We start from the raw sequence: 60,948 nt of genomic DNA, 5'->3' as shown, positions 1-60,948 counted from the left end.
ACGGGCAATTTAGCATGGCCAATTCACCTGACCCGCACATCTTTGCAACTGTGGGAGGAAACCGGAGCACCCGGAGGAAACCCACGCAGACACGGGGAGAATGTGCAAACTCCACACTGTCAGTCGCCTGAGTCGGGAATTGAACCCGGGTCTCTGGCGCTGTGAGGCAGCAGTGCTAACCACTGTGCCACCGTGCCGCCCACTAAGTAGTAGAGGCATAAAGGAATGTGAGGGTACAGGTCCACAAATCATCAGTCTTTTGATAGTAAGCAATATGTCTACTGGTTAAAAAAAATTTTTGTCAAAGTCTTTTTTTTTCTCTTTTTTTTCCCACCTCTACCTCCTGTGTATTTTTTTTCTTTTTATCCCCACACTACCACCTAAGTGCAGTAGTGCTTATTTTTTCCCCAGCACCCATGGTGTGTGTGTGCAGGTGTGAGACACAGTGAAAGACACAAAGTGCACCAATCTTTATTCAAATTCCACCACCAGAAAGATAGGAAAACACCCGGGTGGCCAGTGACAAACACTGCCCTTCACATCAAAGGGCAGTGCTGTGTGATCAAAACAGTGAAGGGGAGGGTAGGCACTAAATCAAAATAGAGTTGGAGGGAGAAATGATGCACTCCACTCCCTGCGGCGCCCACCTCTCCCTGAACAACCCAAGGGTGTTGGTCGACACCGCGTGCTCCTTCTCCAAGGACACCCGGGCCCTAACGTAACCGCGGAAGAGGGGAAGGCAGTCGTCAAAGCCTTTCATTTTTTATCACTGCTGTTTATTTATTTTTTTTCCTTTTTTTTTAAAAAATTAACCCCCACACTACCACCTAAGTGCGGTAGTGCTTATGTTTTCCCCAGCACCCATGGTGTGTGTGTATACGTGTGAAACACAGTGCAAGACACAAAGTGCTCAAATTTTTTATTCAATTTCCACCACCAGGAAGATAGGAAAACACCCGGGTGGCCAGTGACAAACACTGCCCTTCACATCAAAGGGCAGTGCTGTGTGATCAAAACAGTGAAGGGGAAGGTAGGGACTAAATCAAAATAGAGTTGACGGAGAAATAATGCATTCCACTCCCTGCGGCGCCCACCTCTCCCTGAACAACTCCAGGGTGTTGGTCGACACCGCGTGCTCCTTCTCCAAGGACACCCGGGCTCTAACATAACCGCGGAACAGGGGAAGGCAGTCGTCAAAGCCTTTCATTTTTTTTTTTTCTTTTCTTTTTTCTTTTGACACAAAGTGCACAAATCTTTATTCAAATTCCACCACCAGGAAGATAGGAAAACACCCGAGTGTCCAGTGACAAACACTGCCCTTCAAAAGGGCAGTGCTGTGTGATCAAAACAGTGAAGGGGAGGGTAGGCACTAAATCAAAATAGAGTTGGAGGGAGAAATGATGCACTCCACTCCCTGCGGCACCCACCTCTCCCAGAACAACTCCAGGGTGTTGGTGGACACCGCGTGCTCCTTCTCCAAGGACACCCGGGCTCTAACGTAACCACGGAGTCAAAGCCTTTCATATTTTTTTTTTATTAAACAAATTACAAAACAGTTTACAAAAAACATTGACAGCTGTACACAAAAGACAGCAGTTTTACAAGGGAGAGGAGCAGCAAAGCTAGGCCCCGAACCCTACCGTTCAACCATTTTACAGGGAGAGGAGGACAAACCTCAAATCCCAGTTCCACATATGACAAGACAGTGACAATGACATTTGTACATTAGACAATACCGTTACATGCAAAAGTGCAGACAATACAGACCCAGCAAGCCCCCGCCCCTCCCACCTTCCGACCACTCTAAGGCAGCCCGCCCCTACCCACCTTCCGGTTCTCGGTCCACCCCATGCCCCTTCCAGTTCTCGGTCCGCCCTGACACACCTTTCGACCAACTCTAGGACAGCCCGCCCCGGTACCCGCCCAGGGTGACAGCAGTCAGGACGGCCTACCCACCTTCCGGCTTCACTAACCACCCTCAGCACCTTTCGTCAAAGCCTTTCATCATGGATGGCAGGTAGATTGATTGGTAGAAGCACATCCATTGAGAGTGCACTAATTAAGGGTGATTGTCTGTTAATTGCCAGGCTTGGTTTAAACTTTTAAACAAGCAGGTTGACTTTTGATTGCCCTGAGAAAGGAAACAGAGAATACTGGTCACTTACTTTGTTGACTTGAAACAGGCACCGTGTGCATGTTCTTTCCACCTGCTAAGTCCGGGGTCTGTGTATTAATATATGCAGCTTCCAGTACAAGGTGTTCCACACTGTCAACCAGTTCTTTGCATACTCGGAATTGTTCAGCATATGTTGTGTAATTATATAATCACATCTAAGCGTTGGACACTGTTGCACTTGGAAATCTCACACCTAGTATCCACATTTAGTGATTTGAATTGTATTAAGAAAATATTCATGCAATTGCTTAATTCCAATGTAGATTGGAGAGCATTTAGCCCACACTGTACCAGAGATCAAGTAAATAATAACAAAAGTCTGTATCTCATGCACTCTTTTATTCTAATCACAGATAGTCCAGTAACAGTGTTCAAATGTTGACTCAATCAGCCATGTGGTCAAATTTCTCTATGTTCTCACCCTTCTTTCCCTCTGTAAACACTTCACTCCAAGACATCTGTGCCCTAATTCTGTTCCTTGTTCTGTTCTCTTGCTGATTTTAATAATTTTTCCATAACTCTTCACTCATCTTTCTATCTGGAAAAAAACCCATCAATGAAGTCTTTTGTTGCCTGTCCTGATATCTCCTGTGGATCAGCATTGACACTGTTCCTGTGAAACACAGAGGGATGTTTCCTATATTGAAAGTGCTACATAGATGATGCAGGCTGTTGTTTCTGTTGAAAATGGTGTACCTTGGTCAGCATCACAAATTCACAGCTGATTTGGAGTCAGATATTACACGGCATTACCTGGTTTTACAACTGACAGTTTGTATGATATGATCTATATCAAATTATAAGAGGAGTGGCAATGGCGTTTAATCTAGATAAATGTGAGGTGCTGCATTTTGGAAAGGCAAATCAGGCCTTACATATTTAATGGTAAGGTCATAGTGAGCGTTACTGAACTAAGAGACCTTGGAGTGCAGGTTCATAGCTCCTTGAAAGTGGAATTGCAGGTAGATAGGTAGGAAAGTTGAAATGCAGGTAGTGAAGAAGGCATTTGGTATGCTTTCCTTTATTGGACAATGCACTGAGGATAGGAGTTAGGAGGTCATGTTGTGGCTGTACAGGATATTGGTTAAGTCACTTATGGAATACTGCATGCAGTTCTGGTCTCCCTGCTATAGAAAGGATGTTGTGAAACTTGAAAGGGTTCAGAAAAGATTTACAAGGATGTTGCTTAGGTTGGAGGATTTGAGCTATAGGGAGAGGCTGAATAGGCTGGGGCTACTTTCCCTGGAGTGTTGGAGGCTAAGCCTTATATAGGTTTATAAAATTATGAGGGGCATGGATAGGGTAAATATACAAGGTGTTTTCTCCAGGGTAGCAGAGGCCAAAACTAGAGGCCAAAGGTTTAAGATGAGAAGGAAAAAATTTGAAAGTGACCTAAGGGGCTTTCACACGGAAGGTTGTGCGTGTATGGAATGAGCTGCCAAAGGAAGTGGTGGAGGCTAGTACAATTACAACATTGAAAAGGCATCTGGATGGGTATATGAATATGAAGCGTTTAGAGGGATATGGGCCAAATGCTGGCAAATGGGACTAGATTTATTTAGGATATCTGCTTGGCATGAATGAGTTGGATCGAATGGTCTGTTTCCATGCTGTGCATCTCTATGACTCTAACCAGGATTTGATAGTTTCCATATGCTCACTATCTAAACCTCTGAGATTAAGAAAGAGGTTTTGAAGTTCCTTGTTTTAGAAACTGTTACTGGATTAAAGTAATGACTTCCACCAGGTCAACCCCACAATGATCTGGTTCAATTCTTTCAAAAACCTAGCTACCTGCTGAGGAATTTCCAAAACTGCTGACTGGACAGACTGATTGCCCAATATCCTGCTGTCAACCAGCTTCTCAAACAGGCATCTGGAATTTTAAAATCCTTCTCAATAAATTTGAAAGCACATTTCTCTGGCTTGGCTGCAATAACTGAGATTTGCATAGACTGCAATGACAGAAATCAACTTTAGTTATTGCAATTTATCTGTATGATTTTATCTCTTGGTGGAACTTGCTCCCTCTAAACCAAAGGAATACGGCCTGCTCACAGCAGGATCACAATGACTGTTCTCTGTCACTTAAATGTTTCAGATTGGATTAGGATTTTGGTTGATCTCCAGAGTCCAGAGCTTTGTTAGAATGGTCCCCCTCAGGTTCCTCACAGTTGATTCCATTTGTGGTAATTTCCAGTGAACCATCGAAAACCACACGTTGAACCTTCTCACCCTTTGCAGCCAATATTTCTTCGATATTCCTGATGACACCAATGAAAAGAATATTTTAAGTTAAGAAAACACTATAAACATTTTTAAAATAATTAGATCCACAAACAAAGCCCAAGAGCAAGTGTCTCCTTTAGGTGAAGTGGGGTGAAACAGTGTGGATTTATTGGGACAAGACATGTAGGCAGACTTCAGAATCTGTTTTAAAGTGATATATTCTGTGTTTGCCTAAATTTAGTACTTTTTATCATGTACATCATTAGCCAGGCAGAGTTGTTTGGTGAAGTCAGGAAGTTTCTCTGGGGTTCAGACTAGAGGAGCTGGGAGACAAGACTGACGCTGTGCAGTGCCGTCCCTGGCAGGTGGGTGAAAACACAGCGTGACATGTTTACACACAAGTTTTATATAATGAACAGTTGGTATGACTCTGGCTATTGTAGTGACTGCTGAGACCATTCTGTTTAGGCATGGTGGTTCATGCACGCACCGAGCAATTGCTGATGCTCATTCCAAAGTGCTCAGGGTGAAAAATTGCCAATATTAAGTTACACATAATAGACGAAGCATAATGATATAAAATGGCGGCTTCTGCTCAGTGAGTCAGCTGATGTCATCACTCGTGCACGGTATCGATCAGTGAGGTTATAATAAATGCGGAGCTGGGAATTTATTCTGGAAATAGTTGACAGGAGGTCTTGGTTGTCACTAATCAGAAGGCCATATGGACCTTTGTATCTATGTCAGCACTTTGAAAGAATATCCAAAAACATCCCACTCCCTCCAAACAGCATCTGCCAGAGCCCTGCTCAGTATTCCTCCCCATCTCCTTTTGAAAGTTCCTGTTGTATCAGCTTCTACTGTCCTCTCAGGTATCATATTCCAGGTCACAATTCACTGTATGCAAAAAGTTCTCATCTCCTTCTGGTACTTTTGCAAATGATCAGAAAACATGTCCTCTAGTTACCACTGCATTTACCAGAAGGACACAGGTTAGCACAATTGCAGATGTAAATTTTTGTTCCTTGGGATATCATACTGAGAGTCACCCCAACCTTGGCAGTGGTACATGTTCCCTGTCATCAGCTTCTCGTAGGAGAACGTGAGGACTGAAGATGCTGGAGATCAGAGTCAAGATTAGAGTGGTGCTGGAAAAGCACAGCAGGTCAGGCAGCATTCGAGGACCAGGAGAATCGACATTTCGGGCATCAGCCCTGCATCAGGAATGAGGCTGGTGGGCCGGGAGACTGAGAGATAAATGGGAGGGGGCTGGGGTTGGGGGTGGGAGAGGGTAGCTGAGAAAGCGCTAGGTAGATGATGGTGAGGGAAAAGGTGATAGGTCAGAGAGGGGTGGAGCAGGTAGATGGGAACATTGAAAGACAAGTCAGGAGGGTGGTGCTGAGTTGGGACTTGTGACTGGGATTATGTGGGGGACGGGGAAACGAGGAAACTGTTTAAATCCACATTAATCCCGTGTGGTTGCAGGGTCCCAAGGTGGAAGATGAGGCCTTCTTCCTCCAGGCATCGGGTAGTAGGGGTTTGGGAATGGAGGAGGCCCAGGACCTACATGTTCTTGACAGAGTGGAGGGGATGTTAAAGTGTTCAGCCATGGAGTAGTGGGATTGGTTGATGCGGATGCCCCAGAGATGTTTTCTGAAATGATACACAAGTAGGCGTCCTGTCTCCCCGATGTAAAGGAGACCACATCGGGTGCAACAGAAACAGTAACTGACATTGGTGGAGGTACAGGCAAATTTCTGTCAGATGTGGAAGGATCCTTTGGGGCCTTAGACAGAAGTGAGGGAAGTGGTGTGGGCGCAGGTTTTGCACTTCCTACGGTGGCGGGGAAGGTGCCAGGAGTGGGGGTTGGGCTGGTGGGGGGCATGGAGCTGACAAAGGAGTCACGGAGGGAATGGTCTCTTCGGAATGCTGATAGGAGTGGGGATGGAAATATGTCTCTGGTAGTGGGGTCTGTTTGTAGGTGGCAGAAGTGGCGGAGGATGATGCGATGTATATGGAGGTTGGTGGGGTGAAAGGTGAGGACCGAGGGTTTCTGTCCTTGTTGCATTGGGAGGGGTGGGGTTTAAGGGCAGTGATGCGGGAAATGGAGGAGATGAGCTGGACGGCATTGTCGACCACATGGGAGGGAAAATTGCGATCTTGGAAGAAGGATGCCATCTGGGATTTTCTAAGGTGGAACTGGTCATCTTGAGAACAGATCCAGCGGAGGTGGAGGAGTTGGGAATAAGGGATGGCATTTTTATAGGAGGTAGAGTGGGAATCGATGGGCTTATAGTAGATGTCTGTGGTTAGTCGGTCGCCGGAGCTGGAGAGGTCCAGGAAGGGGATGGTCCGAGATGGTCCAGGTGAATTTGAGGTCGGGGTGAAAGGTGTTGGTGAAGTAGATGAACTGTTCAACCTCCTCGTCAGAGCACAAGGTAGCGCCGACACAGTCACTGATGTAGCGGAGGAACAGGTGGGGGTTGGTGCCAGTGTAGCTGCGGATGGACTATTCCACATACCAGACAAAAGGCAGGCATAGCTGGAGCCCATGCGGGTGCCCATGGCTATCCCTTTGGTTTGGAGGAAGTGGGAGGACTGGAAGGAGAAGTTGTTGAGGGTGAGGACCAATTCAGCCAGGTGGATGAGGGTGTCATTGGAAGGGTACTGGTTGGGATGGCGAGGGAGGAAGAAATGGAGGGCTTGGAGTCCTTCGTCATGGCAGATCGATGTGGACAGGGACTAGATGTCCGTGGTGAAGATGAGGCGTTGGGAGCTGGGGAAACGAAAATCTTGGAGGAGGTGAAGGGCATGGGTGGTGTCCTGAATGTAGATAGGGAGTTCCTGGACTAAGGGGGACAAGATGGTGTCAAGATATGCAGAGATGATTTCAGTGGGACAGGAACTGGCTGAGACAATGAGTCCACCGAGGGAGTCAGGTTTGTGAATTTTTCGTAGGAGGTAGAAACGGGCTGTGTGGAGTTCACGGACAATGAAATTGGAAGCTGTGGAAGGGAGATCCCCAGAAGTGATGAGGTCGTGGATGATCTGGGAGATGATGGTTTGGTGATGGGAGGTGAAGTTGTGGTCAGTAGGAGGAGGTGAGGCCATGGTCAGTAGGAGGAAGTGAGGTCGTGGTCAGTAGGAGGAGGTGAGGCCGTGGTCAGTAGGAGGAGGTGAGGCAGTGGTCAGTAGGAGGAGGTGAGGTCGTGGTCAGTAGGAGGAGGTGAGGCAGTGGTCAGTAGGAGGAGGTGAGGCCGTGGTCAGTAGGAGGAGGTGAGGCCGTGGTCAGTAGGAGGAGGTGAGGTCGTGGTCAGTAGGAGGAGGTGAGGTCGTGGTCAGTAGGAGGAGGTGAGGTCGTGGTCAGTAGGAGGAGGTGAGGCCGTGGTCAGTAGGAGGAGGTGAGGTCGTGGTCAGTAGGAGGAGGTGAGGTCGTGGTCAGTAGGAGGAGGTGAGGTCGTGGTCAGTAGGAGGAGGTGAGGTCGTGGTCAGTAGGAGGAGGTGAGGCCGTGGTCAGTAGGAGGAGGTGAGGCCGTGGTCAGTAGGAGGAGGTGAGGTCGTGGTCAGTAGGAGGAGGTGAGGTCGTGGTCAGTAGGAGGAGGTGAGGTCGTGGTCAGTAGGAGGAGGTGTCTGCGAGTTGGCACTTGGCTTCAGTGGTGTAGACTTCGGTGTGCCATTGTAGCTTCTTATAGTCATTTGGGTTGCTGGCTACTTCAAACAAACTGCATTGATATAGCACTTTTACTGTAATAGAAATGTGCCAAAATACTTCACGGGAGCATTATTATATTGAGCCAAATGAAGTAATGTTGGGATGGATGCCCGTGTTTGGTCAAAGATACATTTTAAGGAAAGTCTTGGAGGATGAAAGAGAAGAAGAGGCAGAGAATTTTAAGGAAGGAATTCCTGAGCTTATAAACCTGTTGGATAAAGGCACAGTCACTAATACAGAGCAATTAAAAATGGTGATACTGAAGACACCAGAATTAAAGTAGGTTACAGTGGTGCAGTAACTTGGGGATGATGGGTAGGAATCCAAAACAAGGAGTTTTAAAATCGAAGCATTGCTCGAGGTTACAGACTATAGAGCAAGGGTTACAGGAATGGTACACTGGCACTGTTGGTAACTTCACTTACCGGCCTGACGGTCACACAGCAAAACTGGAGTCATTGTTAAATACACGATAATTAAGTATAATTAAACTAATTAAATTAAGCAAAGGAGTGATAAATGAGCTTACTTTTTCCCATCAAGGTCAGAAAACCATCCCAGATTGTCTGCTATGATATGGTGATTGCTACACCCAGGGCACTTCACAATGACCACTCCATTGTGATAGGCAAGTTTGGAGATCCTCTTCATAGATCTTGCTTGGCACACCTGAAAGAAGATAAAATGCTTCTTTGTACAGAGAGACAGGGTAACAATTAGGCTCCTTATGTTGCTTTCTGTCTAGTTCTATCCAGCCCTCCTACACATTTTCAATTTTAATTCTTCTTTCTGGTAGCTAGCCCTCCCTGTTTGCACAGAACACAAAGCTCAGGCAAACAACCACAAAGTTTCTCGAGGTCACACAGCTAAGCACACCCCTCGTTCAGGATTTGACACAAATTGCTTAGAGGTTGGAGCAAAATGTTCTGCTCCATTTGCCTTGAAATCATACTTGACTCTTTGTCACTGTCAACAGATTTTGGGTGGGTGGAAAACGTCTGTTTTCTAAAACACGAGGCATCACAGCAGTGTGGGATATATTGGCTGAATCAGTATGTCATTTCCAATTTGTTATTTTCCGTAAGAGAAAATGCTGGAAAATCTCAGCAGGTCTGGCAGCATCTGTAAGGAGAGAAAGGGTCAGTTAGACTCGAAACGTCGGCTCTTTTCTCTCCTTGCCCGACCTGCTGAGATTTTCCAGCATTTTCTCTTTCGGTTTCAGATTCCAGCATCCGCAATAATTTGCTTTTATCTATTGTTATTTTCCATGTTTTCCTATACAACTCAAAGAAACCATATTTGAACCTGCATATACAGCTAGATACTGCAGTGCCTGTTAAACTGAGTCAAGCTGAATGTGTTATATCCACTATGTTCTCTACCCAAACCCTGGTCATTAAAAACAAACAATACTCAGAGAAACCCAGAAGCATGTTGTCAGTCACAATCAAGAAATGGGTCTAAGACTCCCAAAAACTCTCAAAGGGAAAAGGGAAAGCTGCTATAAGGAGGAAACCATGGTGGCCACTTTGCAAACAGCAAGATCCTGCAAACAACATGATAGATAACCAGATATTCTGCTTTTAATTATGTTGCTTCATCAAACAAAATATTGCCCCCAGGACAATGAGGACAAATCTCCCGCTGTTATAGAACATAGAAAAATACAGCGCAGTACAGGCCCTTTGGCCCTCGACGTTGCGCCGATCCAAGCCCACCTAACCTACACTAGCCCACTATCCTCCATATGCCTATCCACTGCTACTGGCAGGGCATTCCATGAACTCACGACTCGCTGAGTAAAGAACCTACCCCTAACATCTGTCCTATACCTACCCCCCCTTAATTTAAAGCTATGGGACTCTTTACATCGAATCAAGAAGACAGATTGGATATTCTGTCCACAAGATGGCGCCTCCGAAGTGCCCACGCCCTCAAACACTGACCCTCCGACAGTACGGCGCTCCCTTAGCACTGACCCTCCGCCAGTGCGGCGCTCCCTTAGCACTGACCCTCCGCCAGTACGGCGCTCCCTTAGCACTGACCCTCCACCAGTGCGGCGCTCCCTTAGCACTGACCCTCCGACAGTGCGGCGCTCCCTTAGCACTGACCCTCCGACAGTGCGGCGCTCCCTTAGCACTGACCCTCCGCCAGTACGGCGCTCCCTTAGCACTGACCCTCCGACAGTGCGGCACTCCCTCAGCGCTGACTCTCCGCCAGTGCGGCACTCCCTCAGCGCTGACCCTCCGCCAGTGCGGCACTCCCTCAGCGCTGACCCTCCGACAGTGCGGCACTCCCTCAGCACTGACCCTCCGACAGTGCGGCAGTCCCTCAACGTTGACTCTCCGCCAGTGCGGCGCTCCCTTAGCACTGACCCTCCGACAGTGTGGCACTCCCTCAGCACTGACCCTCCAACAGTGCGGCACTCCCTCAGCGCTGACCCTCCAACAGTGCGGCACTCACTCAGCGCTGACCCTCCGACAGTGCGGCACTCACTCAGCGCTGACCCTCCGACAGTGCGGCACTCCCTCAGCGCTGACCCTCCGACAGTGCGGCTCTCCCTCAGCGCTGACCCTCTGACAGTGTGGCACTCCCTCAGCACTGACCCTCCAACAGTGCGGCACTCCCTCAGCGCTGACCCTCCGACAGTGCGGCTCTCCCTCAGCGCTGACCCTCTGACAGTGCGGCTCTCCCTCAGCGCTGACCCTCTGACAGTGCGGCACTCCGTCAGTGCTGACCCTCCGACAGTGCCCACTCCCTCAGCACTGACCCTCTGACAGTGCGACACTCCCTCAGCACTGAACTTCCGACAGTGCGACACTCCCTCAGCACGGACCCTCCGACAGTGCGGAACTCCCTCAGCACTGACCCTCTGACAGTGCGATGCTCCCTCAGCACTGACCCTCCGACAGTGTGGCACTCCCTCAGCACTGACCCTCCGACAGTGCCCACTCCCTCAGCACTGACCCTCCGTCAGTACAGCACTCCCTCAGCACTGACCCTCCAACAGTGCGGCACGCCCTCAGCACTGATCCACCGACAGTGCGGCACTCCCTCAGCACTGACCCTCCGACAGTGCGGCTCTCCTTCTGCGCTGACCCTCTGACAGTGCCCACTCCCTCAGCACTGACCCTCTGACAGTGCGGCACTCCCTCAGCGCTGACCCTCCGACAGTGTGGCACTCCCTCAGCACTGACCCTCTGACAGTGTGGCGCTCCCTCAGCACTGACCCTCCGACAGTGTGGCACTCCCTCAGCACTGACCCTCCGACAGTGCGGCGCTCCCTCAGCACTGACCCTCCGACAGAGCGGCGCTCCCTCAGCACTGACCCTCCGACAGTGTGGCACTCCCTCAGCACTGACCCTCCGACAGAGCGTCGCTCCCTCAGCACTGACCCTCCGACAGTGCGACACTCCCTCAGCACTGACCCTCCGACAGAGCGTCGCTCCCTCAGCACTGACCCTCCGACAGTGCCCACTCCCTCAGCACTGACCCTCCGACAGTGCCCACTCCCTCAGCGCTGACCCTCGGACAGTGCCCACTCCCTCAGCCCTGACCCTTTTGAAATGTGCATTTGCCTTTGGGATATCCATGATTTTCGCTTTCATCCTGTTAACCCCATTCTGGTGATGTCCATTGGAGCTGAGTATCGTGTGTCTATTTCCCAGCCCTGACTGAGTCAGCCATATTGCTGTGGGACTGGAGTCACATGTAATCCAGACCAAGGAGATTTCCCTCCCGAAAGGGGCATTAAATGAGGCCGCTGAGTTTTTATGTGAATTGCTGATGGTGACCTAGTCACTGAGTTGAGTTTTTACAGAAATTAGTCCAGTTTTTTTTTACAAATATAATTGAAGTATTCGCAGGAGCAGTGGATACCTGACCAAGTGAGAGTGTCTCCTTTCCCCCTGGAGGGGTGGGGCTCTGGGGGATCTGGGGGATTAGTCCCGGGGCCTGAAGCAGCTCCTGGAGCCGGGGCCTCACCTTGCAGGTGTACACCAGCTGGTAGTGACTGGCGGCGGCGGCCTGGGCAAGGCCTGTCCCCGGAACCCACAGCCGGCCACCGCCGCCCGGAGAAACGAAGAATCCGCGGCTTGGAGACCACCCGCGTCCCGAGGCCCCCCCCAGCAGCCGGGGGACCGCGGCCGCCGCTCTCCCGAAGCGGCTGAACGCCAGGCCCAGGCTCATGGCGCGCAACTAGGCCGCAGCTCGGTCACCATGGAAACCGCCAACCGTACTTCCGGGTGGATGGCGTCATGCCTGGAGGTTTTGGCGGGTTTCCCACTGGGTTAGTCACGATCCAATGGGCCGAACGGACTCTGTGTTTTGTTTCAGATTTGTGGTAGTTTAGGGTAAAGCATCTTGTTGTTGAATGAAGACGGTTTGATGTACTTGAGCTTCAAGATTAAAAATAATTCAGAAACCTGTGATCATTTCTAATGCACAGATCAGAGAAAATGTGATATTCATCTTGCCCGGTGTGAACTAAAGGCTTGCTGTTGGTGTGGACTGTTGTGCTGAATTTCATATTTTGGTTTTCTAATTTTTTTTTCAGTAACAATTTGTACTGAAGAATCTGTAGCTAGGTCCTTATACCTGGGATGGAGCCATAAGTATTGACATATAAACTTATCACTGTACTCCTTTGTGACAATAAAGCTAATTCTAATGGCATTGTCCTAATGTCAGAAAGGAGCAGTGCAGCTAAACCAGGCACCAGGAAAGGAGGGGAGGCACCTGCTGGAGGTGTACGACATTATGCCTCTGACAAGGAGGATGTATGAATCCATGAGGAAAGGTGTCATCACTCTCATCTACAAGCAAAAGTGGGAGAGGAGGGAAATTACAAGTTGGTGCACAATTTCACTCCTGAATGCAGACTACAAAACCCTGTTTAAGGTGATCACCAACCAGGTCCGTTCTGTTCTGGGATTGGTGATCCACCCCGACTAAACCTGTGCTGTACTGGGCAGTACCATCTTTGAGAGCCTCGTGCTTCTCAGGGATATGATCACCTATGTGCTGGACAGGGGGGTGGATACCTGCCTCATCAGCCTGAACCAGGAGAAGGCCTTTGACAGGATATCATACACCTACATGTGGGACGTACTGTCCAAAATGGGCTTTGCGGACAGAATCCACAATTGGATCAAACTGCTTTACACCAACATCGGGTGCGAATATGAAAGCTTCTCGATCAGATCCGGAGTCAGGCAGAGCTGCCCTCTCTTCTGCCTTGTTTATATGTTGTTTAGAGATCTTTTCTGAGTCCATCAGGAAGGATGTGAGACGAGAAGGAGGACTATTCCAGGCAGCAGAGCCTGCAGGTTAAAGCCTCCCTGTATATGGATGATGTTGCTGTTTTCTGCTCAGAGTCGCTGAGAATGCACATGAGCATCTGTCACCAGTTCACACTGGCCTCGGGAGCCAAGGTAAATCAAGGCAAAAGCGAGGCCATATTCTTTGGGAATTAGGCCGACCGATACATTATCCTCTTCACTCTCAGGATGGCTCACCTGAAGGTGCTGGGACTATGGTTTGGAGGGGCCTCTGCCTGCTTCATATATTTTATTAAACAAATTACAAAAACAGTTTACAACAAACAGTTACATTTACAGCTGCATACAAGAGACAGCAATTTTACAAGGGAGAGGAGCAGCAAAGCCAGGCCCCAAACCCTACCATTCAAACAGTTTTCAGGGACAGGAGGACAAACCTCAAATCCCAGTTTCGCAAAGATATAAAGAGACAACAGCAATGACAGTTGTACATTAGACAGTACTGTTACATACAAAAGTGCAGACAATACAGACCCAGCAAGCCCTCTGCCTGCTTCATGTGCAAAATCTTGGGAGGAGCACATCGCTAAGCTGAGGTAGAACACCGCTCCCTCTCCCATTCCAGGTAAAAAGCTGGTCATCAGGTGTGAGGAACTCTCTGTTGTTGTATGTGGTGTAGAACTGGCCCATTCCCTGCAGTCACCCAATTTGACTTCCACTTCCACTTCATTTGGAGGTTGAAGATGGACCGTGTCTGCAGGGACACTGTTTACAAAACTCAGGCTAAGTGGGGAGCAACGGACCCAACACCGCCTTCATCCTGATGACCACCTTTGTGTGTGCATGGACCCTTGGTACACAAACACGAAGTGTCACTATGTACTAAGGTTCTACCTGTCCCTGGTGTTGCAAAGGCCTGTCCTCGGTGCCACAGAACACCCCAAGGAGTTGGACCGTTCCATATCACCGTGCTTCAGGGAGAAATTTACAAAGAAAAACACCTTTGACCACAATCCATCAGGAAGTGGTCAGCATGTGGCATCCCAAGACCTTTCAGGAACGGAGAGGGTCGCATGGTTCAAGTCATTTGGCTGAATGCCTCATTACCAGAACTTTCCAACAAGCACCAAGACATCGCTTGGCTGGTGGTGAGAAGGGCACTGCCTGGAAGATCCTTCATGCACATCCAGACTCTGTGTGCCCGCGAAGCAGCTGCAGTGGATAGAGACTCTCGCCATCTCCTGCTGGTATGTGCCTTTGCAAATGAAATCTGGAAGAAGATGCAATGGCTTTTGTTGAGGTTCATCCCAAACAGCTCCGGGATGTAGGACTCTGTGCTGTACAGACTGTTCCATGAGACTCACACCGAGACAAACATTGACTGCATCTGGAGGACCATCAACTTGGTGAAAGGCGCTCTTTGGTCTGCCCGAAACCTGTTGGTCTTCCAGGGCAAGTAGTTGAACTTGACTGAGTGTTGCAGACTGACGCATTCTAAGGTCCAGGACTATGTGCTGAGGGATAGTCTGAAACTTGGAGCAGCTGCCACTAAGGTGTAATGGGGAAAGACCATAACCTAAGTTCTTTCAGCCAAAGTTAAATGGGGGGTTTGTTCAGTTATCGGACCCTCCTGGTGCCTCAAATCTAGGTAAACATAGTTTTGTATAAGAAATAAATGCCTTGGGTTTGTTTATTGAGTAGAGTCAAAGTCTGATATTTCTTCATATGCTACTGTGCAGAACTGAACTGCTTAAGTGACTATGTGTATAAGGTTATTTTTATGAATAAAGTATATTTTTGAAATAATCAAAAGGTTGCTGCATGCTCCTGTCCAGGGATGAGGGGTCAGGAATCATATGGAACCAGGTTATAGTCCAACAGTTTTAATTCGAAATTACAAGCTTTTGGAGCACTGCTCCTTTGTCAGGTGAAATGGAGGGAAGTGCACATACACAGAATTTATATGCAGAGAGGTCATTGCAAGGTAATACTCAGTAATTAAGAGTATTTAAAGATTAATACAAACAGTGAGTGGAATGTTGACAGGCTGAAATAACATGTTTTTGCAGGAGATCAAAAGCATCAGACAGTGTGAATCAAGTATCAACAGCTGATTAGCAAATACAGAGATGACCTTTAATACGATTAATAGTTACAAAAAAACAAATTTAGGATGGTGCTAGAAACAAACCAAATGGCTGGAAGTAACATAAAAGATACAGTATCAGAGTCACACGAAGAAGGTCTAGCCAAAGTGACTTCACTTGTTGAAGGGACAGAGTCAAGAGTGTGGCGCTGGAAAAGCACAGCATGTCAGGCAGCATCTGAGGAGCAGGAGATTCAACGTTTTGGGTATAAGCCCTTCATTAAGAATGTGGTTCATGGGCCGGGGACTGAGAAATAAATGGGAAGGGGTGGGGTTGGGAGGAAGGTAGCTGAGAAAGCGATAGGTGGATGAAGGTGATGGAAAATGTGATAGGTCAGAGGGGGCAGTGATGGAGGGTTGGGACTGAGATAATGTGGGAGGGAGGGCAAACACGGAAGTTGTTGAAATCCACATTAATCCAGTGTGGTTGCAAGCTCCCTAGGCGGAAATATGAAGCGTTTTTCTCCAGGTGTCAGGTGGTAATGGGTTGGTGGTGGCCCTGGCCCACATCCTCATTCCTGATGAAGGGCTTATGCCTGAAACATCAACTCTCCTGCTCCTCAGATGCTGCCTGACCTGCTGTGCTTTACCAGCACCACACTCTTGACACTCACAGCTCACACACACTCACTCACAGCTTAAAAATACAGGGTAGACCATTTAGGACAGAGATGAGGAGAAACTTCTTCACCCAGAGAGTGGTGGCTGTGTGGAATGCTGTGCCCCAGAGGGCAGTGGAGGCCCAGTCTCTGGATTCATTTAAGAAAGAGTTGGACAGAGCTCTCAAAGATAGTGGACTCAAGGGTTATGGGGATAAGGCAGGAACAGGATACTGATTAAGGATGATCAGCCATGATCATATTGAATGGTGGTGCAGGATCGAAGGGCAGAATGGCCTACTCCTGCACCTATTGTCTATTGTCTATTGACTCTGATCTCCAGCATCTGCAGTCCTCACTTTCTCCTTGTTGAAGGGGCAGCACTCCGAAAGGTTGTGATTTAAAATAAACTTGTTGGACTATACCCTTGGTGACCTGTGACCATGTCAGCCCCTTACTATCTCCCCCCCGCCCCCAAAGGGGGGAGTCTGGGATGGCCTGCCCCTTTAAGCGGAGATCTCGCGGCGCTTGGCTGACGTCACGCGGGAGTTGGCGAGGTTAAAGGTGATTCCCGGCAGCCCCCGCGCTCTTTCTCCGCCATGGTGAGTTCTCTTTTGGCGTTACCCGCTTCAGGCCCCGAGCCGTAATCCACTGCCATCCGCCTCCCTGTCCGCCACACCAGCTCCGTGCCGCCCCCACCGCCATCCTCTGTTGCTCTTCCACCCCGGCGCGCTTCCATTTCTGACCGTGACGGCCCTGGGAGTGAGGATGCGGGAGTTGATGGTCCCCGGATCCATCTGTATCGCGGGCCGGAGGCTGTGCTCCTTCACTGGGGCAGCGGGGTTGAGGGAAAGGGAAGGCCCCGATATGAAAGCGGGGGAGGATTGAGCCAGCAGCCTCCTGTATTTGTTTGGCGCCTGTGCGAGTGGTGCCCTGGAGCCGAGGTGGCTGTTGTTTGTTTAATTTGGGAGTTTGTGTGGATGGCAGGGGTTGGGAGGGGTTTACTTCTGGGGCCGAATGTCCTCGGTTGGGCTGGCACCTGGAAATGGAGGGTTAGGGCCGAATGGCCAGCCGGAGTCTCTGTAAACACTCAATTCTGTCCTTGCATCCTGTCGATATCCATTGCGCTACAGAAATGCAGTCCTTTTCAGCAGTGACCTGACTCCGAGCAGAAAACCCGACTTGGCTGTGTCTGCGGTCGAACTGCAAATTCTTAACAAGGCTCAACCTGATAAATGTAGGAGCAGCAGTTCCCCCCGAACTGGGCAGGAGATCTAGGTCATGGGCTGTAGTCTCGGAATGTGGTGCAGACTTTGTTTAGGACTGAGTGAAATTGGGAATTCTGTTCCTCACTGGCCAGTCTTTAAGTTCAGAAATCACTGGGTTCCTGGATATTAAAGACCTCAAAAGGTAGTGTACAAACACCAGCCAGGATCTCATTTAATAGTGAAGTGAGCTGGAGGGGCCTATTCCTGTTTTTTTCTGGTGGGGAATTGATAGTCAGGTGGTGTCCAGGCTAATTGACAGGAATTTAAATTCCACCTCTCCACTTGCTGGAATTTAAATTAATAAAATCTAGATTTGAAAACTAATCTCACTAATTGTAGTTGATTTGAATTTGTCATGTGTACTGAGGCACAGTGAAAAGCTTGGTCTTGCGAGCAATCCAGACAGATCAGAGTTAAATAATAAACAGTGGTAAAAACAGAAGTATGGGCAATTGTTAACAGTTTTGAGTCCATTCAGTATTCTAACAACAGTAGAGTACAAACTGTTTTGAATCCAGCTGGTGCATGTGAATTAACTCATGGTTACCTGGTTTGGTCTGTGGCTCCAGAGATACAGTAAAGAGGTTAATTCATAACTTGGCTCCTATAAATGAAAGAGTCTGGGGTGGGGTGAAGCCTGGGCTCCTGGTGGACCTGTGCTGTGACCTTGTTAACCTGTGATTTCTGCTATTTCAGCCGAAAGGAAAGAAAGCCAAGGGGAAGAAGGTGGCCCCACCCCCTTCCGTCGTTAGGAAACATGAGGTTAAAAAGGTCGTGAACCCTCTGTTTGAGAAGAGACCCAAAAATTTTGGAATTGGTGAGTTCTGGGATTGACTTGCGCATCTTCATCTTCCAGTGAAGGTGTGGGTGGAAGTTGCATCAGCTTGTTCATGGTGAGGTCGCTGCTGGTTTGGGTTTGTCCTGTGAAGTGGCCCTTCCTGTGGTCAGACGTCAGCTTTGTTTAATAATCGTTGTGGTGTTACTGTAACTTGATTGACTTTTTCCATTTTGTTCATAGTCTTAAGCTTTTGTAAAGGGGCACTGATGTAAGCTAACAGCAGTAAGACTGCAGATGTTTTAGATTACTTAATGTGGAAACAGGCCCTTCGGCCCAACAAGTCCACACCGACCTTCCGAAGAGCGACCCTCCGAATAGCAACCCACCCAGACCCTTTCCTCTACATTTACCCGTTCACCTAACACTATGGGCAATTTTAGCGTGGCCAATTCACCTAATCTGCACACTTTTGGACTGTGGGAGGAAACCCACACAGACACGGGGAGAATGTGCAAACTCCACACAGACAGTTGCCTGAGGCAGGAATTGAACCCTGGCCTCTGGCGCTGTGAGGCAGCAGTGCTAACCACTCTGTCACCGTGTAGCAGAACCAAAATTGCTGGACTACCCAGTAGTTTGTTCAGTTGACAAGCATTGGGCTTGACAGCAAATATTACAGGGAATTCAAAATGTCCCATAATGTATGTGAAACACTCTGGGATCTTGGTAAAGTGTGGCATCCCCTCAAAGTGCATTTATCTTTTTTTCCTGTAGGTCAGGATATCCAACCGAAGAGGGACCTGACGCGGTTTGTGAAATGGCCTCGGTATGTGCGACTTCAACGTCAAAGGGCCATTCTGTACAAACGTCTGAAGGTGCCTCCAGCAATTAACCAGTTCACGCAAGCCCTCGACAGGCAGACTGGTGCGTCTCAGACAGGGACCTGTGAATGGGATTTGGGGGCATTGTTGAAGATCATCCTGGTTGGTCTGGATCCAGCCAAGTGCAGTGAGCTTGGATTCACTCTGGGATGTGGAGTGATTAGAGCCCTGTTTATCCTGCCTGACATGGAGCGGCATGAGGCGTTTATGGGTTAGGGAGGGAAGGAGCTTGGCATTCTGGAGATTGCATATGATGTGAACAGAATATTTGCTATCTGACAATAACTGATGACATTGTCCACCAAGATCGCTGATGCACTCCAGATGCCTAACACTAGGACACGTACTTTTAAGTTGCAGTCCAAAGTAACATTGCTGTTGTCTTTACAGCCACCCAGCTCTTCAAGCTGGCCCATAAATACCGGCCTGAGACCAAGCTGGAGAAGAAGCAGCGGCTGTTGGCCAGAGCCCAGCACAAGGCAGCTGGGAAGGCTGACACTCCAACAAAGAGGCCAGCAGTTCTCCGAGCAGGTGAGTGCATTTCAGATTCAGTTAGCTTGAGGATAAGTGGTCTGCCTAAGAGCAGTTTTGTTGGCGTTTGTAAACTGACTACTCTGTGCTCTGCCTCTGGATTCAAGGGGACAGGAACCTGCTGATTCAGGCTGACTTTGCTCCAGAGGCTGGCCAGCTGGTTATGTTCTGGTTGCATCACTGATTCTGTCCCTCTTCTGCTGGCAGGTGTGAACAGTGTCACCTCTCTGGTGGAGAGTAAGAAAGCTCAGCTGGTGATTGTCGCACATGATGTCGATCCCATTGAGGTAAGAATGTCATTGTACCCAGCACGAGTGAACCATTCCAAACCCTGAGCCGAACCTGCAACACTCCAGAGGACTCGTCATGTAAGAACTGAGGTCACCCCTCCGGCAAGGGCTTTTGTGCTCTTTCTAAATATTTAAGGGGAAAGCCACTTATCCCACGGGCAGATGTCCTCGAGTCATTGACTGTCCACCTTGTCCTGTCCTCCAGCACAGGAAGATCCTAGTTCTCACCCTTTTATGAACTGATGCAAAGGATGGACCTTGTGGACCAAGCTTAAAGTTTGCTTTGACCACTTTATCCAAGGTCTTGTTAATTCCCTTGTTCTCCTATATGACTTTATTTTTCTCCCCTGGCCTGGATGATGTTGCAATGATGTTCTTGAATTTCTTCACCTGAAGCTCAACATGTAGAGCAAATAAACGAGCTTTTTAACCCTGAGCAACATTCACTGCCAGTGCTAGGATGTGGTTCATGATCATATTGTGGATTGGAACTTAAACCCCTCCAGTCCTCCCCCACCCTGCCCCAATTACCAGGGTTCTGGTTAATGTGACATTCCCGTTCCAATTTGCACTGAATGGTTACAACACAAGGCAGTTTGGGCAGCTCCTGTGAAGGAGCAAATCACTTGCCCTACTCCCTGCCTTTTCCCTGCAAATCTTTTGATTTTCGGGTGATTTTCCAACTTTTCCTGTTGAATGCATGTTTCTCGTTCCATTGCTGCTTTTGTTCCTTAAGTCCATTCCATCCTGATTCTTGGTCCTGTGATTGTAACAATTTCCATCTACCCTGTCTATACCCCTTGTGTTTTATAGAATTGTAGTCGAGCAGGATGGAAACAGGCTCTTGGTCCAATGTGTTCATGCTGACCCCAAGTTTCATAAACCAATCTAGTCCCATTTGCCTACTTTAGACCCATATCCCTCCAACCATTTCCTATTCATGTACTTGTCCAGAAGTCTTTTAAATGTTGTAACTACCTGCATTCACCACTTCCTCTGACAGTCATTCTACACACAAACCACTCAGTTTTTAAAAAAAAGTCGCCCCTCGTTTTTTTTTTAATCTTTGTTTTCACCTTAAAAATATGCTCCCTAGGTGAGAACTCTCCATCTCCTTCCAGTCCTCCCCAATTTCTACCTCCAGTTACTCACTCATTCTTGGAACCATTCTTGAAGCTTTTCTGCATCTTCTCCAATGTCTTAACATCTCCTAAAGTGAGCTGCCCAGAACTGGATGCATAATCCAGCTGATACTGAACCAATATTTTATATAGTCTGAATGTAACCTGGTGCTCTATTAATAAAACCTGTGATGCAGAGGATTTATAAACCACTGACATCTGTAATGAGTAATGCACGTATATATTCAGATCCTCCTTCTCTGCACCTCCTTACAAGTGTACTCCTTTATACCTCTTCTTCCTACCAAACAAATCACTTAATACTTTGTTGTAAATTTCATTAGCCATTTGGTCACTCACTCTCCTCCATACTGTCACTATTGTCATTACACAGTTGACAATGCTTCTAAGTTTTATTCCATCTACAGATTTTGGAACTCTGTACAGCAGGGTCACAGTCATTAACATGATAACTGAGGTGCTAACAGGCCTAGAACTCTACTGGCAACTGTACTGCAGTCTAAGATAAAGCTGTTTGCCATTACTATTTGTCCCTCACCCGATGTTCCTGAAATTCTAAGATAGTCGCCAGTCTGTCTTGCATTGTTGATCAAATGCCTTTTGAATATTTGTCCTTAACTGCTCAGACCAAGGTTCCGGTCTAAAACCATCACCTCCCTATCTTAGTACCGTCCTTTTAAGAATGTTTCATTCCTCTCCTTGGTAATCTGTCCTAAAAGTTAGTGGCTCAGTTTCTGGTGTGAAGCACTTTTATATGGTAGGCTGATGCTGCTATAAAAGTGCGCACGTTTCACTGACTTCCTGTTTGTCACATCCCTGTCCCTCAGCTGGTTGTGTTCCTGCCTGCTCTCTGCCGGAAGATGGGGGTTCCTTACTGCATTGTCAAAGGCAAAGCCAGACTTGGGCGTCTCGTGCATCGAAAAACTGCCACCTGTCTTGCCCTGGCTCAGATCAACCCGTGAGTATCCTGTTTGCAGTCTGTGGAGAGGGGAGGATTCAGCCAAATAAAGCTGCCCTTTGTCCAGGCTGATGTGGTGGCAAGGGGAAGTTGGTGCATATGGGTTGCATGGCTTTAGTCCAGCTGGTGATAATTCAGCATCTGGGTGGTAATACTGGAGTTATGGCTGCTCAATCTTTGTTACACTCAGCAACAGGCTGCAGCTCTGGGAATTTCCATTGAATTGAACTAAATCTGCGATGATGTCAAATGAATTTCTTCACCTGAATGATCATGTGGCATTTTGAGCTTTTTAACCCTGAGCAGTTGGTTCACCTGATAACCAGTTCCTGACATGTCTTGTCAGTGCAGCGAGTAATCTGTTTTGTTTGTTTTTTTTTTGTAGTGAGGATAAGGGAGCAATGGCCAAACTGATTGAGGCTGTGCGGACAAACTACAACGAGCGGTTTGATGAGGTATGATCCTTTTTAACTTGAAGCTGTAGTCCTATTTGTCAAAGTTGAAACTTTATTGCTGGAACAGCACAGCAGGTCAGGCAGCATCTAGGGAACAGAAGATTCGACGTTTCGGGCACATGCCCTTCTTCAGGAATGAGCAGAGTGTGTTCAGCAGGAGAAGATAAAAGGTAGGGAGGAGGGACTTGGAGGAGGGGCGTTGGAAATGTGATAGGTGGAAAGAGGTCAAGGTGAGGGTGATAGGTCGGAGTAGGGTGGAGGCGGAGAGGTCAAGAAGAAGACTGCAGGTCAGGAAGGCGGTGCCGGGCTGGAGGGATTCGGCTGAGACAAGATGGGGGGAGGGGAGATGAAGAAACTGGTGAAGTCCAAGTTCATCCCCTGTGGTTGGAGGGTTCCCAGTCGGAAGATAAGACGCTCCTCCGACCGTCGCGTTGTTGTGGTTTGGCAGTGGATGAGTCCAATGACCTGCATATCCTCGGTGGAGTGGGAGGGGGAGTTGAAATGCTGTGCTACAGGGTGATTGGGTTGGTTCGTCCGGGTGGCCCAGAGGTGCTCTCTGAATCGCTCCGCAAGTAGGCGGCCTGTCTCCCCAATATAGAGGAGGCCACACCGGCTGCAGCGGATGCAGTAGATAATGTGGGTGGAGGTGCAGGTGAATCTGTGGCGGATATGGAAGTTTCCTTTGGGGCCTTGGAGAGACGTGAGGGGGGAGGTGTGGGCGCAAGTGTTGCACCTCCTGCGGTTGCAAGGGAAGGTGCCGGGAGTGGAGGTTGGGTTGGTGGGGGGTATGGATCTGACAAGGGAGTCGCGGAGGGAGTGGTCTCTACAGAAAGCTGATAGAGGAGGGGAGGGAAATATATCCTTGGTGGTGGGGTCCGTTTGGAGGTGGCGGAAGTGACGGCGGATGATGCACTGTACATGGAGATTGGTGGGGTGGTAGGTGAGGACCAGTGGGGTTCTGTCCTGGTGGCGGTTGGAGGGGCGGGGCTCAAGGGTGGAGGAGCGGGAAGTGGAGGAGATGCGGTGGAGGGCATCGTCGATCACGTCGGGGGGGAAATTGCGGTCCTTGAAGAAGGAGGCCGTCTGTGTTGTGCGTATTTTGAACTGGTCCTCCTGGGAGCAGATGCGGCGGAGACGAAGGAATTGGGAGAATGGGATGGCGTTTTTACAGGGGGCGGGGTGGGAGGAGGTGTAGTCCAGGTAGCTGTGGGAGTCGGTCGGTTTGTAGTAGATGTCCGTGTTGATTCGGTCGTCTGAGATAGAAACAGAAAGGTCTAGGAAGGGGAGGGAGGAGTCCGAGACTGTCCAGGTGAATTTGAGGTCGGGGTGGAAGGTGTTAGTGTAGTGGATGAACTGTTCAACCTCCTCGTGGGAGCACGAGGTAGCGCCGATACAGTCATCAATGTAGCGGAGGAAAAGATGGGGGGTGGGGCCAGTGTAGTTGCGGAAGATGGATTGTTCCACATACCCTACGAAGAGGCAGGCATAGCTGGGGCCCATGCGGGTGCCCATGGCTACTCCTTTTGTTTGGAGAAAGTGGGAGGATTGGAAAGAAAAGTTGTTCAGGGTGAGGATCAGTTCAGTCAGTCCTATTTGTCAAAGCAAGGCAAAACATTAGTCTGAAATTTTAAGATGGGGTTGGGTGAAACACCACTGTAGTGGTGTTTGTAACAGACTGGGAGGGAGGTGTTCCAAATGTGCAGGGAATGTGAATACTGATTTGGGTCTTTGGTGAGAGATTCCCTCCGTATCCTTGCTGAAACACACTCCAGTGTGAGGAGAGGGTGTCCCTGAACCCAGAGGATGGGGTCATTAAGAGATCTTTTTTCTGCAGGTGAGGTGGGAGGGAGTTGTCAGCTCTCTGTGAAGGAACTGCTGATTATAGAGGCACTGCAGGGTTGTTGATCAGACGTTTTCCTTTCTTTTTCAGATCCGGCGTCACTGGGGTGGTGGCATTCTGGGCCCCAAATCTGTGGCTCGGATTGCGAAGCTGGAGAAGGCCAAGGCTAAAGAACTGGCAACCAAACTGGGCTAACTCAAGGCCTACTCAGCTCGTTGTGTATATAAGGAACAGTAAAACTGATTATTTAAAAAAAATTGCCTCATTAATCTTTTTACACAGTGGTAGGAATATAAATGGCCTGGAGTGGGGGGGTGACTGACTCCACACAGTGGAGTGTTATCCCGGATACCCATTGATTCCAGTTTTGCTAAGGCTCCTTGATGCTAAGGGCTGTCTCTCTCCTCTCACTCCTGGAATTCAGCTCTTTTGTCCAAGCCTGTGATGAAGTCAGGAGCTGAGTTGCCCTGGGGGAAGCCAAACTGGGAATCACTGTGTAGGTTAGTGCAAAGCAGGTGCTGCTTGACAGCACTGTACTGAGTGAGAGTAGAGTAGCAAAGGAATTGGCCAGGTTCAATTTTTTATAGAGGATATACCTGGGCAATTTTCCACATTGTCAAGTGACTTAACTATTGTCACAGCTAAGACAAGTTCTAGAGCACAAGTCTTCAGTACTGTTGTTGGAATGTTTTCAGGGCCCCACAGCCCTTACTGTATCCAGGCCTCTCATCCATTTTAATATTACATGAAGTGAGTCAGATTGATTGAAGACTGTGCTGCTGGGACCATTACAAAAGATAAAGCTGAAGCATTTACAGCACTAATGTGCTGGGGTCTTCCATCATTTGAGGATGGGAAATTGTGGAGCTCTCTTCCAGTGAGTGGCTCATCAAGAACATAAAATACTGGTGTGGACTAGTTTGTTCTGTGCTCTGTAATAAAAAAAGTCTCCAAGTCAGTTTAAGTTGTGCATTTATAATAAAAACAGTGATAAGATTTCCAAGGAAGATCAGACAGCTGCTTTCCGTACAAACTTCTGGAACCACATATAGGAGGTTGCAGCACACAGCCCATACCTAACAAAATAAAAATACAAACTGTAAAACACATACCTAAGCTGAGGGGTTTTAACCTTCAAAGAGGACTGCATAGGGGCTGGTAGGGAAGGCAGAAAAAATTGAAACTGAAAAGGTGTGATAGATCTGACAAATGTTTCCATTTTGTATATAATAAACACTTCTGCTATTAAACAGCCTGTCACTACTTGGGAATTCAACGGGCACAACTTGGCAGATAATAATGAAGGAAAATGCACTTCGTGTCAATGTCAATTCTTAGTACAACTCCAAGGGATCAGGGTGTTGAGCAAAATAGCATGGAGCTACAGCAAGTAATCAAGGCCAGTGGAATTTATTTTAGCTTTCACTTTGACAGGAGTTGGGAAAAACAGGAAAGCTTTGTTACAACTATACAGCATGTTAAGGATGGACTGGAGGTGGTTTTAAAGAGATTCATTCAGCTGACTCCTGGGATGAAATGATTGATTTACATGCTTAACTTTTATTCATGCAGAGTCATGACGGAGGGGTGAAAGATTTAAGATTCTGAAGAAGCTTAACAATGTTTTTAGTAGTGAGTCTTGAACTGGAGACGGACAGGTCTTCTGTAGATGAGACACCAAGGAATTTCTTGAAGGTAATGAATGTCTAATATTCTGTACCCCGGAGAGTTGTGGAGGTTAGATTGCTCAGAGTATTCAAAGAGGTAGGTAGATTTTTGGAAATATTGGAGAGTTTGGGTATTGTGGAGCAGGTAGTCACCATCTTACAATGATGGAGATTAGAGTGGTGCTGGAAACACACAGGCCAACCAGCATCCAAGGAGCAGGACAATCGATGTTTTGGGCAAAAGCCCTTCATCAGAAATGGTTCCTGATGAAGGGCTTTTGCCCGAAACGTTGATTTTCCTGCTCCTCAGATGCTGGCTGACCTGCTGTGCGATTCCAGCACCACTCCAGACCATTTTACAATGATCTAGCTCTGCTATTTCATATCAGACAGTTGCCCAGTGATCTTACCAGGTTAGGATGTACTGCAGGTGCTCATTCCTCAGAGTTACTCTGGTCTGCCCACCAACCGGACCTCCAGGAACTGTACTATCTGTAAGAAATGGCAACAGAATCAGTTCAAACTTACAGATACCTGGCAAGGTCAAAACTACGCCGTGGACAGCACCTCAGGGTCATAGCTCACGGATGTGTAAAAGCATTAGAATCCCATGAACTGTCCATTTCCCATTGTACATCTCAGTGAACTTGAATTGTAATAAGAGGAAGTATAGCTTTATGCAATGAGGGAGGTCTAAAAGGTAAATCAGTGACAGGTAAAGGCCATGGTTTGAAAAATATAAAATTTGGTTAATTTCTGGCAGATGGAATTAAAAGCAGGGAAGTTAAACTTGTAAAAGCCTATGGATAGATCACACTTGAGTAATGTGTGTAGATATCAGGGTAAAACTACAAATATTCAGAAACATGAGATTATAATTATGGACAGGTGAAGGGTGACCTGTATAAGGTTAAACATGATGTAGATTTGATGTTACAATTTTGGGAGACACTACAACTGACAACTACAGGTACAAGAGAGAATAAACCCAGTAAAAAGTTTAGGAAAAACTTAATTCCAGGAGTGTGCAGAGGATGGTGGCTCATTGCTAGTGCTCTTGGGGGGAGGGGGGGTTTAAACTAACTCTGCAGGGGCATGGGAACCCAGATTGTAGCTTCAGGGTGCAGGGCCTGGAGTGTAGGGAGGTTAGGAACATGGCATCAATCTCAAAGGAGGGTGCCTGTAAACAGGAAAGTGGCTTGAAGTGTGTATACTTCAATGCAAGAAGTATACGAAATAAGGTAGGTGAACTTGCAGCGTGGGTTGGTACCTGGGATTTTGATGTTGTGGCTATTAGAGACATGGGTAGAACAGGGACAGGATTGGCTGTTGCAGGTTCCAGGGTTTAAGTGTTTTAGTAGGGTAAGAGGGGGAGGTATGGCATTGCTTGTCAAAGATAGTATTACAGCGGTGGAAAGGATGATGGATGAAGACTCGCCATCTGAGGTAGTCTGGGCTGAGGTTAGGAATAGGAAAGGTGAGGTCACCTGTTAGGAGTTTTCTACAGGCCTCCTAATAGTCCTAGAGACGGAGAAGAAAGGATTGCGAGGATGATTCAGGAGAAGAGTGAAAATAATAGGGTGGTTGTTATGGGGGACTTTAACTTTCCTGATATTGACTGGGAAAGCTATGGGTTGGTGTTTGTCCAATGTGTGCAGGAGGGTTTCCTGACACAATATGTAGACAGGCCAACAAGAGGTGAGGCCATACTGGATTTGGTTCTGGGTAACGAACCAGGCCAGGTGTTAGAATTGGAGGTAGGTGAGCACTTTGGGGACAGTGACCACAATTCGGTGACTTGTACTCTAGTGATGGAGAAGGATAAGTGTGCACTGCAGGGCAAGAGTTATAGCTGGGGGCAGGGAAATTATGACGCGGTGAGGCACGACTTAGGATGTGTGGCTTGGAAAAGTAGGCTTTAAGGCAAGGGCGTAATTGATATGTGGAGTTTGTTCAAGGAGCAACTATTGAGTGTCCTTGATACGTATGTACCTGTCAGGCAGGGAGGAAAGGGACATGAGGGGGAGCCGTGGTTTAATAAGGAATTGGAATCACTTGTTAAAGGGAAGAGGGCGGCCTATGTAAAGATGAGGCGTGAAGGTTCAATTGGGGTGATTGAGAGTTAAGGTAGCCAGGAAGGATCTGAAGAGAGAGCTAAGAGCAGCAAGGAGGGGACATGAAAAGTCCTTAGTTGGTAGGATTAGGGAAAACCCAAAGGCTTTCTATAGGTATGTCAGGAATAAAAGAATGACTAGGGTAGGAATAGGTCCAGTCAAGGATAGTAGTGGGAAGTTGCGTGTGGAGGCTGAGGAGATTGGGGAGACACTGAATGAATACTTTTCGTCAGTATTCACTCAGGAACAGGACATTGTTGCCGATGTGAATACTGAGTCACAATTAATTAGAATGGACGGCTTTGAGGTTATGTAGGGAAGAGGTGTTGGAAATTCTGGAAAGGGTGAAAATAGATAAGTCCCCTGGGCCTGATGGCATTTATCCTAGGATGCTCTGGGAAGCAAGGGAGGAGATTGCAGAGCCATCGGCCTTGATTTTTATGTCCTCGTTGTCTACAGGAATAGTGCCAGAAGACTGGAGGATAGCAAATGTGGTTCCCTTGTTCAAGAAGGGGAGTAGGGATAACCCTAGTAACTATAGGCCAGTGAGTCTCACTTCTGTTGTGGGCAAAGTCTTAGAATTGTAAGGGATAGGATTTATGAACATCTGGATAGGAATAATGTGATCAAGGATAGTCAGCATGGTTTTGTGAAGGGCAGGTCGTGCCTCACAAACCTTATTGAATTCTTTGAGAAGGTGACTAAGGAGGTGGACGAGGGGAAAGTGGTAGATGTGGTGTATATGGATTTTAGTAAGGCGTTTGATAAGGTTCCCCATGGTAGGCTACTGCAAAAAATACGGAGGTATGGCATTGAGGGTGAGTTGGAGGTTTGGATTAGGAGTTGGCTGGCTGGAAGAAGAGAGGGTAGTAGTTGAGGGTAAAGGTTCATCTTGGAGTGCAGTTACTAGCGGTGTTCCGCAAGGATCTGTTTTGGGACCATTGCTGTTTGTCATTTTCATAAATGACCTGGAGGAGGGGCGAGAAGGTTGGGTGAGCAAGTTTGCGGATGATACAAAAGTCGGTGGAGTTGTTGACAGTGAGGAAGGATGTGTCAGGTTATAGCGGGATATAGATAAGCTGCAGAGCTGGGCAGAAGGAGGCAAATGGAGTTCAATATAGGTAAGTGTGAGGTGATTCACTTTGGTAAGAGTAACAAAAAGATGGGGTACTGGGCTAATGGTCGGATACTTGGTAGTATGGATGAGCAGAGGGATCTTGGTGTCCATGTACACAGATCTCTGAAAGTTGCCACCAGGTAAATAGTGCGATGAAGAAGGCATATGGCTTTTATTAATAGAGGAATTGAGTTCCGGAGTCCTGAGGTCAGGTTGCAGTTGTATAAGACTCTGGTGCGGCCGCATCTGGAGTATTGTGTGCAGTTTTGGTCGCCATACTGGAGGCACTGGAACAGGTGCAGAGGTGGTTTACCAGGATGTTGCCTGGTATGGTAGGAAGATCGTATGAGGAAAGGCTGAGGCACTTGGGGCTGTTTTCATTGGAGAAAAGGAGGTTTCGGGGTGACTTGATAGAGGTGTACAAGATGATTAGGGGTTTAGATAGGGTTGATCATGAGAACCTTTTTCCACGTATGGAGTCAGCTATTACGAGGGGGCATAGCTTTAAATTAAGGGGTGGTAGTTATAGGACAGATGTTAGGGGTAGATTCTTTACTCTGAGTCGTGAGTTCATGGATTGCCCTGCCAGGAGCAGTGGTGGATTCTCCCTCTTTATGGGCATTTAAACAGGCATTGGATAGGCGTATGGAGGATAGTGGGCTAGTGTAGGTTAGGTGGGCTTGGATTGGCGCAACAGAGGGCCTGTACTGTGCTGTATTTTTCTATGTTCTATATGCTGTCTCAGTGCCAGGGACCCAGACTGGATTCCAGCCTTGGGTGCCCGCTCCCTCAGCACTGACCTTCCGACAGTGCATAGCTCCCTCAGCACTGATGCTCTTGACAGTGTGGCGTTCCGACAGCGCATCATTCCCTCAGCACTGACGCTCTGACAGTGCCCACTCCCTCAGCACTGACCCTCAGCACTGACCCTCCGACAGCACTCAATTCCACGATTGCTGGATTCAGAGGTGAGTGGATTGAACACCTTTTTGATCAGGACTTACTGAAGTCTGCATCAATGAAGATGGGTTCTGTGCCCATAGCCTCTGCCATTGCCTCCAAATCACGATAATACCAGCAATTCCTCTCAACGTCATTCTGAGGGATAAATGGTCTGCGACTTTCTGTCAGTCGAATGACACCAATGATCTCCACCTCGTCTGTGATCTAGAAGACAATGTGTGGCAGATTCCTCAGTGACATGTTTACAATTCCCTGTGTCAATGCTCAGTGCAGCACATTCTGCACAGAGAGACGGCCCCATTTCTCAATTCCCATTCACCCATCAGCCCCTCTACCAGGCTCCACACGCAATGACTCATAATTAACTACCTCTTACAGGAGGTGCTGCCACACACACAAGATCATAGAATCCTGACAGGGCCGAATAGCCTTTTTTTGCTCTATCATACCCTCTCCCCTCTTTCCCCCCACCCCAAACCTATCCCTGCATGTCCCATTGGCTAACCAACTAGTCTGCACATCCCTTGCAACTAGGGGCAATTTCTCATGGCCAATCCACCTTAACCTGTACATCTTTGGTCTATGGGAACAAACCAGAGCACCCAGAGGAAACCCACACAGACACGGGGAGGATGTGCAAACTCCACACAGTCCCCGGAGGTGGGAATTGAATCCGGGTCCCTGGTGCTGTGAGGCTGCAGTGCTAACCCCTGAGCCACCGTGCCGTGTCTCAGAGATCCATGCAGCAGCATGGAAAATTAAAGCCCATACCCTGATTCGCACCACACACCCCAGTCTCCTCCCCACCTACACCTCACCCAAACACCCATCCCTACCCCCTCAGCACTCACCCCCCCCTCCCCACCATCAGCATCCTCTCTAGCCTCACCCTTCTGAAAATCTGACCAAGAGTTTTTGATTTGGAGTCCGGCACCAATATGTTTGGCTCAGGGAGATCGTTTGACACAGAGATTCAGGCTACAGTGAACAACCAGAGAAGAAACCGCCTCAAGGTTCAGCAATCCTACTGTCCACTCTCCCCAGAGCACTGTCTGCTCCTTCACGTCTTCCTTTCCTCAGCTCCACTCACCTGTCCTTTGGCCCGTGTTTCTGGTTTGAGTCTCATTCTGGGAACAAAGCCCCTGTTCACAAGAATCTTCACCCTGAAATAAATCAATGGGGGAAGTTCATCCAGGGATTACAGAGGGCAGTGTTGTAAACACACTGATAGTGGGTGCAGTGAGGGAGCCAATGGGTTATCACTGAGCACCAGGTTTACACCGGTTTTGTCCCAAAGCACCATCAGCTCATGGTGCAGGTCACCTTCAATGTCTGGACTACCAGGAAAATGGATTATAATCCCAAATTACTTGTGACTGTGTTGAAAATTTAGCCACATGGGCATTTAAAAAGAAATACAAGCCAAAAGTTACATAGAAACAGGAGTCCATTCAGCCCCTTCAGCTTGCTTCACCATTTGATATGATCATGGATGATCTCATCTCAGCCTCAACTCCAATTTCCTGCTCACTCCCCATAACCATGTTGCCTGTTACTAATTAAAATCTGTTCATCTCCTCATGTGTTTGGGGTCATGACAAAGTAGGAACCGGGGCTGCCCATTCAATTTCTCAGGCCTATCTCACCATTCAGACAGACCATGGCTGATCTGTGGCCTAACTCCATATTCCAGCCTCTGGCCCATACCCCTTAATACTTCTGCTGAACAAAAATATATCCATCACGGATTTAAAATTAACAACTGATCCAGCATCCACTGCCATTTGTGGAAGAGAGTTCCAAACCTCTACCAAGCTCTGTGTCAAAATGCTTTCTAAGGGGAGGTCAGTGTTGAATCATTGTCTGCTTGAACAGTTATCCAGGGTATGTGGCTAGGAAAGGTTCAGAGGGATATGGACCAGACACAGGCAAATGGGCTACTTCAGTTTAGGAAACCTGGTTGGCCTGGCCTAGTTGGACCGAAGAGCCTGTTTGCATGCTGGGTGATTTTATGACTGTCCTGAACTGTCTGGCCCTAATTCAGAGACTCTGCTCCTAGTTCTAGAATCCTCAACTACTGGGAACAGTTTCTCTTCATCTACTCTGACGTCTGTAAATACCTTGAAGACTTTTCTCAGATCAGCCCCTAACTTGCTTAATTCGAGAGAAAACAGGCCTGATTTGTTTAATCTCTCCTCATAACTCAACACCAAAGTTCAGGTATCATTCTTATAAACCTACGTTGTACTCCCTCCAAGGCCAATCTATCCTTCCCGAGGTGTGGTGCCCTGATCTGCGTAGCTGGCTGAGATGTAACTTCAGTGCCTGTGCGGATTATACTGTATTCAAAAGAAACCCAGAATGTTGCACCTAAGCAGTGCCAAGGGAACTTCAGACAGGAACACTTCAAAGGGAGAGATGCCATTCAATACTTGAACTATAACTACCTGTGCATTGTGTCCCAGTCTGCTACCAAATTGACAGAAAGGCAACCTTTGGATTCAGTTTGCGAGAACTGATACTGTCCTCACTTGTGGTTCAGGTTCCACTGGGCTACGGTGTGCTGTAAAGAGAGTGTGGTGCTGGATAAATGCAGCCAGTCAGGCAGCATCTGAGGAACATAAGCTCTTCATCAGGAATCTGAGGGGGTGAGGGTGGGGGGGCTGAGAAATAAATGGGAGGGGTGTGGGGCCGGAAGAAAGGTAGCTGGGAATATGATAGTAAATGAAGGTGATAGGTCAGAGTGGAAGGTGGAACGGATAGATGGGCAGGAGGATGGACAGGTCAAGAGGTCACGAGGGCTGTGCCGAGTTGGAGGGTCGGATCTGGGATGAGGTGGGGGGAGGGGAGATCAGGAAACTGGTGAAATTGACATTGATCCTGTGCGGTTGGAGGGTCCCAAGGTGTAAGATGAGACGTTATTCTTATAGGCATCGGGTGTCTAGAATTTGGGGGAGGCGGGGAGTTGAAATGTTTGGCCATAGGGCGGTGGGGTTGTAAGGTGTCCCAGAGATGTTCCTGGAAACATTCTGTGTGTTGGCGTCCTGTCTCCCCAGTGTATAATAGACCACATCAAGAGTAACTGACTCAGTAGATGAGGTGTTTGGATCTGCAGGAAAATTTGAAGGTTCCTTTAGGGCCTTGGATGGAGGTGAGAGGGGAGGGATTGGCCCAGACAAAGCTGAGAACTTCCAGTAGTCATCCCTGTGTGGGCAAGTAAAAATTCTCGGATTGCTGAAAACAAGTCAACACTGTGCCTGTCAGAGGGCAGTGGACAGATGCCTTTTAGCTCGGTGCACAATTGAGAATCTCCAAATAACTGCTGCATTTGCAATGTAAGCCAGGATGGAATCATCCAAAGGTTCACAATTAATTCCTGCCAGATAAATGGATTGGAATATTTCTGTTTACTTGGACATTTTTGGATTCACCTCTAATTTATGCTTTAACAGCAAATAAACTTAGGCTTTCTTTAATGCAAGATGTTAAACTAATCATACCATAGGGCAACTGCTGCAGCTCAAAAAGAGGCAAGTGGAGTTATAGTGCAAGAAGAATAACCCGTTCCTGGGAGTGTTTAATGGGGGGACAATGTAGAAGCAGCTTTAATCTGTATCTAACCCCGTGCTGTCCCTGTTCTGGGAGTGTTTGATGGGGGGACAGTGTAGAGAAAGCTTCACTCTATATCTTTCCCTGTGCTGACACTATCCTGGGAGTGTTTGATGGGGACAGTGTAGCTTTGGTAGGTATTGGGAACCATGCTGGAGGGGAGAGTGCTGTGATGCTACGGGGTCAGTATCTGCAAACACTCAGTTTCCATACAAACATTATGTCATGGAATGGTATGACAGACTGGTTCTGTTCGGAGGTGGTCATGGTCAAACGCAGGCGGCTGACTGAATTCGTACCCCAGCTCGGTGCAGTGGAATGGAGTGATCACGTTGGCTCCAGTCTCAGTGCTGGACATCAGGCGCCCAGCCTCTTGGGCCTCTTTGTCTGGATCCACCCTCGATCGGGGCATGATGTAGAGTTCCTTGGAGTGGTCGAACCTCCCTCGGACCCTCACCCTCCGGTACTCAAGCTGCTTCAGTTCCAGCTGGCTGGGACAGAGAGGGACAAGGCTCAGAGTTTGTGTGACCGTGAAACAGCTGATAACAACCCACTCTGCACCCCCACCCAACAGGTCAAGAGCAGGGGACCAGGGCTGCAACTGTTCAGAGAAACTGTCAGCTCTCTCGCAGCTCCTGACTGGAAACAGTGAGGAGGGCCATGAGTCAATGAGATACTGTGTGTGTGTGTGTGTGTGTGTGTGTGTGTGTGTGTGTGTGTGTGTAAGGGTAAGGGCTGTTGTTGCCTTGAGGCACAGCACGGTGGGCCTGTGCGCAGGAAGACATCTGAGAATCAGTGAAGAGTCTGACTGACATGGCTGATACTGGGAGAATGTTACTCCGCATGGGGGGAGGGAAGCGAGGGAGCTTCCATTTCAAACAGGGGCTGGGGGACATTGTGGAATACTCTCCCTGAACTGAGCTGGGGTACCGAATATACTCAAGACACAGTGCCACCGACTCTTCATCGGCAACGGGCTGTGGGGTGCACATGGTACACTTACCCCTGGGGGGGGGGGGGGGGGGGGGGGAGGGGGCTCAGTGTGAGTTACCCGGGGGGGGGCTCAGTGTGACTTACTCCAGGGGCAGGGGCAGGGGCTCTGAGCGGGTGCGTTCCTGGAGATCCTTGATAAGCTGCAGCTTCCATTTCCGCCGCTGCACCTGAGCAGAAAGTGAGAGTCTCAGAGAGCAGCCACAGCACAGCCCCCAACCCCATCACAAACCTGCCCCCACCTGGAGACAACCCCATTCCCTCCCCCATCACATGTACCCCAATCCCCCGCCTGTCCCCCACCCCCTCCCATACGGACCCACTCCCCCTGTTCATACTCCCTCCCGCTCATACCCCTCTCCCCATCACCGTGAATGTACCCCTCTTCCCCCCCCTCTGCATGTTACACCCCTCCCCTTTCACCTGTACCCCCCTTGCCCCTCCCCCGGTGGTTACCTGCCAGGTGCCGAGGCTGAAGGTGCTGACTGGGATCAGGAGCAGGGCCCACTTCAGGAGCCAATCATCACTCCCTGGGGCAACAGTTGCCGTGGAGATGTTCACCCCACTTCGCCACTTGGTAATCCCTTCAGCAGAGACACAGCATTAACCCCCACAGGAACCAGAGGCCAAGACCCCTCCCCATCTGTCAACTCCCCGTCTCTGTCACCTCCTCCACCCCCTCCCCATCTCTGTCACCCCCTCCAGTCCCTACACCCCTCCCCAACTATCACCCCCCTCCAGTCCCTACACCCCTCTCCATCTTTCACCCCCTCCAGCCCCTACACCCCCTCGCCATCGGTCACCCCCTACACACCCTCCCCATCTGTCATCCCCTCCAGCCCCTACGACTCCTCCCCATCTGTCACCCCCTCCAGCTCCTACACCCCCTCCCCATCTGTCTCCTCCCTACAACCCCTCCCCATCTCTGTCACCCCTTCCAGGCCCTACATCCCCTCCCCATCTCTGTCACCCCCTCCAGCTCCTATACCCCCTCTCCATCTGTCTCCTCCCTACAACCCCTCCCCATCTCAGTCACCTCTCCCAGCCTCCTACACCTCCTTCCGATCTCTGTCACCTCCTCAGACCCCTACACCTCTCCCCATATCTGTACACCTCCAATCCCAGCCTCTCAAACACTCCCCCATTCCCTTGCCTGTTGGGACAAGATTAGTTTGGGATATCTGGTTGGCATGGATGAGTTGGACCAAAGGGGCTCTTTCCATGCTAAACATTTTTATGATTCTAATGTCAAATTCAGTTTGATCAATCTTCCTGTGAATTCCGTTGGCACTTTTTGCACAACGTTAACGCTGGAATAGGAATGCCAGGATTTCCGAGCTGTGGCCACAGCTGCCTACCTGAGAGTTTTGCTCTGACATGGGGAGAGACCAGCTCAGTCCCAGTGATAACTTCTGCTGAACAAGCATTCAGGAGCTGAGAGTGAAACAGAAAGCAAAGATTATAAAAGGCTTAACCCCTGATACTTCCCACAGGCCTCACTGATCCAACAGCCAATATCTCTCTTTCAATGTGAACTCACAGCTTAATAGAATCAGCTCAGGAGACCATTCAGCCCATTCAAATAAAGCCAGACCTTTAGAGAGAACTATCTCATTACAAAACACGTGAACAGAACAAAATATTCATCTCTGCAAGATTCTAGAAATTGGAGACAGACTGGCTTTTGGATCAATGGCTGGAGGTACTGGAAGCTGCAAAGGCTATGGGCCCTGACAACATTCTGACAATAATACTGATGATGCGTGCTCCCGAACTTGCCGCTCCTCGAGCGAAGCTGTTCTAGCACAGTCACAACATTGGTGCCCACCTGACAATGTGGTAAATTGTCCAGGTATATCCTGTACACACAAAGCTGGACAATCCAACCCGGCCAACTACAGCCCCATCAGTCTACGCTCGATAATTAGTAAAAGCAACGGAAGGGATAAACAGCAGTGCTATCAAGCAACATTTACAAGGGCAGAAATTGCAAGAGAAACTCAGCAGGTCTGGCAGCATCTCAGAATCATAGAGATGTACAGCATGGAAACAGACCCTTCGGTCCAACCCGTCCATGCCGACCAGATATCCCAACCCAATCTAGTCCCACCTGCCAGCACCCGGCCCATATCCCTCCAAACCCTTCCTATTCATATACACATCCAAATGCCTCCTAAATGTTGCAATTGTACCAGCCTCCACCAATTCCTCTGGCAGCTCATTCTGTACACGTACCACCCTCTGCGTGAAAAAGTTGTCCCTTAGGTCTCTTTAAAATTTTCCCCTCTCACCCTAAACCTATTCCCTCTAGTTCTGGACTCCCTGACCCTAGGGAAAAGACTGTCTATTTACCCTATCCATGCCCCTCAATTTTGTAAACCTCTAAAAGGTCACCCCTCAGCCTCCGACGCTCCAGGGAAAACAGCCCCAGCCTATTCAGCCTCTCCCTATAGATCAGATCCTCCAACCCTGGCAACATCCTTGTAAATCTTTTCTGAACCCTTTCAAGTTTCACAACATCTTTCCAATCGAAAGGAGACCAGAATTGCACACAATATTCCAACAGTGGCCTAACCAATGTCCTGTACAGCCGCAACATGACCTCGCAACTCCTGTACTCAATACTCTGACCAATTAAACTCCATCTGCCACTTCTCAGCCCATTGGCCCATCTGGTCCAGATCCTGTTGTAATCTGAGGTAACCCTCTTCGCTGTCCACTACACCTAGAATTTTGGTGTCATCTGCAAACTTACTAACTGTACCTCTTATGCTCGCATCCAAATCATTTATGTAAATGATAAAAAGTAGAGGACCCAGCATCGATCCTTGTGGCACTTCACTGGTCACAGGCCTCCAGTCTGAAAAGCAACTCTCCACCACCACCCTCTGTCTTCTACCTTTGAGCCAGTTCTGTATCCAAATGGCTAGTTCTCCCTGTATTCTGTGAGATCTAACCTTGCTACTCAGTTTCCCATGAGGAACCTTGTCGAACGCCTTACTGAAGTCCATATAGATCACATCTACTGCTCTGCCCTCTTTGTTACTTCCTCAAAAAAAAAACAATCAAATTTGTGAGACATGATTTCCCACGCACAAAGCCGTGTTGACTATCCCGAATCAGTCCTTGCCTTTCCAAATACATGTATATCCTATCCCTCCACCACCGATGTCAGGCTCACTGGTCTATAGTTTCCTGGCTTGTCCTTACCACCCTTCTTTAACAGTGGCACCACATTAGCCAACCTCCAGTTTTCCAGCACCTCAACCTGTGACTATCGATGATACAAATATCTCAGCAAGAGACCCAGCAATTACTTCTCTAGCTTCCCACAGAGTTCTAGGGTACACCTGATCATGTCCTGGGGATTTATCCAGACATCCAGCACTTCCTCCTCATCCAGCACGTCCGCATTTTGCAAGATGTCACCATCGATTTCCCTACATTCTATATCTTCCATATCCTTTGACACAGTAAATACTGGTGCAAAATACTCGTTTAGTATCTCCCCCATTTTCTGTGGCTCCACACAAAGGCCGCCTTGCTGATCTTTGAGGGGACCTATTTTCTCCCTAGTTGCCCTTTCATCCTTAACGTATTTGTAAAAACCCTTTGGATTCTCCATAATTCTATTTGCCAAAGCTGTCTCATGTCCCTTTTTGCCCTCCTGATTTCCCTCATAAGTATACTCCTACTGCCTTTATAGATTTACTCGATCTATCCTGTCTACACCTGACATATGCTTCCTTCTTTTTCTTAACCAAACCCTCAATTTCTTTAGTCATCCAGCATTCCTTATACCTACCAGCCTTCCCTTTCACCCCAACAGGAATATACTTTCTCTGGATTCTTGTTATTAGATTACATTACAGTGTGGAAACAGGCCCTTCAGCCCAACAAGTCCACACTGACCCACCGAAGCGCAACCCACCATACCCCTACATTTACCCCTTACCTAACACTACGGGTAATTTAGTATGGCCAATTCACCTGACCTGCACATCTTTGGACTGTGGGAGGAAACCGGAGCACCCGGAGGAAACCCACGCAGACACGGGGAGAACGTGCAAACTTCACACAGTCAGTCGCCTGAGGCGGGAATTGAACCCAGGTCTCTGGTGCTGTGAGGTAGCAGTGTTAACCACTGTGCCACCGTGCCGCCTGTGGTAGGGAAACAGAATTAACACTGTGTCCAGTGATCATTCTATAGAATGGTGATGAACAGTCTGTCGAGTAACTGAACACAGAAGCTGGGAATACTGCAGTGAAAAACTCACCTCCTTACTCCCCAAAGCCTGTCCACCATCTACAAGACCCTTCCCCACTTGCCTGGATGATGCAGCCCCAACAGTCAAGAAGCTCAACACCATTCAGGACAAAGCTGCCTGTTTACAGAATACAGCAAAGAGGAGGCCCTTTCCACAACACACACCCACAAACAGTCAACCCCATCTCACCGACACTCAGTAACAGCAGAGTGTACAAGAGGCACAGCTGAAATTCAGTGCTGCATGTCAGAACTGGGGGTGACCCTTTGTGGGATGGAAGGGAACTGTGAATGTACTGAATTCTGAGAACTCTCAGCTTCTCCCCATCAGTCTCAAAGGCAATACAGTCCCTTCAGCAAATGTTCATCAGAGAGTCTGTGCAATGGTGACATTCCTGAAGAAGGGCCTGTGCCCGAAACGTCGAATCTCCTGTTCCCTGGATGCTGCCTGACCTGCTGTGCTGTTCCAGCAATAAAGTTTCAACTTTGATCTCCAGCATCTGCAGACCTCACTTTCTCCGCAATGGTGACATCACCCTACCAACCCCACAAAGAAAATTCCACAGCTGAGCAGGGGGAAAGGGAGAGACAGTTCAGGGGTGATTCCAAGGGCAGGGCATGATCTTGGAGGGTGGGTTTGATATTTGGGTTGGGCGGGTGGTGGGGAGATGAAGACAGACTGGTAGGTCATGGATGATCCTGTGGGTGGAGAGAATTGGTGCAGTAGGTGTTGAGGGGTGGTGGTGGTTTTGGGGAGAGGGATAGGAGGAGGAGAAATGGACGAGGAGACAGGATGGTGATCGGGGACTGGGAAGTGAGGGGGAGAAAGGTGGGGGATTAGATCTTTGGGTGTGTGGCAGAGGGTGTGGGCGATAAGAGCGGCGATGTGGTGGGGGAAGGGGGTAGGGGAACAGGGGTGGGGAAGTCGGGCGAGTGGTGGCAGTGTGGCGAGGGGAGCATGGCAGGGGCGGGCGTGTGGGGGGGCTGGGGGAGGGTGCGTGTGTGGGGGTGGGGGAGGGCGCGTGTGGGGGGGATGGGGGAGGGTGCGTGTGTGGGGGTGGGGGAGGGCGCGTGTGGGGGGGATGGGGGCGGGCGCGTGGGGGGGGATGGCGCGTGGGGGGGGATGGGGGAGGGCGTGTGGGGGGGGATGGGGGAGGGCGTGTGGGGGGGGATGGGGGAGGGCGCGTGTGGGGGGGATGGGGAGGGCGCGTGTGGGGGGGATGGGGAGGGCGCGTGTGGGGGGGATGGGGGAGGGCGTGTGTGGGGGGGATGGGGGAGGGCGCGTGTGGGGGGGATGGGGGAGGGCGCGTGTGGGGGGGATGGGGGAGGGCGCGAGTGGGGGGGATGGGGGAGGGCGCGTGTGGGGGGAAGGGGGTGTGTGGGTGGGGGAGGGTGTGGGGTGGGGGTGGGGGTGGGTGGGGGTGGGGGTAGAAATAGGGGGACTCACCCGGGGCGCTCGCCGGAGAACCCGCAGCATCTTCACCCGGAAGCGGAACCTCAGCCTCACTTCCGGCTCAGTCAAATGGACTGCGCCATGTTAAAGGGGCAGGGCCTTTGGCGGATGGGGCGGGGACTCGGGGCCACGTGGTCTCCCTCAACTCCACCTTCCCAGTCACTTTTCCAAACTCATTCCCTTTCTAAGTTGCACTCTGTGTATTACACAGGAGTCCTTCGGCCCATCATGTCTCTGCTAGACCTGTGAAGCTGCAAGTGTATGTGAGGTGGGCTCTCTCTGGGCAGTAAGTGCTGGCCATCCCATGAATGAAAACAAATCAGTGAGTTCATGGCTGACCTGTGCTTTAACTCCATACACTTGCCTTGACCCATTAGACAATAAAAGGTATTCTATTCTTTTTCTTCTGAGGTTGTTGACTTGCTCTCTGACCTGGTAAGTTTGTTTGCATCTGATGATGGTACATAGTATGGTGACACAATATTCACAAACAAACGTACCAGCTCAGCATACATGTAAACAACTTCATTCACAACTTCAGCTGCAAATCTTCTCAGGAACTTCTTCTGTCCCCTAAAAGTTTGCTTAATAAAAATTTATCTCTCTCAGATTTTAAATTAACAACTGATCCAGCATCCACTGTAATTTGTGGTAGAGAGTTCCAAAACTCTAACACCCTTTGTATGTAGAGGTACTTCCTAATATCTCTCCAGACAGTCTGGCCCTAATTCTCAGACTTTGCCCCTAGTTTTAGAATCCCTAACCAGTAAAACACATTATCTTGGTAGGCAGTTAATGCAGGAGTCTTCTGTGGTTATGGAGAATCGACGTTTCGGACATTAGCCCTTCTTCAGGAATGAGGGAAGTTGGTCCAGCAGGCTAAGATAAAAGATAGGGAGGAGGGACTTGGGAGAGGGGCGTCGGAAATGTGATAGGTGGAAAGAGGTCAAGGTGAGGGTGATAGGTCAGACTGGGGTGGGGGCGGAGAGGTCGGGAAGAAGATTGCAGGTTAGGAAGGCGGTGCTGAATTTGATGGATTTGACTGAGACAGGCTGGGGGGAGGGGAAATGAGGAAACTGGTGAAATCCGAGTTCATCCCTTGTGGTTGGAGGGTTCCTAGCCGGAAGATGAGGCGTTCTTCCTCCAACCGTCGTTTCGCTGTGGTCTGACGATGGAGGAGTCCAAAGACCTGCATATCCTTGGTGGAGTGGGAGGGGGAATTGAAATGTTGAGCTACAGGGTGGTTGGGTTGGTTGGTCCGGGTGTCCCAGAGGTGTTCTCTGAAACGCTCCGCAAGTAGGCGGCCTGTCTCCCCAATATAGCGGAGGCCACATCGGGTGCAAAGGATGCAATAGATGATATGTGTGGAGGTACAGGTGAATCTGTGGCGGATATGGAAGTTTCCTTTGGGGCCTTGGAGGGAGGTGAGGGGGGAGGTGTGGGCGCAAGTCTTGCACCTCCTGCTGTTGCAGGGGAAGGTGCCGGGAGTGGAGGTTGGGTTGGTGGGGGGTGTGGATCTGACGAGGGAGTCACGGAGGGAGTGGTCTTTACGGAATGCTGATAGGGGAGGGGAGGGAAATATATCCTTGGTGATGGGGTCCGTTTGGAGGTGGCGGAAATGGCAGCGGATGATGCGCTGTACATGGAGGTTAGTGGGGTGGTAGGTGAGGACTAGTGGGGTTCTGTCCTGGTGGCGGTTGGAGGGGCGGGGTTCAAGGGCGGAGGATCGGGAAGTGGAAGAGATGCGGTGGAGGGCATCGTCGACCACGTCGGGGGGGGAAATTGCGGTCCTTGAAGAAGGAGGCCATCTGGGATGTGCGTTTTTGGAACTGGTCCTCCTGGGAGCAGATGCGGCGGAGTTGAAGGAATTGGGAGAATGGGATGGCGTTTTTACAGGGGGCAGGATGGGAGGAGGTGTAGTCCAGGTAGCTGTGGGAGTCGGTTGGTTTGTAGTAGATGTCCGTGTTGATTCAGTCGCCTGAGATAGAAATAGAAAGGTCGAGGAAGGGGAGGGAGGAATCTGAGACTGTCCAGGTGAATTTGAGGTCGGGGTGGAAGGTGTTGGTGAAGTGGATGAACTGTTCAACCTCCTCGTGGGAGCACGAGGCGGCGCCGATACAGTCATCAATGTAGCGGAGGAAAAGGTGGGGGGTGGGGCCAGTGTAGTTGCGGAAGATGGATTGTTCCACATATCCTACGAAGAGGCAGGCATAGCTGGGGCCCATGCGGGTGCCCATGGCTACTCCTTTCGTTTGGAGGAAGTGGGAGGATTGGAAAGAGAAGTTGTTCAGGGTGAGGACCAGTTCAGTCAGTCGAAGGAGGGTGTCTGTGGAAGGGTACTGGTCGGTACGGCGGGAAAGAAAGAAGTGGAGGGCTTTGAGTCCTTCGTGATGGGGGACTGGATGTCCATGGTGAAAATAAGGCGTTGGGGACCGGGGAAGCGAAAATCATGGAGCAGATGGAGGGCATGGGTGGTGTCCCGAACGTAGGTGGGGAGTTCTTGGACTAAGGGGGACAGGACGGTGTCAAGGTATGCGGAGATGAGTTCGGTGGGGCAGGAGCAGGCGGAGACAATGGGTCGGCCGGGGCAGTCAGGTTTGTGGATTTTGGGCAGGAGGTAGAAGCGGGAGGTGCGGGGTTGTGGGACTATGAGGTTGGAGCCGGTGGATGGGAGATCCCCCGAGGTGATGAGGTTATGGACGCTCTGGGAGATGATGGTTTGGTGGTGGGGGGTGGGGTCATGGTCAAGGGGGCAGTAGGAGGAGGTATCTGCGAGCTGGCGTTTGGCCTCAGCGGTGTAGAGGTCGGTGCGCCAAACTACTACCGCGCCTCCCTTGTCTGCTGGTTTGATAGTGAGGTTGGGGTTGCAACGGAGGGAGTGGAGGGCTGCACGTTCCACACATATCATCTATTGCATCCTTTGCACCTGATGTGGCCTCCTCTATATTGGGGAGACAGGCCGCCTACTTGCGGAGCGTTTCAGAGAACACCTCTGGGACACCCGGACCAACCTACCCAACCACCCTGTAGCTCAACATTTCAACTCCCCCTCCCACTCCACCAAGGATATGCAGGTCTTTGGACTCCCCCATCGTCAGACCACAGCGAAACGACGGTTGGAGGAAGAACGCCTCATCTTCCGGCTAGGAACCCTCCAACCACAAGGGATGAAATCGGATTTCACCAGTTTCCTCATTTCCCCTCCCCCCAGCCTGTCTCAGTCAAATCCATCAAATTCAGCACCGCCTTCCTAACCTGCAATCTTCTTCCCGACCTCTCCGCCCCCACCCCAGTCTGACCTATCACCCTCACCTTGACCTCTTTCCACCTATCACATTTCCGACACCCCTCTCCCAAGTCCCTCCTCCCTATCTTTTATCTTAGCCTGCTGGACCAACTTTCCTCATTCCTGAAGAAGGGCTAATGCCCGAAACGTCGATTCTCCTGTTCCCTAGATGCTGCCTGACCTGCTGCGCTTTTCCAGCAACACATTTTCAGCTCTGATCTCCAGCATCTGCAGACCTCACTTTCTCCTCTTCTGTGGTTATCCCCATTTCAAACAAGTATGCTGTTTTGGAAAATGTAGGGGGTTATTGATTCACAGGGGAATGTAGCACAAACAGCCAAGTTTCTGGTATTGAGACTGGCTCTAATGCAATGAGGGGTACGTCAGGTCCCAAGAGATTAATTGTGTTAGGGGATTCTGTAGTCCAAGGTACAGACAGATGATTCTGTGGTCAGCAGCAAAAAAGTAGAATGGTGTGTTGCTTCCCTGGTGCCAGGATTAAGGATATCTCCGAGAGGGTGCAGAATTTTCTCAAGGGGGAGAGAGGCCAGCAGGAGGTCATTGTACACATTGGAACCAATGACATCGGAAGGGAAAAAGGTTGAGATTCTGAAGGGAGATTACAGAGAGTTAGGCAGGAATTTAAAAAGGTCCTTGAGAGTCGTAATGTCTAGATTACTCCCGGTGCTACGAGCTAGTGAGGGTAGGAATAGGAGGATAGAGCAGATGAATGCATGGCTGAGGAGCTGGTGTTTGGGAGAAGGATTCACATTTTTGGATCATTGGAATCTCTTCTGGGGTAGAAGTGTCTTGTACTAGAAGTACAACTTGCACCTAAATTGGAAGGGGGCTAATACACCAGTAGGGAGATTTGCTAGAGCTGCTCAGGAGGATTTAAACTAGTAAGGTGGGGGGGTGGGACCCAGGGAGATAGTGAGGAAAGAGATCGATCTGAAACTGGTACAGTTGAGAACAGAAGAGAGTCAAACAGACAGGGATAGAGAACAAGGTAGGACTAATAAATTAAACTGCATTATTTCAATGCAAGGGGCCTAACAGGGAAGGCAGATGAACTCAGGGCATGGCTAGGAACATGGGACTGGGGTATTATAGCAATTACAGAAACATGGCTCAAGGATGGACAGGACTGGCAGCTTAATGTTCCATGATACAAATGCTATAGGAAGGATAGAAAGGGAGGCAAGAGAGGAGAGGGAGTGGAGCTTTTGATAAGGGATAGCATTACAGCTGTACTGAGGGAAGATATTCCCGGAAATACATCCAGGGAAGTTACTTGGGTGGAACTGAGAAATAATGGGATGATCACCTTATTGGGATTTTATTATAGATCCTCTATTAATCAGATGGAAATTGAAAAACAAATTTGTACAGAGATCTCAGTTATCTGTAAGAATAATAGGGTGGTTATGGTAGGGGATTTTAACTTTCCAAACATAGATTTAGATTTAGATTACTTACAGTGTGGAAACAGGCCCTTCGGCTCATCAAGTCCACACCGACCCGCCAAAGCGCATCGACCCAGACCCATTCCCCTACGTTTACCCCTGCACCTAACACTAGCAGGCAATTTAGCAAGGTCAATTCACCTAACCTGCACATTTTTGGACTGTGGGAGGAAACTGGAGCACCCTTAGTGGGACCCTTAGTGCTAAGGGTTTTGATCGAGAGGAATTTGTTAAATGTGTACAAGAAAATTTTCAGTAGGTGCAAAACTTGACCTCCTCTTAGGAAATAAAGACAGGGCAGGTGACTGAGGTGTTATTGGGGGTGCACTTTGGGGCAAGCGACCATAATTCTATTAGTTTTAAAATAGTGATGGAAAAGGATAGACCAAATCTAAAAGTTGAAGTTCTAAATTGGAGAAAGGCTAACTTTGACGGTATGAGGCAAGAACTTTCAAAAACTGATTGGGGGCAAACGTTCGCAGGTAAAGGGATGGCTGGAAAATGGGAAGCCTTCAGAAATGAGATAATGAGAATCCAGAGAAAGTATATTCCTATTAGGGTGAAAGGAAAGGCTGGTAGGTATAGGGAATGCTGGATGACTAAAGAAATTGAGACTTTGGTTAAGAAAACTCTCTTTAAACTCCCACATCTGACAAGAAGCACATATCACTCTACTAAAGGCCATTTTTGCTCCTTCACAATCTACAGACGCAGAAAATAACACCATCTTATTCCTCTACAAAACACTGCCCCAGGTTAGATTAATAGTTACGGCTTATATTTTAAGTTTAATCAAGAGACATATCTCAAAAACATATAATCAAGAAAGAACCCACTCTACTCACTACTGCAGACTTTCTGTAGGCCACTTAAAACAATTAACTTATCTGTTTCTGTGCTGTGAACTTCGTCCAAACAGTTCCTCCAAGATCAGTTGTGAATTTCACTGTTTGTTTAATTTTCCCAGGCGCACTCCAATGTCCAGCGATACATGAATTCAAACAGCAAAAGCAGTACTGTGAACCCTCTGGCACCAGCTCTAAGTCCAGAGAAGATTGAAAATTTATGACCAGTGCCTCTGCAATTTCCTGTCTTACTTCCCTCAGTATCCTTGGATGCATCTCAATCGGTCCTGGTGCCTGAACAACTTTAAGTGTGGAAAGCCTATCCAATACCATCTCCTTTTCAATTTTAAACCTTTCATGTGTCTAATCTTGTTGTTCACTATGGGGTGGCACAGTGGTTAGCACTGCTGCCTCACAGCGCCAGGGACCCAGGTTTGATTCAGGCCTTGGGTGACTATCTGGGTGGAGTTTGCACATTCTCTCTGTGTCTGCATGGGTTTCCTCCCACAATCCAAAGATGTGCAGGTTAGATGAATTGGCCAAGCTAAATTGCCCATAGTGTTTAGGGATGTGTAGGTTGGGTGCATTAGTCAGAGGTAAATGTAGAGTAATAGGGCAATGGGTCGCTCTTCAGAGGGTTGGTATGGATTTGTTGGGCCAAATGGCCTATTTCCACAGTGTAGGGATTCCATGATTGGGGCAATCTCTTTTCCAGAGGAAACTGCTGCTAAATATTCAGCCGGGCCTATTGCTTCCATGTGTAAATCCTCTTTATAGTTTCTGATCATCCCCTTTCTTTTATTGACTATGGTTTTACTTTTTGTGTCTACACAGAACTTCTGGATTCACTTTTTTTGTTTGTTATCAGTCTCTTCTCATACAGTTTGTTTGCTTCTCTTTTTTTTTCAGTTCCTCCCTGAACCTTCCACCCAACAGAGACAGCAACTTGTAGGGTAAAACATAATTGATATTGAACTGGCCATGTTGGCAGTCAGTTGGGGTGTCACAAATTATTTTCAAACTTTCTATTGCATTATTCAAAAACAATGTGCCCAAACTTTTCAAGCAACATATTTATTTGGCAATACTCTCAGAAAGAATCAAAAGATGGAAAAACATAGAACATGAAACAAAATGAACAATTTCAGAAGCACTAGACTCAGGTGCTTGCCATGATAAAGCAGTTTCATTGCCCCTTCTTTAACCTGGAATGTGAAACGCACACATTTAACACAATTTCTTGAACATGTTTAATTTAATGAATTTTCCTGCCAGTGATCCATCCAATGATAGATACACACTCAGGTATTTCTTTTATTAAGACAGACTCATGTTAGGGAAGTGTTCCTGGCATTTACCTGGGTGTTATTTTTTCTTGGTTTGTCTGAATGGAGGGGAATGTTAGCAAAATTGGAATGTAGCCTTATTCCATCTCTTTATAGCTGGGGTTCAGTGTTTTTGGGGAGCAAGCTGTTTGGCTTCACTTTTTGCAGTCTATAACATTGGTGTTTCAATGTTTGGTGCTTGAGGTTCAGAGTTTGGGTTCATGGTATTTTGGATTCACTGTTTTCCTTTGCTTTCTAATACGTGTACAATGCAGTACACAACATTCAGAAAACCCCATTCTACTTCAGCTGACCTTTTCAAAACAAATAAATGCAGATGATTTGTTTTTTGTAGATTCATGTCAGTTTGATGCCTTTAGTTAATGCCCAGTCTTCAGGAATGCAGGTGAACTATTTAAATAAAGTCACTGGAAAGATTCCCAGGCACCGAGTCTTCAGACTGGAGCAGCATGCTGGATTGCTGGGCTGGAGAAAACTTTGTCTGGAATCATGTTGCTCAAAAAAAAAGGCAAGCGAAGAATGTTATTCATCAGTTCCATATGAACCCGGTTGTAGATCAGTCCTTCTCACATCACAGTAATGCTGCACTTTGTGGATCATTACTGTTCACTGATGTATTGAGAAGGATGTTTATGGGCAGAAAATGGCCCCGATTACATCTCTGTTTCAGGTTAACAGCATATTCACTGAGCTGGAATGACAGCTGCTCCCAAAGTTGTTGGATTGTAAGTTGAGCTGCTACAGATCTTGAATGTTGCCTATTCAGGTCTTAAAGACTTGATTTAACTCACCAGAATACACAGTCTGACAAAAACATCAGTATAAAGAAACCTGTGCCAATAAACAGAGTAACCACGATCAAAACTAATAGCCCCTGATCAAGTGTACAGACAAAGTACAGTCATGATGGTGCACAAGGAACTGTACCCCAGTGAGAGTCAGTGTGTGTGGGACTGTACCCCAGTGAGAGTCAGTGTGTGTGGGACTGTACCCCAGTGAGAGTCAGTGAGTGTGGGAGTGTACCCCAGTGAGAGTCAGAGTGTGTGGGACTGTACCCCAGTGAGAGTCAGTGTGTGTGGGACTGTACCCCACTGACAGTCAGTGTGTGTGGGAGCTGTACCCCAGTGAGAGTCAGTGTATGTGGGACTGTACACGAGTGAGAGTCAGTGTGTGTGAGACTGTACCCCAGTGAGAGTCAGTGTGTGTAGGACTGTACCCCAGTGAGAGTCAGTGTGTGTGGGACTGTACCCCACTGACAGTCAGTGTGTGTGGGAGCTGTACCCCAGTGAGAGTCAGTGTGTGTGGGACTGTACCCCAGTGAGAGTCAGTGTGTGTGGGACTGTACCCCAGTGAGAGTCAGTGTGTGTGGGAGCCGTACTCCAGTGAGAGTCAGTGTGTGTGGGAGCCGTACTCCAGTGAGAGTCAGTGTGTGTGGGAGCTGTACCCAGTGAGAGTCAGTGTGTGTGGGAGCTGTACCCCAGTGAGAGTCAGTGTGTGTGGGAGCTGTACCCCAGTGAGAGTCAGTGTGTGTGGGACTGTACCCCAGTGAGAGTCAGTGTGTGTGGGAGCTGTACCCCAGTGAGAGTCAGTGTGTGTGGGACTGTACCCCAGTGAGAGTCAGTGTGTGCAGGACTGTACCCCAGTGAGAGTCAGTGTGTGCAGGACTGTACCCCAGTGAGGGTCAGTGTGTGTGGGAGTGTACCCCAGTGAGAGTCAGTGTGTGTGGGAGCTGTACCCCAGTGAGAGTCAGTGTGTGTGGGAGCTGTACTCCAGTGAGAGTCAGTGTGTGTGGGAGCTGTACCCCAGTGAGAGTCAGTGTGTGTGGGACACTGGACTGACTCTCACTGGGATACAGTTTAGGTCTGGGCCTAATTCGTCTGTTTGTCTGAAAAGCAGTGTTTGGGCTGATTCCTCTAATAGCCTTCTTTCTCAAATCAGTGTGATCGATTTGATTTAATTGTTCTGGCCTGTTGAATTATACTTGTATTGCCATACTAGCTGGTGACCGAAAGCTGCCTTGTGCCGGGACACAGTGTTTGCTACACAGTGGGAACATTGCCTGCCTGTTCTTTCAGGTTGTTAGAAAAGATTATGTGTACTATTTGTCGGAGAATTGGGAAAGTCTTTATATTTTTACAAAAGGTAATGTCAATATTTATGTGTAACTATTGATTTGAATATTCCAATATTTCAACTATTGCCCTTAAATAGGAGTTAGGTTCCTTATCAGTACTCACTGCTCGGCTTGGGTCTGGCTAATGTAGCAGTGGCTTGGCTGGACACAGATTTTCTCACTTTGAATCTGTCAACGTTTTTGAGCTGCATGACCACTTTCAGGCCCTGTACAAACCCATTGTTAGCCCTACCATCTTGCTTCATGCAGAGCCTCAATCACATCTAGGATTAACAGGTTGTGGTCTTTCTCTGTGCCACTCTGTGATTACCTAGATGTTTCTCACATTCTTCTGGAAATATCTTCCAGCCTGTTTGCACAGGAGCTGTTTAGGGCTCAGAATAATGTACGGCTCGATGTTCAATCCGGGATCAATGTACGAAGACAGATGTGTCCTGTAGCAAAAGCACAGCAAAATACAGATTATTGACAAAATAACATGGCTGTTAAAAAGGTCATATTAATAATCTTAGACTTCATGAGGCACAGAACACAAAGGATTGGAAGGTAAATCTCTCCACCTGCCTACCTTCTTCAACACATTACTTAAACCAGTTCTTTAAGCCGGCCTCTGGTTATAACCTGATTATCTCCCCAGTAAGGTACTGGGGAATGTTCCTGAACAAAGAGACCTTGGAATGCAGGTTCATAGCTCCTTGCAAGTGGAGTCGCAAGTAGATAGGATAGTGAAGAAGGTATGCTTTCCTTTATAGTCAGAGCATTGAGTACAGGAATTGGGAGGTCATGTTGTGTCTGTATTGGACATTGGTTAGACCACTGTTGGAATACTGAGTGCAATTCTGCTCTCCCTCCTATTGGAAGGATGTTGTGAAACTTGAAAGAGTTCAGAAAAGATTTACAAGGATGTTGCTAGGGTTGGAGGGTTTGGGCTAGAGGGGGAGGTTGAATAGGCTAGGGCTGTTTTTTCTGGAATATCAGAGGCTGAGGGGTGACCTTACAGAGATTTATAAAATCATGAGGTGCATGGATAGGATAAATAGACAAGGTCTTTTTCATGGGGTGGGGAGTCCAGAACTAGAGGGCATAGGTCTAGCGTGAGAGGGGAAAGATATAAAAGAGACCTAAGGGGCAACTTTTTCACACATAGGGTGGTACGTGTATGGAATGAGCTGCCAGAGGAAGTGGTGGAGGCTGGTACAATTACAGCATTTAAAAAACATCTGGATGGGTATATGAATAGGAAGGGTTTGGAGGGATATGGGACTGGGTTAATTTAGGATATCTGGTCAGCGTGGACAGGCTGGACCGAAGAGTCATTTCCATGCTGTCTGATTGTATGACTCTACATGGGCCCATGTCAAACTTTGTTTGATAATCGCTCCTGAGAAGCACGTCTGGATGTTATCTCATATTGAAGATGCTATACAACAGCAATTTTGCTTCACCATGATGCTGGTTAGGGCCTCGCTGGACTAATGTGGGTAATGTTAGCGAAGGGAGGTCTGGTCAATGTGTCAAAGACTGCAGAGTGTTCAAGAAAAAAGTGGAAAGCATAATTTAATGTCATCATTGTCATCTGGTGGATGTTTGTTAAGGGCCATTTCAGTGCTGTGAAGGGATGGAAGAGTATGATTGCTGAGGATTAGTACGTATTGCCTCTTTAGTACAGATAGGAAAATAAGCTGGCTAACAGAAAACAGAGACTATGAGAAAGTGAGGACTGCAGATGCTGGAGATCAGAGTTGAGAGTGTGGTGCTGGAAAAGTACAGCAGGTCAGGCAGCATCCGAGGAGCAGGAGAATCGACGATGTCGAGAAATGCATCTCCTCAGACGCTCAAAGGCAGTGTTGTCACCCAGGAACTTCCAGGTCAAGGATGGCAGATTTCCCTCCCTAAAAATATTAGTGAACAACATTCAATGATAATTGTTCTGGTCATGCTGAGAGGAACTTTACGTTCTGGATTTATGAACTGAATTTAAATTCCACAAGGTGCCATAGTGGCACTAGAACATGTTTCCCCAGGTATTTAGGCAACTTCTCTGGTCTAGTACTTTATCAGTTATTCCCGAAACAGGAATACTCCTTTTACATTATGGCTGGCCAGGAAACCGTCTCCTGTTATCCCCACCCAGCATCAGGCGATTAGGAAAGGTTTACAGGCTGATAATCACTCCATGGCAACATTATGAACACACCTTATGTGGTCAACAGTTTGATAAGAGGAACATGAACCTAAAGTATCTAGCCCCAAAGGGAGAGAATAACCTCTACACCATAAACACCTTCCTTCAACAGTGAACACACTTTCCAATTTAATTCATTAGCTGTCAGGAGCTTCAGATGGTCCTGCAGCTAGGTGCTACAGCAATGCAAGCCTTTCTGATTGGACAGATTCAAACATGGGACTGTAGGAAAGATGTGTATGGATTTGAGAAGTGAGGATATTCAAAGGCGTTGCAGAGAAAAGCGAGGTGGGAGTTGTACCGAAAACAACAAATGCTGGAGATCACAGCAGATCAGACAGCATTAATGGAGAGAGAGCAAGCTAACGTTTCGAGTCTAGGCAACTCTTCATCTGAGCTGCTCTGCAGAGATGGAGATGGGTCTGTAAATAACTAGCACAGAAGATCAAAGATGGAAAAACCACAGAAGGAGAAGGAATGATGAATAATACCAGCTAACTTGGGGGTCAGGAAAGCAGGTTGAGTGAATGTTAAAAAAAACCTTATAACTGAGGGCCAGATATACAGAGAAAATCAATCATAAAAACTTACAACACAGAAGCAGGCCATTCCATCCCTATACCCACGCTGGTTTTTTGAAGTAGCTGTCGTTTTTAGTCCCAAGGCCCTATTTTTTGTCCATCTCTCTCATTCCTAAGTACCTGGGCAGCTCCCTGTTACAATATTAATGGAATCAGTTCTCAACACCTTTTTAGGTCAAGTATTCAAGATCCCTATAAGTCTCCAAGTGGAATAAACCCATTTCCCATTGCAATCTTTTGAACTTCTCATTTCTAGTTATGAATCCTCTCGACAGAAAGAACATGTGACATATTAAGAGCCTTATAATGAAGGTATGAAAGAGTTACTAATGTACATTCAGTGCTGCATTCGGACAGTAGCATTTTAAGAATTCCTTAAATTCAGTGCTGTTCCTGAATTCCAGGCAGAGATTGGAACAAAGGAGTTTTTGGGCTTGTATGCCCCATGATCATTCACACATTATCAAATAAAAAATTTACAACAAATATGCTGCATGATATTTGAAGAGGAAGTGCATTGTGCAGCTCAGAATTATTTAGTGGCTCGCTTGGCCATTTCGCAGCGCCAAGAGTCAAACACGTTGTTATCTGTCTGGATCTGGCATGGTGGCTCAGTAGTTAGCACTGCTGCCTCACAGCGCCACGGACCTGGGTTTGGTTCCAGCCTCAAGTGACTGTGTGGAGTTTGCACATTCTCCCTTTGTCTGCATGGGTTTCCTCCCACAATCCAAAGATGTTCAGGGATGTAGGTTAGGTGCAGTAGTCGGGGAAATGTAAAGTAATAGGGTAGGGGAATGGGTCTGGGTGGGATACTCTTCGGAGGGTTGGTGTGAATTTGTTGAGCCAAATGGGATTCTATAATCCTTCAGAATGCAGAGTCACATGTAGGCCAGATTGGGGCAAGGACTTTCTTCCCCAAAGGACATTCTGCACCAGAGGGTTTTATTGATTTGGAAATATCATAGTCACTACGTTTGCTTTTTACTCCAGACTTACTAATAGAATTTAAATTCCCAAGTTGACATGGGAATTTAAGCTGCCGAATCATTCCAGATTACTATATACACTGTTACAAAACCATTAGACTACAGTTTCCTGTACTGTCATGTGAGGCATGTTAAAATAATTCAGCAAACGTGAAAATGAAATTGAATCAATAATGGCTGCTAAGGCAAAGGAAGAAGAACTTGCATTTTGTTTAGCACCTTCCAGGCTCTTAGATGTCCCAAGATGTTTTACACCCAATCAGGCTGTTTGAAGCGTAGTGCTGGGTGGGTACGGAGGGGGCAGCGTTTTTCGCTGTGGGGTTGTGCTATCTGTTTTCATGATGTGGAGGTGCCGGTCTTGGACTGGGGTGGACAAGGTCAGAAGTTACACAACACCAGGTTATAGTCCAACAGGTTTATCTGAAACTGGCTAGCTAAAAGAAGACAGAGGGTGGTGGTTGATGGAAAATGTTCATCCTGGAGCTCAGTTAACAGTGGTGTGCCACAAGGATCTGTTCTGGGGCCACTGCTGTTTGTCATTTTTATAAATGATCTGGATTGTGGGCATAGAAGGATGGGTTAGTAAATGTACGGATGACACTAAGGTAGGCAGAGTTGTGGATAGTGCCAAAGGATGTTGTGGGTTACACAGGGACATAGATAAGATGCAGAGCTGGGCAGAGAAGTGGCAAATGGAGTTTAATGTGGAAAAGTGTGAGAGAGTTCACTTCAGAAGAAGTAACGAGAATGCAGAATACTGGGCTAATGGTAAAATTCTTGGCAGTGTAGGTGAACAGAGAGATCTCGGTGTCCGGGTGCATAAATCCCTGAAAGTTCCCACCCAGGCTGATAGGATTGTTAAGGCATATGGTGTGTTGGCATTTATCGGTAGGGGGATTGAGTTTCGGAGCCACAAGGTCATGCTTCAGCTGTACAAGACAATGTTAAGGCCACACTTGGAGCATTGCGTGCAGTTCTGATCATCGCGTTATAGGAAGGATGTGGAAGCTTTGGAAAGGGTTCAGAGGAGATTTATTAGGATTTTGCCAGGTATGGAAGGATAGTCTTATGAGGAAAGACCGAAGGAAATGACGCTGTTTTCGTTGGAGAGAAGAAGGTTGAGAGGTGACTTAATCGAGACATATAAGATAATCAAAAGGTTAGATAAGGTGGACAGTGAGAGCCTTTTTCCTCAGATGGTGAAGGCTAACACGAGGGAACATAGCTTTAAATTGAGGGGTGATAGATTTTGGACAGATATCAGGGGTAGTTTCTTTACTCAGAGAGTAGCAGGGGCTTGGAACGGCCTGCCTACAACAGTAGTAGACTCGCTGACGTTAAGGGCATTGGACATACATATGGATAATAATGGAACGGTGTAGGTTAGATGGGCATCAGATCAATTTCACAGGTCGGCACAACATCGAGGGCCAAAGGGCCGGTACTGCGCTGTAACATTCTATGTTCTATGAAATTATAAGCTTTTGGAATGCTGCTCCTTCATCAGATGAAGTCATTTCACCTGACAAAATAGCAGGACTCTGAAAGCCTGTGATTTCAAATAAAGCTATTGGACTATAACCTGGTGTCATAGGACTTCGGATGTTCCGTTTCCAGCATTCCAAACCAATCAGACAGAGTGACTAGGACATACACCTGTCAGTGCAATCCAAAGTTTCAGCAAAGCTAGCTCAATAAGTGGAAAATGTGATCATTAAAGTTCTTCTGATACAGTTATAAACCACTGGCGAAGGAAGGTAGATCATGGCAAAACACAATCGGAGGTCAGGAGACTGCCCGAATAGTTTGGAATTCTAGAATAATTGAATCAACATTCCCTTTAGCTCCTTCCCTGCTCAGGGCTCTCCTGAAGGTCTACAGAGCACATCCATTCAATCCTGAAGCCATTCAGGCTATCTCATTGTTTCACCTTGTACTCTGCTGTTGAACTAGAAGGGAGAATGGTTAATAAGTTTGCAGATGACACCAAGGTTGGTGATATAGTAGGCAGTGGAGAAGGTACCGAAGATTACAAAAGGATCCTAATCTATTGTGCCAATGGGCTAAGGAGTGGCAGATGGAGTTTAATTTGGATAAATGTGAGGTGCTGCATTTTGGTAAAACAAACAAGGACAGAACTTATACAGTTAATGGTGGGGCCCTGGGGAGTGTTGTAGAGCACAGGCCTAAGGGTTAGGGTACATAACTCTTTGAAATTTGCATCACAGGTAGACAAGATGGTTAAGGTGTTTGGCATGCTTGCCTTTATTGCTCAGACTGTTGAGTCCAGTTGGGACATCATGTTGAGTTTGTACAGGATGTGTGAGGCCTCTTATGGAGTACCATATATACTTTTGGTTGCCCTGTAATAGGAAGGATATTATTAAGCTGGAGAGGGTTCAGAAAATAACTACCAGGATGTTACCATTGATGGAAGGTTTGAGATACAAAAATAGACTGGATAGGCTTGGACTCTGTTCAATGGAGTGTAGGAGGTTAAGGGGTCACCTTATTCGGGTTTATAAAGTCATAGGAGCATAGATAAGATGAATGACAAGGGTCTTTTCCCTACTGGTGGGGGGATTGTGGAGTTCAAAACCTGCCGGCATATTTTTAAGGTGAGAGGGCAAAGATTTAAAAAGGACATGAGGGGAGACATTTTTATATAGAGTGGTTAGTGTGTGGAATGAACTGCCAGAGGAAGTGGTAAGGATACAGATACAGTTACAACATTTCAAAGTTTGTGAGAAGATTTGTAGCTCGGGTGCTCGTTGTTGTGGTTGTGTTCGCCGAGTTGGGAATTTGTGTAGCAGACGTTTCGTCCCCTGTCTAGGTGACATCCTCAGTGCTTTTGTAGTGCTGGAGGGAACATCACAGAAGCGCTTCACAGGAGGTTCCCAAGCACTGAGGATGCCACCTAGACAGGGGACGAAACGTCTGCAACACAAATTCGCAGCTCAGTGAACACAACAACAGTTACAACATTTAAAATACATTTAGATAAGTTCATGAAGAGGAAAGTTTTAACAGGATATGGTCAAACGCAGGTAGGTGGGACTAGTTTAGTTTGGGATTATGGTCGACGTGGATTGATTGGACTGATGGGTCTGTTTCTGGCCTGTATGACTCTACGAGAAGGGGTCTCTTCCAGACAAGAAACAGGATTGTTTGGGGGCTGCCACATCCTTGGTTTACTTTTGGGGTGGGGGGGGTGTTTAGATTTTGAGGCTTTGAGGTGAAGCTCAGTGATGGTGTGCCCAATTCTAGCGGTTCTACAGCCGCGATCGAGGAAGTAGATGTAAAAGCACTCACCTCCTGCATTTCCCAACTGGTTGCCCCAATGAAGCTGTCAGGTTTTACAATGCAGGGAAACCCTGGCTAACTTCAGTCCAAGTTAAAAGGAAGAAAGTTGTTCTCATTATCATGGTTAAAAATCCAGCTACTGCTCTGGAAATAGGATGTTTGTTTTCCCGAATTCCTGCCTCAGGTAACGTTATATGTGGGAGAAGTCAGGGATTCTATGCTGGGAAAAGATCTTTCAAACATGAAATGCCCACTCAAACTTTCGTTTCGATTAAAGTTTCACTGTAGTTACAGTTGTAGAGTTATGGACAGGGTTACGTTACTTACGGTCATCGTGTCAGAGTCAGGTTAGTTACTGTTGTAGTGTAGGGTGAAATGAAGGTTTTTTTTCAAATTGATATATAAATATATCATGAGATGTGGATGGATTGAATAGAGCTGAGGTACAGGTGATGGATTGGATAGGGCTGAAGTACAGGAGATGGACTGGATAGAACTGAGGTACATCAGATGGATTGGATAGGGCTGAGGTACAGGAGATGGATTGGATAGAGCTGAGGTACAGGAGATGGAGTGGACAGAGCTGAGGTACAGGAGATGGATTGGATAGAGCTGAGGTACAGGATATGGATTGGATAGAGCTGAGGTACAGGAGATGGATTGGACAGAGCTGAGGTACAGGAGATGGATTGGACAGAGCTGAGGTACAGGAGATAGATTGGATAGGGCTGAGGTACAGGAGATGGATTGGATAGAGCTGAGGTACAGGAGATGGATTGGACAGAGCTGAGGTACAGAAGATAGATTGGATAATTCTGAGGTACAAGAGATGGATAGGATAAGCTGAGGAACAGGTGATGGATTGGACAGGTCTGAGGTCCAGGAGATGGAGTGGATAGGGCTGAGGTACAGGTGATGGATCGGATAGAGCTGAGGTATAGGAGATGGATTGGAGAGAGCGGAGGTACAGGTGATGGATTGGATAGGGCTGAGGTACAGGAGATGGAGTGGATAGATCTGAGGTTTAGGTGATGGATTGGATAGATCTGAGGCACAGGTGATGGATTGGATAGGGCTGAGGTACAGGAGATGAAGTGGATACGGCTGAGGTACAGGAGATGAAGTGGATATGGCGGAGGTTCAGGAGATGGATTGGATAGGGCTGTGGTACAGGAGATGGATTGGATAGTGCTGAGGTACAGGAGATGGATTGGAGAGAGCTGAGGTACAGGAGATGGATTGGATAATTCTGAGGTACAGGAGATGGATTGGATCGGCTGAGGTACAGGAGATGGAATGGATAGAGCTGAGGAACAGGTGATGGATTGGACCGATCTGAGGTCCAGGAGATGGATGGGATAGGGCTGAGGTACAGGTGATGGATCGGATAGAGCTGATGTACAGGAGATGGATTGGAGAGAGTTGAGGTACAGGTGATGGATTGGATAGGGCGGAGGTTCAGGAGATGGATTGGATAGGGCTGAGGTACAGGAGATGGAGTGGATAGAGCTGAGGTACAGGAGATGGATTGGATAGAGCTGAGGTACAGGAGATGGATTGGATAGATTTGAGGTACAGGAGATGGATTGGATAGAGCTGAGGTACGGGAGATGGATTGGATAGAGCTGAGGGACAGGAGATGGATTGGATAGGGCTGAGGTACAGGAGATGGATTGGATAGAGCTGAGGTACAGGAGATGGATTGGATAAGGCTGAGGTACAGGAGTTGGAGTGGATAGTGCTAAGGTACAGGAGATTGATTGGATAGGGCTGAGGTACAGGAGATGGATTGGATAGAGCTGTGGTACAGGAGATGGAGTGGATACGGCTGAGGTTCAGGAGATGGAGTGGATAGGGCTGAGGTACAGGAGGTGGAGTGGATAGTGCTAAGGTACAGGAGATTGATTGGATAGGGCTGAGGTACAGGAGATGGATTGGATAGAGCTGAGGTACAGGAGATGGAGTGGATAGTGCTGAGGTACAGGAGATGGAGTGGATAGTGCTGAGGTACAGGAGAGGGATTGGATAGAGCTGAGGTACAGGAGATGGAGTGGATAGGGCTGAGGTACAGGAGATGGATTGGATAGAGCTGAGGCACAGGAGATGGATTGGATAGAGCTGAGGTACAGGAGATGGAGTGGATAGGGCTGAGGTGTAGGGGATGGATTGGATAGAGTTGAGGAACAGGTGATGGTTTGGACAGATCTGAGGTCCAGGAGATGGAGTGGATAGGGCTGAGGTACAGGAGATGGATTGGATAGAGCTGAGGTACAGTTGATGGATTGGATAGGGCTGAGATACAGGAGACTGATTGGATAGTGTTGACAAACAGGAGATGGATAGAATAGAGCTGAGGTACAGGAGATGGATTGGATACAGCAGAGGTACAGGAGATGGATTGGATAGGGCTGAGGTACAGTTGATGGATTGGATAGGGCTGAGGTACAGGAGATGGATCAGATAGGGCTGAGTTGTAGGGGATGGATTGGATAGAGCTGAGGTACAGGATATGGATTGGATACAGCTGACATACAGGAGATGGATTGGATAGAGCTGAGGTACAGGAGATGGATTGGATAGAGCTGAGGTACAGGCTATGGATTGGATAGAACTGAGGTACAGGAGATGGATTGGATAGAGTTGAGGTACAGGTGATGGATTGGACAGGGCTGAGATACAAGAGATGGAGTGGATAGATCTGAGGAATAGGGGATGGATTGGATAGAGCTGATGTACAGGAGATGGATTGGATCGGGCTGAGGTACAGGAGATGGATTGGATCAGGCTGAGGTACAGGAGATGGATTGGATAGCGCTGAGGTACAGGAGATCGATTGGATAAGGCTGAGGTACAGGATGGATTGGATAAGGCTGAGGTACAGGAGTTGGATTGGATAGGGAAGAGGTACAGGAGATGGATTTGATAGAGATGAGGTACAGGAGATGGAATGGATAGCGCTGAGGTACAGGAGGTGGAGTGGATAGAGCTAAGGTACAGGAGATTGATTGGATAGGGCTGAGGTACAGGAGATGGATTGGATAGAGCTGTGGTACAGGAGATGGAGTGGATACGGCTGAGGTTCAGGAGATGGAGTGGATAGGGCTGAGGTACAGTTGATGGATTGGATAGGGCTGAGTTGTAGGGGATGGATTGGATAGAGCTGAGGTACACGATATGGATTGGATACAGCTGACATACAGGAGATGGATTGGATAGAGCTGAGGTACAGGAGATGGAGTGGATACGGCTGAGGTACAGGTTATGGATTGGATAGGGCTGAGGTGTAGGGGATGGATTGGTTAGGGCTGACGTACAGGAGATGGAGTGGATAGGGCAGAGGTACAGGTGATGGATTGGATAGGGCTGAGGTACAGGAGATGAAGTGGATAGTGCTGAGGTACAGGAGATGGATCAGATAGGGCTGAGTTGTAGGGGATGGATTGGATAGTGTTGACAAACAGGAGAAGGATAGAATAGAGCTGAGGTACAGGAGATGGATTGGATACAGCAGAGGTACAGGACATGGATTGGATAGGGCTGAGGTACAGTTGATGGATTGGATAGGGCTGAGGTAGAGGAGATGGATCAGATAGGGCTGAGTTGTAGGGGATGGATTGGATAGAGCTGAGGTACAGGATATGGATTGGATACAGCTGACATACAGGATATGGATTGGATAGAGCTGAGGTACAGGAGATGGATTGGATAGAGCTGAGCTACAGGAGATGGATTGGATAGAGCTGAGGTACAGGAGATGGATTGGATAGAGATGCGGTACAGGAGATGGATTGGATAGAGCTGAGGTACAGGAGATGGATTGGATAGAGCTGAGCTACAGGAGATGGATTGGATAGAGCTGAGGTACAGGAGATGGATTGGATAGAGATGCGGTACAGGAGATGGATTGGATAGAGCTAAGGAACAGGAGATGGAGTGGATACGGCTGAGGTGTGGGGGATGGATTGGATAGAGCTGAGGTACAGGCTATGGATTGGATCGGGTTGAGGTACAGGTGATGGATTGGATAGCGCTGAGGTACAGGAGATCGATTGGGTAGAGCTGAGGGACAGGAGATGGAATGGATAGCGCTGAGGTACGGGAGATGGATTGGATAGAGCTGGGGGACAGGAGATGGATTGGATAGTGCTGATATACAGGAGATGGATTGGATAGGGCTGACGGACAGGAGATGGATTGGAAAGAGCTGTGGTAGAGGAGATGGATTGGATATGGCTGAGGTCCAAGAGTTGGATTGGAGAGAGCTGAGGTACAGGAGATGGAGTGGATAGATCTGAGGTATAGGGGATGGATTGGATAGAGGTGAGGCACAGGAGATGGATTGGATAGAGCTG

The 60,948-nt window shown here is 48.0% G+C and overlaps 3 protein-coding genes and 3 non-coding genes across 9 annotated transcripts; 4 read left to right on the top strand and 2 right to left on the bottom strand.

Moving 5' to 3' along the window:
• Positions 1-2,500: 2,500 nt before the first annotated feature.
• Positions 2,501-12,404, bottom strand: dnlz (DNL-type zinc finger). 2 transcript variants are annotated; one of them, XM_043720665.2, is made up of 3 exons: positions 11,997-12,404; positions 8,647-8,786; positions 2,501-4,440 (listed from the first exon to the last, which is right to left on the bottom strand). In XM_043720665.2, the coding sequence occupies exons 1-3, from the start codon at positions 12,303-12,305 to the stop codon at positions 4,284-4,286; spliced, it is 606 nt and encodes a 201-aa protein (XP_043576600.2). In that variant the 5' UTR covers positions 12,306-12,404; the 3' UTR covers positions 2,501-4,283. The 2 variants fall into 2 exon arrangements, with proteins under 2 accessions (XP_043576600.2, XP_043576602.2); XM_043720667.2 differs by having other exon boundaries at positions 12,102-12,333.
• Positions 12,405-18,090: 5,686 nt separating this feature from the next.
• On the top strand, positions 18,091-24,541 carry rpl7a (ribosomal protein L7a; the record flags this gene model as incomplete). The annotated part of the gene is made up of 7 exons (XM_043719723.2): positions 18,091-18,226; positions 18,962-19,111; positions 19,459-19,599; positions 19,807-19,886; positions 21,859-21,989; positions 22,375-22,444; positions 24,375-24,541. Coding segments are annotated over 7 exons (813 nt in total), but the record flags the coding sequence as incomplete, so codon positions are not given.
• On the top strand, positions 19,314-19,386 carry LOC122565033 (small nucleolar RNA SNORD24). Its single transcript, XR_006316067.1, has one exon. It is a non-coding gene; the product is annotated as a small nucleolar RNA SNORD24 (small nucleolar RNA).
• Positions 20,252-20,330, top strand: LOC122565030 (small nucleolar RNA SNORD36). The gene has a single exon (XR_006316065.2). It is a non-coding gene; the product is annotated as a small nucleolar RNA SNORD36 (small nucleolar RNA).
• LOC122565032 (small nucleolar RNA SNORD36) lies at positions 22,224-22,296 on the top strand. The gene has a single exon (XR_006316066.1). It is a non-coding gene; the product is annotated as a small nucleolar RNA SNORD36 (small nucleolar RNA).
• A 698-nt stretch (positions 24,542-25,239) lies between the features above and the next one.
• surf1 (SURF1 cytochrome c oxidase assembly factor) lies at positions 25,240-40,526 on the bottom strand. 3 transcript variants are annotated; one of them, XM_087998146.1, is made up of 9 exons: positions 40,459-40,526; positions 36,103-36,178; positions 35,201-35,328; positions 34,832-34,914; positions 34,054-34,245; positions 31,236-31,308; positions 30,187-30,349; positions 26,362-26,443; positions 25,240-25,360 (listed from the first exon to the last, which is right to left on the bottom strand). In XM_087998146.1, the coding sequence occupies exons 1-9, from the start codon at positions 40,486-40,488 to the stop codon at positions 25,294-25,296; spliced, it is 894 nt and encodes a 297-aa protein (XP_087854272.1). In that variant the 5' UTR covers positions 40,489-40,526; the 3' UTR covers positions 25,240-25,293. The 3 variants fall into 3 exon arrangements, with proteins under 3 accessions (XP_087854272.1, XP_087854273.1, XP_087854274.1); XM_087998147.1 differs by lacking the exon at positions 34,832-34,914 and having other exon boundaries at positions 34,054-34,241; XM_087998148.1 differs by lacking the exon at positions 35,201-35,328 and having other exon boundaries at positions 34,054-34,241.
• Between the last annotated feature and the right edge of the window lie 20,422 nt (positions 40,527-60,948).

This window comes from Chiloscyllium plagiosum, unplaced genomic scaffold, assembly GCF_037043375.1.
Source record: "Chiloscyllium plagiosum isolate Xiang-an unplaced genomic scaffold, Cpla_swu_hap1 HiC_scaffold_21, whole genome shotgun sequence".
Taxonomy (NCBI): domain Eukaryota; kingdom Metazoa; phylum Chordata; class Chondrichthyes; order Orectolobiformes; family Hemiscylliidae; genus Chiloscyllium; species Chiloscyllium plagiosum.
This window is presented reverse-complemented; position numbering and strand designations above follow the sequence as displayed.

Bases quoted from the DNA above. Each gene is read 5' to 3' on its own strand.
- dnlz (XM_043720665.2), bottom strand. From the start codon at position 12,305: ATGAGCCTGGGCCTGGCGTTCAGCCGCTTCGGGAGAGCGGCGGCCGCG. The intron at 8,787-11,996 runs GTATCCACTGCT...ATCTTCTTTCAG, and splicing joins AGACACTCTCACTTGGTCAG to GTGTGCCAAGCAAGATCTAT. The intron at 4,441-8,646 runs GTAAGCTCATTT...TGGTGTCATCAG, and splicing joins TCTGACCTTGATGGGAAAAA to GAATATCGAAGAAATATTGG.
- surf1 (XM_087998146.1), bottom strand. From the start codon at position 40,488: ATGCTGCGGGTTCTCCGGCGAGCGCCCCGG. The intron at 31,309-34,053 runs GTACGAATTCAG...GATTTATTTCAG, and splicing joins TTCCACTGCACCGAGCTGGG to GGTGAAGATTCTTGTGAACA. The intron at 26,444-30,186 runs GTAAGTCCTGAT...CATTTCTTACAG, and splicing joins CTTCATTGATGCAGACTTCA to ATAGTACAGTTCCTGGAGGT.